The sequence below is a fragment of the Rhopalosiphum maidis genome, chromosome 2 (genome assembly GCF_003676215.2).
Source record: "Rhopalosiphum maidis isolate BTI-1 chromosome 2, ASM367621v3, whole genome shotgun sequence".
NCBI classification, from domain to species: domain Eukaryota; kingdom Metazoa; phylum Arthropoda; class Insecta; order Hemiptera; family Aphididae; genus Rhopalosiphum; species Rhopalosiphum maidis.
In genome coordinates this window covers 72,394,851-72,457,829 of record NC_040878.1, presented here as the reverse complement: position 1 = coordinate 72,457,829, position 62,979 = coordinate 72,394,851, and the positions used below count along the sequence as shown (strand labels likewise).

Below are 62,979 nucleotides of genomic sequence, written 5' to 3'. Positions count from 1 at the left end.
AATTGTCCTGAACTGAATAGTCATTTTGAAGTAATTAGAAAACTGTTGGAGATTTCGAAAGGATTGAATATAATTCCAGCTATTTTTATAACGTTGTTTAATTTAAATGACCTTGCTGTGTATGTCTACTTAAAATAATATATGTATGTATATAAATATTATTTTTATATTTATTTAAACATTTATATTGTAAATAAATTAAATACCTACGATTAATGTCATTTTTTATCATTATGGGTCCATTTCAAGCGAATACCTATATATTTATTTTACCCTTTTTGGAATCAAACATGATTTTTTTTCTAGTTTTGTACCAATTTATAATTTATATTTTTTTTTTTCAGAAAGATTTACCAATAAGTAAATCAAAGAGTACAAATTAATATTTTTAAGAATATCTTGTATTAGATACTCGAATGTATCCTCGTCGACATGGAAATCAAAATGCGATTTAATGGTAGACTTTTTGTTGTTTACAAACCATCAATATTTTATAACTATGTATAATAGTACTTAATAAATACGCGTTAGTATATCAGTATATGATTTGTGTAACGATTTTTGGTCGATAGGAACATCATAAAATTAACCACTGTCGCAACCATATAGACGAAATTTAGATGGTTTTAATATTATGCAACTATTAGAGAGCCGTTTTTTCAGGTAGTAAAAATTTGATATGCAAACTGGTCCGTGAATTTTAAATAATATTGATATGCGTATATGCGTATAGTAAACAGGGTCCAAACAGTTTTTAGTTTTATGAATAATTTAATATATTACAAGAAGACACCACGATGAGGGGACAATTCCCATTATCACACATAAATGATTTGTTTTTTTTTTCATTTCGTAAAAATATAGCTTATAAAAAATCTTGGTGAAGTAGGTACAGGTAAACAGTTAGTTTTTCATTTCAAATTAAAAATTGTGTAGTATGTCATGTTTGTTGTGCATATATGATAATTCTTCTAGGTATTTATTAATTTATACTTCGCTATTTTTGTTATTTTTAATCCCTGTTTTTCCGCGAATTTTAATTTTCTACACGACTAGATAATTTTTTTCAGAAGACAAATCAGATGTTCGTAAATACGTTATTTTATCGGTAAAAATGTATAAGGAATTTATAGTCGACCTTTTTGTCGCCAGCTAAATATATTATTATCGGGACCTAGTTACGATTTTCCAATTCAAACTTTACTAACATAACGTTACTAACCTAACATAATCGTATACGCAGATCATTTCACAACACTTATGATCGATGACATCAAAAAGGGATGCGTTTTCCACTCTCGTGCGTTTTTCCTAAAACAACTGTGTAAACTTTGTACAAAACTGAATTTCTTATGTTAATGGTTCAACTTTTTCACTAAACAACAACCGTAAAAGTAAGTATCGATACGGATATATCATGATCTATTCCTCATAACCAAATTAATCGTCTACTTAGCACCAAGTGGTGCGTCATGACTATTATGGCGGTGTAAAATCTACAGCTACAGCAACTCACACCCGTCGTCGAGGACAGGGCTCGGAAAGACTACGCCTTTGTTGGAATAGCAATTTAATAATATAATGTTGCGATTCACACGTAATTGTCGTATGAGAATGTTTAAAGACACAAAAGCATAAAATGAAATTTACCTATACAGTACACATATTATTATGATTTATTCGGAAAAAAATGTATACTTCCACAAACCCCGCAACATTTAAACATTATTTTGCCTTAATGAATTTAATTTAATTTTTAAATTTAATAAAACAAATTATGCCACTGCCTAAAATTACTCTCAATTCGTCATAATTCATTTTTAACAAATAAACGTTTACGCATGCAGTTAGTTCTTAGATATTTAAGATACGCTATGTGCGCATATGGGACCTTTAATACGATACCTAGTATATCTTATCTCTATCATATTGTATTCTTCAATTCACTGTTGCCATAATAAATGTCGAAAATTTTGTAACAAATGGAATGAAAACGCTGACCAGCTCCTATGTACGCATTACTTTAGCGAAACATATAAGTACATGCTTATAATATTGTTGATAGGTCAAGGAGACACGCTGATATACGATCACCCGATATTTTTTTTAACATTTCTACACGATATTTGAATGTGTATTGTATTACGTTTTCATAATACCGAGATTTTATAACGCGAAGTAAAATAATAAAACTGGTTCACACCTATCGTTTACGTACCTATATAATCGTCGAAACAATTGTCAGGTCATTGTCATAATATGTAACATATTATAGTATCTTATTATATTATTATGTCTAATGATTTATAGTCGCCGTTACTACTGCAGGGACAAACGCCTTATATTTGAGCTGAAAAAAAAAGGAAAATATATTATTGTTTTCATTGAATTATTTTTAAACGTGTTTTTAATCATTCCAGTCGTAATATGGTTTAATAATTTATTTTTATTTTCGACTAATTAGAATCCTATTAAAATATTGTTTTTATTTATTTATTTTTTTTTTTTTTAATCCTGGTATTTTTGTGATCGGTTGACGTTGATGACAATCGAATAGCGGCTGCAGTTTACAACGTAATTACTAATTGAATAATATATGAACATTAACTTGTAATAACATTTAATTAAACAATCCCTAATTAATGTTGTGAGCAATTATGCATTGTATAATATTACATAATTAGTGAAAGCAAGAATCCAATTTTTTTAAATATTTTTCAAAGTAAAGAAGATCTCAAAAATACTTAATTTCACAGATCAAAATTTTAAATAAAAATGGTATATTTAATTTATACGATAGAGTTTTTACAAAAACACGAATCATTGGCACTAAAATCGCAAATATTTATATTTCGTATTTGATATTGTAATTTGTTATTAGTTCCTCACTACTAACAGATACATTTTAATTTTAACAATTACAACAAAACAAACTTAAATTTTATTTTAGTAACCTTTCATATTTTTAAAAATGAATTGAAACAGTTTTGTAAATTATTTAATATCCCTTTGTTATTATTTTATCCAAATGTAAAATGCTGTTTACTTGAAATGATTAGTTTATTAAATTGCAACTATTTATACCACAGTCAGTCTCAAATTAATTAAAATGAACTAAACACTTAATAGTTTCTAGGAATAAGTTCACAATGTTCACCTAAAATTAGTGATGATTTTGTTCAAGGGCTTATCACATATAAAACTTCGATTTTAATCAAAGTACACCTGTAGGGGGAGAGGCTAATTTGTTTGATAAATTCTTACACTAAAATGTATATATATATGTATATATAGTGATGATAAATGCATTTTAGCTTAAACACTATTAATTAACCTTGTGTTTTAATAGATGATTTATTTACAGTGTAATGATGACTAAATGTGACCAACATTATTCTGATAATATATCTTATGATTTGTTTAAATTATGATTTAAAGTGCTCTAGTAATTCCTTCAAGGTAAACATTTGAAAATAAAAAGGCATTGAACTTCATTCTTAACACTTATAACATTTCGTAGTACTAAAATTATTAATAATTTCCTTTTTTAGCACAATAACTAAGCAAAAAATTATAGCTTTAAGATACTCTTTTGTCACTAATAAAATATGTAAATATTGTTTAAACACAAAATACGTATCTACCTACTGTAAAAAATAATATCTAGTAATTATTTTAATTCAAACTAATTTCTTGTGAACTTTATAAAGAAATAAATAAAAATAATGTAAAAAAATATATAAGTTATATTTAACTACAATTGATTAACATTTTACGTATCGATGAGATTTAAACCGATTGCTTTTTTATAAATAGTAACTTATCGTTTATCTTGTAATTGAAAGTCTGCAATTTCATTAGTAAAAACGTATTGCACATTAATTACTGCCAGTGTTATAAATAGGTACTTAATATTGTTAATTTTTAACGTATTTTACCTTTGGTAAAAGCTTTTTTTATATATTAATGAATTAAACTGTATATTTTAGTATAGAGTATAGACTATGCTCCAAAAATCTCATTATACCCTATGTTGTAATTTCCGAAATAAATGAATAATATGTAATGATATTTTTGTTGTTATACATGGTTACATTTCCAAGTATTATATATAATCTAAAAAAAAAAAAATAGTTTTTAAAAGCTAATTTTTATATTTCCAATTTATATTGGTTTACTTGTATGAGTATAATTTTAATAACACATTACATAAAAATAAATTTATTGGTAACATTTTTAATTGTGTAGCTTTAATGTTAACAACACAGTTGGAAAAAAAATAACTGTATAATAAACTATATGTACCTATCTATGTATGATAAATATGTAAGTATTAAGTAACTATTATTTTGTAATTTTTCTACCAACAATTTCCAAAAATTATTTATTTAAGTATTTTTTGCCAAATTTGTATGATTTAAAATTAACGTATATATACCATATTTTATGAAGTATAAAAAGGCATATAATAAAAAATTGAAATTTTTAAATTAATCTATATTCATGTTTTATTTCGATTCAATCCAAAAAAAAAAAAAAAAATAATCAAAAACTTCTAATGAAAAATAGTGTACGATATTAGACATTGATACAATTGTATATGTATATTGCTATAGTGCTTATAAGTTTTTAATGCATTTATAATAATAATAATAATAATAATAATATAATATTTATTTAATTGTTACGTTTCTTAAAAGATACCTAGACGCTTTATTAAAAACAAGGTAAGTGAAACAAAATAGTATAGTTTTATATTTAACTGATATTATATAAAATACAATAGTTGACCGTTAATCGTGTATTTATATTATTGTTTAATTATTTTTTAGCAACAAAATATTGTATATGTTTAATAACTATTGGATAGCTTATAACTGGTTGTATACTAATTTGCTCGTATTAACATTTAACAAAAAAAAAACCTGTTAGTTCATTGAAAAAATTATAAACGACTAATTTAATGATAACCGATGTCAAATAACAAGGAACAACCTAGGAATAAGTCAGACTACGGGGATAGGTTTTTTATCACAATTTTAGTCTAAAATGTATTTTACTTGTACCTACGATGTACCCATATACTGATGCATAAATAAAGATTCCTTTTCCTTTCCATTGTAGATAAATAATATTAAAAATAATATATTTTCAATATGCACGTGTGATAAAAATAGTAATATGATTTGTACCTCTATGCACTTCAACGATATTTATGATTTTTGTACTATAGCACAAGACCATTTACTTATAATATAATCACTACAAGGATAGTAGTGTGACGAAACATTTTGATAAAAATTTGAAAGCTCCGAAGGGGTTTCGACATTATGGACAGCTGCAGTGCACAGAAACAGCCTCGAGCAAAATTATCATGATTGTGTTAGTGTGTGTTTGTAGATTATGTATAATGCGCGTGTGTATATACATATATATATAGATTATACGCATATTTGTATAAACGCATTTATTTATTACTGTTATTTTTATTTTTCATAATAACGTACCGCCAAAACGATCGGATTGTCACAATAAAAAAGCCGTCGGCTATTGGAAATATGGAGCGATACGACGCAGGACCGGTTCTGGTTTGCGTGTCCTATCCAACCCAGCCGACAACAAAGACCGACGTAATACTCAAAGAAAATTTCGTTAATCAAAAATGCACACACTAAAGTATCTTTCACTAGACAACAAAAAAAAAAATAATAATTATGTCGTGTTTCGTTTTGTCCGTTACCAATCCCCGTGCATTACCCAACAGTGCAGCAAGAAATTTTATTGTAATTTCTGAATTTATACTATGATAAGTAACAGTAATTATAGCCTCTGTTGATCGATGATAGATCTGATATTATGAGTAGTAATAATAAAACACGTATATCGGTATTTTTACATTCATGTATTATACAAACGAACAGCGTGAGAAATTTACAATATTTACATGCGTTTTTGCAAAATATTTACTGAATTTTTAGTTTTGTTTAAGAGATAACTTTAAGTGTTACGATATAGGTCAATATACAAAATATTTTTTTATTTACTTTTTTTTTTCAAAATATTTGTGATATTTACGTATTTACGTTGTAATATTTAATAATAATTTCTACACATTTTAATATATTATTATATTATTAAGGTAATTAATCTATCTAATAAAATATAAAATAATTATTAATATAAAATACTGTTTGTTAATTAATTTATTGCTGTCTGATTTAAACTTTTTCTCTTTGCCTTTCTATATCTTTACTAAGAATAAACCGATATTTAGGTATATGATTATGACATTATTACTTAATAATATCAGACTAATATATTGATATTATTTAGTTTATGGTTATGACAATTAATTTTTATAGTAGTTATTATTGAAGTAATTTGATTGTTACATACTGAGGTATTGATATTTTAAAAGCGTTTTCTGGTATGTAAGCCAACAGTCATATTATAAGTTATTTTATTATTTTTACATAACGATTAAATGTCAAACGTTAAACTGTTTTAATAATGACAGAGAGCTTAAACCAATGTTTTTTTGTTTTTTTTAATGTGTACACAATAACGGTCATAAGACTTGTTCTTGTCATTATAGTGCCATAGCAGTAAATAATTTACTGGGGGGGGGAACAAATATTACTTATAAATCACAGGTATCTATTTTTTTAAATTTGTGTGCATGTGGTATTTTTTTTTCTCGACGAGTTAATTGTATACGCAAACATAAAATGTTTAAATCGTATTACTCTGTGTATACATTAATATACATACTATGCAGGTACACATTTCACGATAAGATTTATTTCCATACATGAACACCGACGTAATAATAATAATATAATACCCTCACACCATTATGACGTGGTGTGGCGGCGGTGTTCTTTAATTTGTGAAACAAAAGTTTTCGTTTCTGTTTTTGCAGGCCAACAGGGAAGGGAATTGGCCGGAACTGTGGCCATAAGTTTCGTTGCGCTTTATCGCTCACGGAACGCCACCGCATCGCTGCAGCCCATAAACTGTGTACCTACCTATACGTTTCTTATAAAACAGTCCGCACGCCGTACGCGTCACGTTTTGAGTTCGTATTATTATTGGCAACTCGGCTAATAACCGACACGGCCCCATAATAAAACACTATACCTATGGTAGCCGAGGCGCTCGTGTGTGTGTGTTTCGACGACCTGACGGAGGAAAGTAAAATTAATTATAAATAAAATAACCGCGAGTTGAAAACCAAAATTTTGGAATCGTTCCAAAACCAATAATTACCTATATACCAATACGATAATACGTACAACTGTAACGAAACCGGATTTTTTGGTTTATTGTGAAAAAACTACAGAAACCACGTGTTCTGCGCCGATCGCTGAGATTATCGATGTGACGGTGTAAACGATTAAAATTGTGTTTTTATGTACAAGTACCGTGCACGATATTATAAACATATACATGGACAATAAATATACGAGATTTTAATATAATATTGCTATAGATCGGCCGATGGTGTGCCGGCAATGCTGCGGTAACGATGGAGTGTGTTTAGTATGCCGTACAAGCATTCTATACAACACGCGTAAGCCATAATTTTATATCTAACGACATCGTCACAATAATATGTAAACCTCTTTTTCTCACAGACATACACACACACACACACACAGAAATGGTTGGTTTCACATTATTATATATAGGTACCTTCTACGATTATTATTATTTTTATATTTTGCATTTTGTACCACGCGCATTACCTGCGCGTGGTGACAGAACTGGAACGCAACGGGTGCGCGAATGCATTTCATACGCGTGCACTAGAGAAGTAGTAAGTTCAAAGTCGGATGTTGATAAACGACGACGACAACGAAATGTGTTGCGCAATACCACTGACAAACGTGTTGCAATTTATGGTCACCACTGCGTGCATATTATACATTCGGTGCACCGTTTACTCGTTTATAATTTTAAATGAAATAATTTATTAATAATAATATTGAGTCCAGTCCAATACCTATCGTTAGCACATAAACACATATTCACGTAAGATTAGATTTACGGACATGTCTATAATAAAAACACTACATATCAGTTTAAATTCATAAAAAAAGTCGATGATTTACGTCAATCAACTATAGATTACTATGCATTATGTACAAATTTAAATGTATAATTCGTTAAATAGCGTTATTGTCGGAGCGAGGGAGATGTTTTAAGTGTTGAATCCGCCTCCCTCGGTTGTATTTATGCAAAAAAATATACGTACCATATGATTCATATTTTTGAAAAATATATTGTAATATGGTTCTATTTCAAATTATGTAGATTTATGTCTGTCACAGAGATTGTGTAATACACCCCACATGTTATATTTAAATATAAAATAAATACATATCCAAAAAAAACCCTACGTGTCTAGTCTCTAATATTATGATACAACAAAATAAAAAAAACATCAATTGCAATTATTATCGGGTTGAAGAAAACATTTTTATCAAAACATCCTCTGAGTCTGCGATCAAATATTTTAGCAAAATAAAAATATATAAAATGAATATATATATATATAAATATATTTATGTTATATTAAATATAAATATAATAAAAATACATTTAAAATATTAAGGTTATATCAGAAATGTGAATGCTTGTGAATTAGGTATATGTAACTACGTGCAACAATGTTGTTTGTATTGCCATCTAAATACGCCTTGGATTGGAAAATTAATAACTACTAAATACCTTATAAGACTTCATATAGATACTTATAGGGTACAGTACTTCCATTAAAAAAAAATAAAATACATAGATGTATGAATAAAAATTGATTAATTATAATATATAATTTATAATATAATTAATAATATATGATACTAAATATCATTGAAAAATCGAAGGATTATAGTTAAAACATAATATTCATAATACAAGTTTTACTAAACTCTATAAACATTTATAGTTATTATTTTATTATTTTTAGGTTATAAAATTTTAAATTTAAATTTGTTAAAAATATATAATAATAACAACAGCAATAAATGAATATTATACTAACATAATAATATAACAATATTACAATATTTATAATATAACATAATATTACTATATACTATTCAATATTATGTGTTGTAGTGGTACCTATAATCTCTAAAAAATATCCTTTTTTGATTGTAATACGTTAAAATTTTAAACGACTAGCTCGTTGTTGATTTTTACAGCAACAAATTACTGAATAAGCTGAATGAAAAATACTGTTTTATCAGCGACATTGATACGACCATGCAGATGACAGTTTAAACTACATATGCATGTATAAATTAAACGCGCAGTTTAGTATTCATGTACACAAGTATTTTATGCAATCATTATTATTATTATGATGATATTTTTTATTTACACGCAATGTTCATTTTTTGCATATCCTGTGTACACAAATAAAAAATATTATAAACAACTATGGTATAAAGAACCAAAGTTCATGCACCGTTGGGGGCCAGAAATTAATAAATAATTTTTAAACAATACAAGGGGTAAAATAGGAATTTCATTAATAAATCAGTCCGATTATCTGTTTTAGAAATATATGTATAAACATATAATATGGTAACAAAATCATTTACATACACGACAGTCAAAGGCAATCAGTGTTGTCTGTGAACATTAAAAATTCATAGTATAAACTATGCGTCTACTCGACTTGCAGTCGGTATAACGTATCTGGTATTGGTTGTACGGCTAAATGATGATCCAACTTATTCTTGACCGGTGAAGCTATTACCCATACGCCTAGAATTTATATGTCATATTTATTTTTCAAATATATTTAAAGTATATTAAAGTATTAAAAATAAATAAATGAAAACCATCACACCAAATTTATTATTCTTTCGACTAAACGTTACGTTATGAATTCAACGGATTCCCACAACTGTGATCTTTGAAAAGTATGTCAATTATCGTCAATTCAGCAAGTAAGCGAATGATTTAAAAATCAAGTATTTCGACTACTTGCATATTTTATTAATTCATCAATTATAGATATTGTCGCGTTGTGCTTATAAATGCGTTCTTATTTCTCGGTTTAATGCATTAAGTCATTGTATAGTTATATACACACATTCGTACCTACTATAATCTAATTTCAACTTACTTGTTGTATCGTACTTTGACATGTTTCAAAAATCCATACGATTACATTAATAAAATTCCAAATAAAATAAATCTATTTTATCAAAGATAAACATGAATAGTCTCTCTCTTTCTGACAACAAATATATTTAAATTAAACCAATGTAATAATAGGATGTGCCAAAATATGGACACAAGTGTAGCTGTGTAGCTAAATAGCCTATCCATAACGCCGCGTGATCAAAATAATATTAATATTGAAATTAAATAGGTACCTATGTAAGGATGTATAAATATAAATATCACCAATTTAGCAAATATATGTATATATATATATATATTTTTTTTGTTCATTTTCAGTGATTAATAAATTAATTAATTTGTATTAATTCCGATAAATCTACGATAGTATTTATATTATAATTATTTATCTATATTTTATGCGGTTATGTGAATTGTGTGGTCTTAAAAAAAATACTATAATAAAAATTATAGTGGCGTTTACAATTGTTTAGGCAATATATAGGTTATAGTTTAAAGTAAAAAAACCTAACGTTTTTGAACGATTTCAGTGTCCGTAGTATTCAGAGAGCTATTTTCCGATGTTATATACTAAACAGGAATGTTCGTGAATTAGCGTCTTTCGTGAAACTGGACCTATCGGGATTTGTCGAGCTTATGACGGATCGCAATTTCGGAAACAGTAAACGGTTCCCACGCTAAAACATGGCTTATCGTCCATTTATATTATCTAGTGATTCTCAGAAATTGCCTATTTCTACAAGTGTTTATCTCCTTATTTTCACGATGATTATAGTATAATAGTGTATTAATATTATTGTCGTTTAACATTTCGTAGTTGTCGAATCTCTTAAAATTTGATAATTTTCTTTGAAATTAAAAAAAAAAAGTGGGTATCGTTCTGCTGTATAGTAGAGACGGAGAGTAGGTTACTATAATGGATGTGTTAAATTTGAATGCATTGACGGGTATCATTGTATCCGAAAAACGATTCTGAACGGAAATGATTTGTCAGTCAATGATAATTAGTTGGATATATTATATTATTACCTATATTTAAATTGTAATATATCGTTATTTTATGCGATTTCGTAAAAAATTAAATTTCATACGCTCATCAAATGTTTTCTATATTGACACTGGAATTTTTTTTTACAGTTACTCGAAGGAAAACTTATGGATAACCTTGTATTGGATTTTTAAACCTGAAGTATAAATCACAAAAATTTCACGAATTTTCAACTTCGAAATTCCTTGCAAATTTTCGCGATTTTAATATATTTTGTAAACATTTGAACTTTAAATGCTTATAAATAAAAATTGTGACTAACGATTTTTAATTTTTTTTTTTTACTCCGATAATTACAACTTATAATAAACATTGTATTAAATTTTAAAAATTTTTTAAGCAGACAAATTTTTTTTATCGGCATATTAAGAAAAAAAACTTAGGAAAGTCGAAAATTTCTATTGTCTAAGAGTAGCTTAAAAAAGGTCAAAATATTTTGATCGTAAATAGATAACCATAATAAAAACATTTGGTGAAAATTTCAAGTACTTACAATAATTCGTTTTTGAGTTACAGCAAAATCAAAAAATCGATTTCGTCGATATGTGGTTATGCGTAAAAATTCCCGTTTTTCCGTTATTTTTTGGGGTTTTTCCCGACGCTTTTGAAAACTATTGGACATTTTTTACTTTTGACCACCCCCAAAGTACCAACTAGATGAATTTCCCTATTTAAAGAGGGGCTGATGTCAAAAATCGAAGCATCATTACCACTCCAAAACGTGATGACGGACACAAAAATAAAAATAATAAAAACACACATCACTGTAAAATCAATACATTCATCACTCCGTCCAGAATCTAAAAGATAGATAACAACTATTATAGTTATATGTCGTCAAAGTTGTACGCATAAATTCGATCCGCACTCATAACCTGTTCTCCATCGGCAAACTCTCGCAGTTCAACACGACACCGACTCTGATTGATAGACGTTAATGATAACACACTTTTTTTTGACGAGCGGGCAGAACCCATCACTCCCCCTCCCCCTCACCCAGACTACCTCACAAACGTAAAGATATCGATATCGTGTACGTACCGGTCATCGTGTCCACGCCGTGGGAGGCGCGACAGTGTCCGACGAACGTGACCGCGTTACCGGTGTCCCGTTGGCTGACGATCGCGGTGACCGGGCCCCGGTCGCCGAACACCGTCTCGGCGCCGCCTGTCCAATCCGAGCCGACGGCCCGCACGTCCAACCGGCCGGCCAGCCCGGTGGCCCGCATGTCGAACGCCGTCTCCAGGTTCGTGGACAGCCACAGGCCTTCGACCGTCGGGCACGGCGTGCCGTCCAGCCGTCCGTTCCGGGCCACGGTCACTATGGAACGCGGCTTTTCGGCCGCGGTGCCCGTGGTGGCGGCGGTGGCGGTGCCGCGCGCGTAGGTGTCGAACAACGGCGACCCGGGCTCGTCCTGCGAATCCTGCTGTCGACCGGCCGCGGCCGCGGACCATCGCGCGAGCAGCTCGTCCAGCGGGTCTCGTCGATCGGCCTCGGTGGCCTCGACCACCGAAGAAGACGACGACGACGACGACGACAACAAAAACAGAGCGGCCAACGCGATTCTGCCCGAGACGTTTTCACACGCACACATAATCCAAAGTTTTACTAAACGTCGTGATGATAATAATGTGATATCGCAGTTGTATTTTGTTTGCGGTCAATAGTTACGCCCGTGTTTGGGATAACGTCATTATTAATACGTATTTTCGAATAACCGAAAAATCGAAAATACGCATACGAGACTACGTGACACGTACTCAATTGTTGTACACCGCAAGTAGACACATATTAGGCACACGCTCCCATCTGTAGGGTATATATATCATATTATTAACTGTAATCGAACGCAAGAACACGCCTCCGGATATTATACTGAGGGAAGGAGGTATTGATAAAATTATTGACGATAACGATAATCTATCGGACGGTAAAATTAAAAAAAAAAAAAACTAATAATTTTCAAAAATAAATATAAAGTGTATTATGGATAAAGTACCTATTGCATAATTGATACGAAAAAAATATTGTTTTATTTTACGTGCAATATTAAGGTCGCATTAAATCGTAATGATATCGATATCTTTGACCCTAAGACTCTTCTAGGAGTTTCGTATTATAAATTAGTATATTTCTTCTCGCTCGATATTGTTTATCAAATGTAATTAATCGGACGGCGCAGTTGGAGAAATATTTGTTTATAATAAGCGACCCCCTTGGTGCATAGTCAGTATTTAATTAGATTTATAATCAATCAGAACTAATTCCACTTCTCCCGATTGAAGACATTGGTGGATTAACGCACAGTGTCGAGTAGATTCAGCACGTCAGTTGTACGGAATAATATGATTTGAGTGCATAAAAGAATAATTTACTTTTAATACATTTACCTTTATCCGGCAATAAACAAATAGTAAGAATAGTTTATTAAGTTATTTATTCAAACTTTGTATAATAATTAAATAAAACAATTCATAAGACGTAAATATCGTTAACCGCTATTGTAATATTATAATATTTAATCTTAATTATTAAAAAAACTTTAAAAATATTGTTTACAGAAATCACTTTGCATTTTTAATTTTAAAATTATTACCATTCTTACCAAATGCGTTTGACAAACATGTACAGAACTATAGAATATAGGAAAAACAAATTCAATAAAGAAAAATAATCGTAATTCAGCCTCGGTAGTCAGGCAGGATATAGTGATTTTTAATTAGCCATTACACGATCGGTGCATAGTAGATTAATTAAACAAAAAGTTTTTTAACGAGTTGAAAACAAATATTTATTACAAAAAAATATAAACGCAAATATGCCCACATAAAATAGCGGTGGCTCCACATATAGCACCCTAAAAATATCATTACTACATACGGATAACACGTAGAATATTGTAAATTATTTAAATGCCGATTAAAATGGTACGTTTTTTAAATTTCAAGTGAATTTTAAAGTGATAATTTTATTCTTTAAAAAGTATTTTAGTTTGTATTTAATTATTCTTTTATAAATTGTGTAAATGCTATTATGTAGTGTAAAGTTTTGCCAACTTTTCTTTTCTTTATAATATTGTTTAATAATGTATTCGTATTTGCTTTTGGTAAGAACCGTTATTGCCTTCTGTGTTTTATTATTTGTTATTTTCACCGCCAATATATTTTATTTCAACCATACCTACTTATCAAGACCTTTTTTTATGGTAATTACGTAATTTTGCTATTGATAATTAATTTAATTAATTTATATTTTACGTCATATAGACTTAGTTTCTGGATAAAGAATTTAGTATTTACCACTTTTTTCGGAAGTATTATATCTGTATATTTATACTCTTTATTTATCCATAGAATAAAATGTTAATATAAACGATTCCTCAGATTGCTTAGCAATTAGATAAATGTAAAACATTATATTTATTGAGCATAGTTGGCCTCATATTGTATTGTACTTATTCTAGAATGATTAAATTGGCTAAGTCACGTAACTAGATATACTTAAAATAATTAGTACATGTCTTAATTATTTAATAGAAAAATAAAATACGAGTATAATATGTATAATAAGATTAACAATGTGTTTTTCTTATTCGAATTAGGCATATATATAACATTTAATAACGTTACGCCATAACTTAGGAATGATAATATTGAAGATAAAATTAATTTCCCATTGATACTATAGAACGGGGTGGCGACTTAGTTCCTTGACGTTCCAAGGGTGGCACAGTAGTCGAATTTCAACGGAACGTGAAAATATTGGAATTATTAAAAACTATGCTGTGTATAAAGTTTTGGTTTAACTGTTATACGAAATTTAATGAAACAAATTATATTATACATTTAAACAAATTATAATTACAAAAAAAGGTGCGTTTAGTTATATTTTTATCCTTAGAAAAATACGTGAACAATTTTTAAAACCTCAATTTGAAAAATTTAGCATTTAACCCAAAAAAGGTTCACCACCCCTACTATAGATCAATAAAATACTAAAATACTCTAATCGTATAAATAGGATTGAATAATATTAGCGTAAAATAATAGATGATTTGATCTAAACTTAAATGCTTAATTATAATTTTAAGTTACACATTTTTTTTCAGTAAAAGTTTTCCTATCTGATATTTGTTATGTTTTTTACATTTATAAAACATAAATATAAATATAACTAACCATAAATTATCTTGACAAATTAATAAATAAGAATATAAGAATAAATTCTGCTATTCGTCTATACAAAAATATTACGAACCAAACATATCAACCATTATGTTGAAAAAAAATAAGGGTAAAAATAAATAAATAATTGCAAATTTTAACAGTGATACTCGGCTACTTCCAAACATAGCAACTCATAAAAACTGACTTCCGATACAACTATTCTCGTTTCCGTAGTTTGGTGGTGTTAGAGGCTTTTGGTGATCACATATTTTGACCTCGGACTACACTTCTCTGGACCGGAAGTACTATTTCCATTGTTGATGTTCAACCGGTATTTCCGTTTTGGCAACCATACCTATTATATCCAACGAAACCTGTACCACATACTAAATTAATCTTAAACATCAATCTTCTTCAATCATCTTATAATATTATTTGTACCCTCTAAAAGTAAAAGTAATGTAGGCTGTAGTCTATATCTAGTCCATTGTGTTTTTATATTCTGGGTAAACATGGTAGGGTTTCATAAATATGTATATGAAAAAAAATAACAATGATAATACCGAAAATTGCTTGTATGTTAGTATGGACCACTGTTATAGACACGAAAAACAGTAGGTAGTAAATATGTTAAGTACGTGGTACACAACTTAGTGGCGAGCGCTTCGTCGACCTCGAAGGAAAGCAGTTTTAAACAATTATTTTGAATTCAAAACCGCAATGATACATTTTCTCACTTGAAAAACAATTCTAAAAGCAGCTCGACTTACCATAGTGTTTATGTTATCTTTCAAAAACTTTAAAAACAATAGTTTAAATTATTTATTTTAACACGTATAAATGGAAGATGGTAATTTATCTTTGTACCGCAAAAGATTCACACTATAGTGTAAAATAACAATATATGCACAATAAATGTTATAATATATTTTATTTGATAAAATACATGAGCTATGACATGGAATGTTAGTCAAACATTATGATTATGAATAGATTTTAAGGGTGAACTTGACCTTTATCATTAGTACTGAGATCTTAGGGACATTTAAATAACTCTCAGGACAGTTAATCAGCTTATTGTTAATCAATTTACGTACAAAATAAATGACATTAATATAATGCGAGTACTTATTATCTTACAGTAGGACACCAAATAACATGCCCAACTGACCACTACCACCACGCACTGATGACATTCAAATAATTTGTAGTATGACATTCTTAGAATCTCTTAAATGAACTTTATACAATTTAAATGATTGTAAAAAGTGGACTTTACTATTGAAGTAAACTCAAGGATAAAATAAATAAAAAAAAAAACTGATAATAATAGTAATTGGACTAACTACTAGCATATTTCGAAGTATTAATAAATTCTTCAATCATTTGTCACCTACAATTTGTAAAATATTGTATTTTAAATATATAAAAGAACATGATTAAGCTCATATTTAATTTGTAAGTCTTTACAATATTTCAAACTTAAAAATTATTTTTAAAAATGGAGGTAGTCGTTGTATTAAATTTATTTTATTAAAAATACACTAATAAAACACCTGTAAAAAACTTTTTATTTTACAAACAACTATTGAAAATAGCGCTTTTGTAGTGCCAAATAAAAATAAAGAACTATAAAATAGTCGATATACATACACATATGTGATTTTTCAGCAATAAAAGAGATGTGTACCTCATAAATAAATCGACCACGAAGTTCTGATTGCTCCATCGACTACTGTGAATAATTTTACATATTTTATTCATTATAAAAATTGATTAATGCGGAAGTAAACGGCATTTTATTTGCAATTTTTTATGTTAAAAAAATATATTACATTATGATTTTCTTGGTAATATTATTATAATACATAAAAGAATGCAGATGTTTATACGCAACTGCACCACTGCAGTCTACGTCTCTCCGGTGTAATAATATTACTATGGAAAAATCGTTTTCTCCACATTTTTTTTTTTTTATCGAGTTCTAACACAAAATTCTAAAATATAATAAACGCATAACTCCTATGTTACACCAGTATTCTATAGTAATATTATAAATAATATATTATTTAGCTCTACGCCTAATTATGAGTTTTATAGTTTACAATGTTTACATATTATACCAATAATTTTTAGAACATTGAATTTCAATTTAAAAATGAACAAAATTATAAATGTAAATTTTTCAAGAAATTTAATTTTGTATTGAATCATTTTCAAAAATATAAAGCAGTTTTTTGTCTAACGTAACTAATGTCAACAATTTACTTTATTTACGTAGTGTCGTAAACCGATGACAGTACGACTCGTTACTAACACAATACAGAAGTCAAATTAACTTTTTATAAGACCACCATTGTAACCTAATCGTTTTATTTATTTATAAGCCTGATCCAATATTTTATTTATACCACATAAATAAAAAAAAAAATCATTTCTACATTTTTACACCTACTTACTAATTTTGTAAATTATTTGACTGCTGTTGATATTTATTTACTTTTTCACCATTCAATGTGTTAAAAGTTAATTTCACCCTTCTTTTTTATTAGTAACCTATTGTTGATTATACCATAATCAAAAATGAATTAATCAGGTTGATAACATTTTCCTGTGTAAAACTCGTCATCATTTAATTAACGACTTTATTCCAATTTCTGAAATTTAAACTTAATAATTTATGAGAGATAAAATAATTTAACATCTTATAGTTTATACGTATATAATATGTGTGTATAAATGTCTTATATTTGCATTGGTTGATATTAATATATTGTAAGTTAATAACAACAAAAATATTACTATCTATATATAAGTACAACAATTTCATTACTTATAATAATGTTACATTACTTATAATCCAATTGTTCATAATTTAAATACAATTTAAAGCTTTTATAACTAAATTAAATTGTAATTAAATATTACAGCGAAAATGACTGTACTATGTTACCTAAATACACAACATTATATATATATTTATATCTATAATAAATTTTAGTTATATATTTTTAGTACTCATTAAGTAAGTACTGAACATTTTTTTAATTTATATTGCAATATTATGATACCTTTATTGAATTTGTGTGATTCTAAACAGTATTAACTAATAACCATCATTTATTTAATTATACATGTTAATAAAATGATTAATGGAAACGTTTATTTTATCAAACCTAGGATTATAAATTTAAAACAACGTTGGTGTAACAATAACGAGTCATAAAAAATGAACAGACTGCTCATATGAAATATTGTAAGCCATTTTATACAAATTGTTACATAGAAACCTAAATTTTTTAAGAAATAATTATTTATTCATACACACCATAGAATTTTCAAAAATATGTTCGTAGATTTTATAACAAATAATAATTAAAAATATTAATTTTTTTTTTACTGAAGTCCTGACTATGTGTTTAGTGCCTATTATGAGAAAGGTCTGAGAAATCAATCTCTTTTTAAAATTATATAATAAATAATAATTGTATATTTCAAAAAAAAAAAAAATTAATACATGCACGAACCTGTGTAATTCGAAAAATAGCAACATATCATAATATGACAACTATTGCAATTATTCGTTTAAAATATGTACTAGAAAAATCTAACTAACACAACTGGAGTAACAATAATTTTCTTTTGAATTTAATATAATACAAATTGTAAAATAATAATAATATTATTACCTTCAGAGTCCGAGCAACAATACCCTCGCACTGCTACGAACCCTCGCTACAGCAACTGTCGAAACGTCACGATCGGGTGTCCGCTCCTTTCCGATTCAGTAATGTTATGATTATGATAATATTATTACGTCAAATATTATTCGACCACAACGAATCGCATTACCGTTAGCGTGTGATACGTGGTCGGCGCTACGTGCGAGAATATAATCTCTTCTAACCTGAGAGCGCGCCGAGCTGCTCTAACATCCGACCCGGTGGTGCGTTATGACGCTACTGCCGGGGACGAGCACGCGTCTTCCCTTCGTCATGACACAGCGCACGTTGGGACGTAGTTTCGCTACAATGATAATAATAAACTCTCACTGTACGTGTTTTTCTGTAATAATTAATAATAAGTTATAATAGAATAATATTATTTATTATTATTATGGTATAGACGATGGACCGCAATTAATAATATTACATCGGTAACACAGTTATCTATTTATATTTTTTAAACAGTGTTTCTCGTCCGCTTGTTTCGAGACAAAGTCATTTTTGTAAATTTAGTAGAAAAACGAAATTCAAAATTGTTTTGAATATAAAATATCATCTATTGAGGCGCGTGTACATAATTGTATTTATATTGTATTATCTGCGCCTCATTGAAACATTCACATTTCACATCTTGAAGGAACTTACACAACTACCTTTTAACATAGTGTTCGGTGTTAGACAGTATTCAATTCATCTCCAAATTGATATCATTCAGTTTTGAAAGTATAATAGGAAACAATTTAAAAAAAAAAAAACAAATACAAATAATAAAAACATATAGGTTAAATAGTGTATACATACATGACTATTATAAATTAAATAAATACAAAATATTTTTTCATTCAGAGACCAAACTACCAGAGTGACAAATAACTTATTAATAATGGCTGTATAGTATTTTTACTGAAATAATAACTATCTATAAAGTAGGTAAATAAAAAATTATCTATGATTATTGTCTTATATTTTTTATAAAAACAATAGAAATAAATTTAAATTTGCTAATTTGCTTATTTGAAGTTATTATAAGTTTTGTTTAATAAATAATAATATGATAAAAAATAATATTGCCACACAATATTATGTATAAGCTATTATTTAGTAATACAAAAAATTCTATTATAATACGCAGCAAAATTAGTATAGCATTTATGTAAAATAGAAAATTTATAAAATTTGGGTTATAAAAAACATAAATATAAAAAAACGAAAGACACCATCGCCAGATGAACGGGGTTTTTAAGACCAACGTGTATTTGAAATGTATTATATTTTTTAATTTAGAATATTTTAATAATGATTTCACATATTATCGTAAATCAAATTATAAAAAATGCAGTTAATCTTTGCCTCAAATATATCTTAGTATTCGATCCTCTATTACATGACGTTACGTTTGATGGTCGCTACAACGTCGTCAACCGTTAGAGGACGCTAGCCATTTTGACAGTAAATATTTCTAATAACTCCAGACCATATTAAATATTATTTAATATTTTGTTCTATATTGAAAAGTACGGCAGTCTCTTCAAACTCTTCTGTTTAATAACTACCGTTTTATTCCTATGCTTCTATATTCTACACAACATTTTTAATTATGAGCCATAATATAAGACTTAACTATTACTATAAAATAATAAACATACTTAAATATTATACGTCCGATTTTATATATTTATAAATTATCTTATCAAAGTTATGAAATATTGATGAGGAACAATATGAGCATCGTATACTTAAATCCATAGTTTTATACCTTACAATACTTATTGCTTTTAATTACAACTAAAAATATTAAAACAAATATTTATTTTAGAAATCAAAATAGTTAATTTTTTATTGTTGCCAAACAATTATAAAGTAAATTATCTGTAACAATTTAAGTATTAAACAAATTATTATTTTGGACAATTTTTAAAACTTTTTATTACTTACACAAATTCATATGCAAGTAAGTAATATGATTAATGAATGATTTCTTTATTAAATAAAAAAAAATCTTCATATAATAAAATATAAGTAAGTATAAAATATCCCTATAGTTCGTAGGTCAGGTAAATAAATAAATACATAGTTTATTCAATAAAATATTTTATTAAAAAAAAATATAATAAATTAATAAAATCTAAATAAATATAACTCTAAATAACATAAATAAATTATTAAAAAATAATGTCTAAATATATCTTAGTTTACTATGAGAAAATATTCCCTAAATAATACAATAATCGACACCTTACGCTTAACAGGATATTATGTATTTCTTTAGAAATGATTTGTAAATAATTCATATTGTATAGAAATATTTTTGAAGATACGATCAACACAAATAGTATGAAAGTGGATTTTAGGATTAAAATAAAATATCAACATTCAACATAATATTGGAGTTTAATTTAATTATTTTATACTGACATTGAAGCGACACCAACTTGCCCATATTACCTACCTATCAATAACAGATAGCCGACCCAGGTAGATTAGTTTTAATTTTTTTAAGTTATTAAAACTATATATTTGACCGCTAAATGGTGAAGAATATTTTTGAATCAAACTATATACATTGGATAATAATAAAATCATTCCAAACTACTGTTAACACATAACTACAGTTCGTTACGATTGATATAAGTTATCGACGGGTGTTCCTTATATTGTATACTTTTAAGGTGTAGGAAATTTATAGAATATGAAAAAATGGAAAGTATAACAACAAATAATATAAATAATAATATCCCCTGTTGTTTGTTCTACCCAAAATAACGGTTGACAATTCACAGTTCGTGATGATATCGATTTAGAAAATTACTGATCACATTGGAACAAATTTATTGGCTAGTTTAGTTTAGGTGGGAACAAAAACTATTTTGCCGTTATAAACTACCTACACATTTTTTTTTTTTTCATAATTTTTGTATTATATTTTTTTATAGATATACCTAACACATTATTTTTCAGAGGAACTAGTTTTCAATAACGACAGACACTTAAACTATATTTCATTATTTTTTAGTTTGTGCCGTCATGTATTACTATCGTATCATGGACCGCAAATCGAATATGATTGATAAACAGAGGTTTCTGGAAGATTGGTTCGGGTGCGCTTTTATCGTGCCCACCGTTTGGAAGTGTCTCTGTACATTGAGCGCATCAATAAAACACGAAAAAAGTGACCTTTATCCTATCTTCAAGCGAACTCACTGGCAGTAGTATAATACGATGGAATAAAGAAAAAATAATTTAGAGACGATTATGATGATTCGGAATCACCGGACAAGTTTTGCCCAAGTGCCGTCTCGATGACCACCTCTTTGGCTTCTTCCCCGTTACACCTAAAAAAATAAAATACACATTTTAGTAATCATATAGAATTATTTTACTGTTAATTAAACAAAAAAAATAATATTTTTAATTATTAAAATGTTTAATAATAATTATGATAATGTCATTTAATTTATTTATAAACTTATTCACATGTAAACAAAACATATTCAACATATTATAATAATGTTTTAAACATTCTTGTTTGATTTTTTTTTCGATACACAGTAATCAATTAAATTCCTATTTCATCAACGAGTTTATGTTCCGATGATGACATCTACAGTTCTCGACACACTATGATCAGTGAACACTATTCATGTATTCACATTAGGTATGCGTTGATTTTTGTTTATCATACTCGTATTCAATATTCTCATATAATATGCGTATATCACATAATAAGTATCTTTGATGTACTAGTTATGATTATTACTTATTAGGTATGATAAAAATTTGTAGTAAATCAATGATTTTCAAATATATTGTTTATGATTAGCTTACTAAAGTTTAAAAGATGAAAAAAATTACAAAATTCTCAAATAACGACAAAATATATTGATTTCACTTAAACATTATTTGTATAAATTTATTTTTCAATAAAATGTATTATCTATTTGAGATAATATTTAAAGTTTTGATAAAAAAAAAGAAATAATTTAAGCCATTCTATTCTAATAACACTAATTGAAGAACTAAATCTTTAGACAAAGGTTTTGAATATGTAAAATAATTTTGATGATGTGAATCTAATATTACACTCAAAATGCCTTTATTGTGTTAATAATACAAACGTTTTCAACCTTAATAATACAAGTCATTACACTTCCTCGGATCCCTGCATTCGTCAGATGAACAATTTTCGCTTTTCCTCTTATTCCTGTCATATAATTTGCATTTAAAAATCATCAAGCTTAATTAAATATTATAGATTTTATTGCAGCTTGTATGGTAGACTACGACTGGAAACTAATAGCCTATAGTGAATAACTCAAGTCTTAATTTTCTGTATCCTACATGTTCCATTACTTAACTTCTAATCATTAAAGGGTAGTTTACTTAAGAGAAATATAGCACAAGAAACGTTACAACCCCTTTCCGGTGAATCTCAAACTTAATTATATATACCTAATTTTTGATTCGGAAAAGTTAAATTGGGTAATTAATCTTGACCCACGAACAATCCCCATCTGGGAGGCAACGACGTAGATGGTTTATGACAAAAAAATTCAGTTTATAACACTACCATTAATATAATATACATACATTAATGAATTGAAAATCTAACTTATACTTTTATACAATAAACATTTTTATTATACTACAACGTTAGTGACTAGAAAGAAAAAGCTACAATCTTTTAATTGAATATAATAAAATTGTTGAAAGAAAATCTTGTGAATTTAAGAGACTTTATCAGATGCCGATTTATAGAAATACTGTCTAGACATAATTAACATAAATTTATGACCAAACAAAAATTCCCAAAAAAATCCTGTTTACATTGGTTTCCAAAAATTATCAATACCACTCATAAAAATTTCAAACTACTGAATCTAGTCATAAATTATGATGATTTTAAAATTTTAAACTCCTAAAAAGGTGTTTTATAGTACTTCTACAACAAATATATTGAAAAAACAAATGGTCTTGAAAACAAAATTATAAAAAGCAACAGATTACTACCATAACAGAATTTTAACTATTTTATAATGTAAATTCGCTTATACATATAATTAATTTACATATATTTTAAATTATCAGAAAAATTAAATTATTAACAACATTTCAGTATGTAACACAATCACACTGTATCCATTAATAAAAAAGTATGATTAACATAAACTTTTTAAACAAGCTTGCTATATAATATTATATATCACGCATTTTAAAAATCTTTTTTCTAAACCTTATACCTATTATTATAATTATTTAACTGCAGATTCAAATTTAATATTAAATTCAAAGAATAAAATAAGTACATGGAATAATAAATGCTTTTTATTAATTTATACTTATTTCAATATGTTTTTATAATAAAAATACTTGTAATATTATATTTATGTATTATAAAATATGTGAAATTATATGATTAATTATTAAAAATAATAATTTAATTTAAAAATTAGTATTATATATACTAAAGTTTAATAACACCACTTAAACTTGTAATGGAAATAAAACCATTCTGTTGAAATATGTAAATTTATAAAAAATGTATACGTGTGTTTTATCTAAAACTTTTTTTACTAACTGAATCATAAAAATATTTTAGGAATTTACATATTATGTACTTAGTTTTATGTAGAAATAAATTCCCATAAAATTATAGTCAAATTTTGTAATATTTTAACAGTGTATTTAGTCTTATTTTTATTTCCCCAATTTATGTTTCTAAATATTTTAAGTATTATATATTTTATGAATACCTATAATTGTATATATTTTAAAACAAATTTTTTATTTGACAATATTATGTAAATAGTATATTGTACATCCTACATGATTATATTTTTATATCCAAAAATAACTATAAATAAATTATCACATGAAATTTTTTATTATACTTTCAGAGTTAATATTATATAATAGGTACGATGAAATAAATTAGTTTCATTAGGATTTTATATTTTATATTATATAACAGAGTTATTTTTATCAACTTGTGGATAAAAATATTTAAAATAATTAAGTATAAATAAAGAATGTGTATTTATATATTGTATTAACTTGTAATAAGTCAAGTCTACATTTAACCACTTTATAATATACAAGAATTTGTTTACTTCCATATATTATCACTACGTAGGGACTTAAACATATGAACAAATACCGGTTTATATAATGTATATCATAAAGGATCTCACCGAACTAAGAAATAAATTACTTACATTTTATTTTCTATATTATGTACAAATATATAAATATGTAAAGAATATTTTATAAATAGCATTTAATTCAAAATTTTAGATATACATTAAACATAACTGTTTGAAGTAACATATTAATATAACTACATTAATTTAAATTGGTAAATTGATACGTACACTTTAAATTTTATTACATAAGTTTATTATACTAAACGTAGGATCATATACATTACATATACATACTGTATGATTAAAAACATAATAATATATTAATAAAACGTAATGCGGTTGACATAAATATTTAAATATGTACTTACATAAGATTTTATTTAAATAATATTTTTAGTAATATTTAGGTAAGTGCGAATTGATACAAAATGGTAAACAATTAAAAAATATTAACATTTTCTTTATAATACAGTTTTTAGATACTTTGTCATTGTTCATACATAATTAATACTAAATATATTAAACTTATAAGTAACGAGAAATTACTTTTATGATATTTAAATCAATTAAATTTGTATGGAAGTCACCATAGTGAATTTTTTTCAGTCAATTTAGTAGCATATATGTCAATACTTTGACAGCAATACGAAATTGATTTTTATGTAGGGAAATTCAATTTTAATTTATCAATAAATAAAGTAGCTAGAGAAAATACTACAGAAATAATAACCAATCAAATGTATACCTTCGTAATTATTTTAGTACCTACCAATAAGGCAACAAATATATAATATGTATATAAACATGTGAAATAAACAAAGTTTATATAAGATTTTATAAGATTTTATAGATAAAATGAGTAGGTACCTACATTATAACCACATTTTATTACTTTGATTGAAACAACTTTTATCAATTTTATCAATAATAATTTATAAATATTTATGTCTTTGTTTATACAATTTTTGTAGACGTTTTTAACAACAATAAGTAGGTTACACTTTTCACTTTTAATTTATTAATATTTTTATTTTAACTATTTACATTAATTGTGAATTAATAACCTGATTATACAGCTCCGACAAGGCGTAAAAATGACGATGATTTTTTGTGGGCATTCTAAATTTATTTTAATTTAGTAAACATGTTTTGTTTTTTTAAATTAATCTTGTTATGTTTGAAACACCTTTCCATTCTTCTGTCAAATCAAATGATTACTTGTGTGTTAAATTTTACCTATATAATCATTCGCTTTCAAAAAATTAACGGTAGCTGGAGATATGGAGACGAAGAAACACATTAATAATAACTTTCAATATAATGAATATATAATATTATACTAAAAACAATAATCATTATAATATAATGTTAGTGGACACTGTCATAGACATGCATGAGAAAATATAGACGTGGTAAGCTATATGTATATATAGACGTGTAGCAGTACCTAGTCAGTGGATCATGGAGAGAGTAAAGTGATTTGCTCTATTTCCTTTCGATTTTACTCACTGAACCCAGTCAAACGCGATAACCTCGATCCAAAAAAATGAACACGACCCCGATGACAGATTTTATAAAACAAAATTATTGTCCATGATAAGTATGGAATTTAGCTAGGAAACGCTCAAACAATAATTAAACAATCATGTAATTAAATACGAATTAATATTTCCTATTCATCAGTCGACTGCAGTAGTACATGCAGTGTCCCCCTCCTAACAGCTAACCATATTAAGATAATGTAGTTAGGTATCAGTATGACGGTGTCCACTTGACGGCCAAAATAAAAATAAATAATAATAATAAATTATGAACGTATCACGTAGGTACAAAAAAAAATGTGATTAACACGTCGTATAGATCAATAACGATAATCCGGAGAAATTTGTGTACAGATTGATTATATACATCTTCGTGATAAATCGTCATAATTCCGACTATTTCGAGAGAGCACTAGTTATTTCTATTGGGTTTCGTGAACAAATCGGGTTAATAGTAAATTGAGACGTCAAATATTTGAGTATTTTAAATACACCGCCATGAATGATTGTATCTCTGGGTGTACTTGTTATTAATTGACACGTTCATCGACTGCGCTAAATACACCATGTAAAATTGTATTACATAAATCTTATAAATAATTATTTGTTATGCTTATCTTACAAAAAATAAAATTAAACGTGGATTGTATATAACAATAAAAGAAATAATAATAAATTAATAGTTTTTATTTTGATTTATAACAATCAACTCTTGTCATTATTAAATCCCCACGACAGACAATTAAACGATATCGTACTGTAATTTAGTGTCTGATCTTCCTCTCACGAATCACAAATATAGCAAAATATACTACAGCCTACAGGTATACATATTAAATACCATTAACACGGTGCCATTTTTAAAAGCTGAATTAAAACTTCTAGCACGATAATGAAACTAAATACTTTTAAAAACAAGCCTTTAATTTTCTTTTAAATATCGATTCATAAAAAAATATTTCGGTGATAAGTAGTGATAAACTAATAATTACATAAACATCAAAAACTGTATAGTTGAATTAACTCCATAATATAATATTATATGTATCATTATTTACTGCATAGGTACTAGGTACACATGTAATGCTAAAGAAAACATTATAAGGTTTAATTCCTCGCGGAAAATGCGAATAATATATTTTTTGATTCTATTAATTTTAATTTAAGTTCCTATAAATCACTTTGATTAAAACATTTAGCTACATACTTTAATAAATTACCGACTCCATTACTTTTGATACTTAACATTAATATTATAATATTGCTAATTATCCATAAAATAAATTCGATTGTATTTTTGACCAAGTGTTAAGAATATCACAGCACCATAATACGGGGATCGAGAATCTCGAGTAATCCACAAAGTTTTCTCTTTATTGTTATCTGGATAAATCTGTGTTCCTGTAATCTGTGATTACTGCAGAATGCCCCACTCCACTGATAACCTACGTAGTCATTAATCGATGTGCCTACGGCCTACCTCTAACTGTCTGTATATGAAACGTTCAAGTATTAGTCCGTATAATTCTTTATATACTGGAAAAAAAATCTTTAAAACATTCGCTCTAGTTGACCATTGACAATACAATACAAATCAACAATACCCACTAGCCTTGAACTCGTGGTTAACATAATTTCGTTGAATGCTTTATACAAGCGGGTAACTTTCTTTCGGATTTCCTTAAAAGATAATTAGATCAACGCTGTCATGTATTAATGTATTATATTATAAGTAGACTGCAAAATTACGTATTGTATAATCATAAAACCGTCGTCATAGATCAATGATTGCCACTGGATCAAAGTTTAATAAACGGTTCATAGCATACAATAATAATGAGTATAGTGTTTTCTCTGTTCAAAAGTTAATTTTTAATGGCGATCAAACGAGTACAAATATTTCCAGCTATAGCAAATTTTCCTAAATTCTAACTATAAACACGAACTATGTTTATTTAAAATATATGATTTTCACGTACATGATTAAGAATTTTCAATTTCGAAAAATCTATACAATTTTATACATCGATTTTAAATACATGAATATATACATGGTTATTGTATTAAATTTCAACTCTTTTGAAAAGAGTATATGAGCTTAAAAATCTGGTTTTTATATATAGCAAATAATGAGCCGTTAACTGATAAATAATATAGTTTATCAAATCATACAATCATAATAATTATAATATCATAAAGAAACTTTAGTTGTCTGGTTAATTTGAGTATTTGATCTATCAATTATGCCGTGTTAATAGTAGTCCGAAGTTGTAATATTTGTAGAATAAACGTCATCTATGAACGTGAAACCATATTATAGCCGACGTAATGACATTCGTTCGGTTGACGTACAACATGAGCGTTTCAATTGAAGAAGCATAGCAAATATTATATTACCTATATTATATTGTTTACTATACATGCGGACGAAACTTCTCGCAATGTAAAACAAAATTACGAAACATAATTTTTACTTATATCTGCAATTATTCAGGTTGAATAATATATTAAATAGACTTAGTATGCAATAACCTAATGTAGTCCATAATAATAATAACAATCTTGTTCGTTGCCATTTATATAATAATGACCAAGTATTCACGTGTAGATAATATTTTTACAGTCGGTGAGTTGTACTTTAATATTGCTATTTTGTATTTTCCTGGTAATATTATATACAGGGAATGTGTAGGATTTCGGAAACTGATGAGGCTGGATAATGAGTCGCTGAATACTATAATACCTTATAGATAGTGCACTCAGTAGCTTTGTAAATGACTAAATCTTCCGCTATATATATAAAGCATTAGTTTGAAAGTTTCCATTAGATTTGAGTGTATTCGAATATCTATTGTGGTGGTCGTCCCTACAATATATATAGCATTTGACAACCGACGGATGTTTTTGAGGGTATAAGTTAGAGAATATAATAATATTATATACATAAACTTTATATTATTTAATTTTATGTCATTTATTTAGATCTTTATATTATAATTAAATGTAATTTTATAATAATTCGTAGTATACGATGCATATTATGTATATACCTATTATATTATATTATTAATTATTATTATATATATAAATTTTATCTCTGTCCTTTTAAAACAATATTATCATTGTAAATAATATTGTATACAATTCTTTATTTTACATCCAATAGTCATAGAAAAGTTTATAATAGTAATAATAATCGAATCATCGGAATATTCTGATCACCACTGATGCGAAGTCTATGAAGGACCGTGTGATCGATTCGTACAGGATAATACCAAGTCCGTATTCGCGTGTATATCACCATGTATGGTATTAACATAAAACCGTCAATAATTTCAATAGTCACACACACTAAACAGATAATATTATGTAGGACCGAACTTAGTACACAATCTGACATTTTTGTGTATCGTTCTCGTAACGAAAAATATCAGCTCTGTCGCGTGCTGTATTTTAGGCACGCACGCACTTTCCCGATAGGCGCACTACCCGCGCGTATTATAATATTACAAGAAATAGTATGTGTTGTGCACAACGTATGTCTCGTGTGGTAGGTAGGTAAGTCGTAAAACAGTACTGTGCACGAATGCATGTTGACGACGTTTATCTCCAATTGTTTTTTTGTCCGGACGCAATTGAAACGAAATCATTGTATTGTTATTGCTAGCACGTGTTATTATTATTGTATAGTGTGTGTGTATACGCAGTGCGGTGTGGACGGGTAAACGACGATGACGACGATGACGACGACTGCGACGACGATATTATTGCGTTTGGTTCTAAAATTTCAAACGCACGTCCCTATCTAAAACACCGATTTTCGTCGTGAGGTATTTTTTTTTCATACAAAACTGATGGGTTAGCCAACGATAACAAAAAAAAAATAATAATAATAATAATAATAATAATAATAAAATATATAGCTCGCGGTTGTTTCGCACGACGACGTTATCGGGTCTTGTGATCCAAGCTGCTGCGGACGACAATTTATTACAATGAGTTGTATTCATCCGAAACTGGAACGCTATGGTAGGTATATACAGGAGTATAGGTAGGTACGTAGTAAAGTTTTCGGTCAGATAAGCATGTCTTTAAAAAAATAATAATAAAATGATACTTAATAGTTGAGAAATAAAACGTACCACAATTGATATTTGGTTCAGAACAAAAAAAAAAAAAAAAAAGCCATAATAATATTTATACGTATAGGTTAGGTACTTCAACTTTTCCGCTGCAAACTGTTGCAGTCGTAACCTGTAAATGCCGCGTTATCGATCGCTTTGTAACTTCCTACTCATAGGTAAGTGTTTACTATTCGCCATTCGGCCATATGTGTAGTCCGTGTCAACTGTGTATTATCAGTATGACATTATTTAAGTCATTGAAAAATATCATTCCCATTCACGTCACTGATGAATTCGGTGAAACCAACAAAGTCTATGATGTACACTCAAAAGGAAATTAAATTAAAAATATTATCCATTAGACAGAGAAGCTGTGAACTATGAATGATGACACGTACACAAAACACACGTACTTATACGTTGACAAGATAAGATAACCTTTTTGAACAATAACGTACAATTCAAAACCCCAAACCGTTGAGAGAGTTTTCCGTAAATGAGAAGTGTACGTAATTACCTAAATTGTTTTCGCTATCTATTTCTTTCAGTAAATTGCTCGAAAACATACACGTTAGGTTAGATATTAACTATAACGATGGCCATTTGTAATGAAGAAAATTTAGGCTGGCGAACTTAATGAAAACGACGCAACAAGTCAGATATTATTTTAGTATTTTAGTTATAAAACGTTGATAATTGTTTCGTGTTGCGTTTAACTTATCGGACCAGCGGTGGACTGGGACATAATCAGTCCCGAAAAACTGATATGATTGACCCAATTATTTAGTTATTACTTAATATCACATAAAATATCGACCCCAATAAGAAAATTAGTCCCAAATTACAACGACCCAGGTGGCGATTTCCATATCGCCAAGAGTGGACGTGGGCCAGTCTGCTTCTATAGACTATAAGATAGGTATTGACCAATAAACCTCTTTATAACCAGCCAATATGTAAATGCCCATAATGCCCAATAGCAACTAAACTTAACACTAGAAAAACAAGTAAAACAAAAAATCACTTTATTTTGAGTAACGTAAAATTAGTCTAAAAAATTGTTGTGTGACATTTAAATTAAAATTGTCTGTCTTGTCATTTTTGCATAAGGTACTTCGTTAAATATATAAACAACTGGTATTAACGTAATACGTGCGATAATATAATGGACAGATATTGCTAGGGCTATTGTATGGTATTGTCAGGTGCGTGTTTAGACTTACTTCTAGTGGGGCGACTTAATTTTTGTCTTTAATTCAGGCTCAACATTTTTGGTTATATTTAAATCATATGAATCCTTAATATTTGGTGTAGTTCTTTTTTAATACCTGTCTGTGTTTTGAAAGTTACACTTGTGTATTATTTAATTTTTCACTAAGTATGGACCCGACAAAAATCCCAATTCATAGCCACGCGTATCGTATACCGAACGCTTGAAGTTATCACAATATCACGCACCCTCGTTGTGGTGGTTTGACACGTATAAAATTAAACGATTTAATTAAAAAACACGGGCACAAATGTAGTATGTACGAATTACGACATGCGTGACCGTGAAATGGATATAATATACAGTTATATGCATTAACGCCAATATCTACGATTTTTTATATTATAACTATCTTAAATCGAGTTATTATGTGATATCTAAGTATTCTTATATTTCTATTTTTATATACATTTTTTAGGTAGCTGTAAACCCGTGAGCCGCTGTGCCACACCAAATATGTATATAATATTGGTACAATTGTTTTTAATTTTTTGTGAACTTTATACTTTTTTTTTATTAACAAAAGTGGTACTAAAACCTTCAGCAGAGTGTCGGGTATAACAGTAAAAAATTTCAACCAAATCGGTTCAGTAGTTTTCTCGGTTAGCGCGGTCGTAGAAAAACCCTTACAATTTTATATAATAGTATAGGTTTTTGTAGAAAATCAAAATTGTTAATTAATTTGATTTCGTTTATTCGTTATAAAATGATCCACATTAAAAAAAATTGAAGTGCATATCCTACTATATCTCACATAATATAATCGATTCCTTAAATACAGATTCAGGGGGGAGGGGCAATCGCCCCCTTCGCCCCCCTAAAATAATCCTAAATTGTATTATACTATTATGTAAAACGGCTAAACCGATGCGAAGCAATTTCGTTGAAGATCGCAGCATGTCTTATTGTTAATAAAGGCATCACAAGATTAATATATAAACGTATTTTAATTGTATTCAGTTTTTATTCAGGAAATTAAAATGAGTGGCTTCAAAATTATTAACCTCAGTACTTAATTAAATATTAAGTAAAAACATTTTTGAAAATTTGAATATTTTTTTTTATTCTACAAATACTATAAAAAAAAACCAGATACTTCTTTCCCAAAGATTTTCGGAGAACGTCAATGCATAATATATTACTCATACATATTTCATGTTATCTAAAATGCCTTGTCCGTATTGTAGATGGTCACCACTTCACATTGCCGAGAAAACGAACAGTGCAAGCGTGTCAGTTGTTTGTCACTCACGCCATAATAGTAATTATTACCTACTATTGCCTACTGACACGATGGCCAATATTTTGTCTTTTGTGTTGTTTCCTGCCACTATACAATAGATCCCGATTCCCCAGACTTGACAAAAAAATTTTATTTATTTTCAGTTTTAGACATATGTCATTTCCTATATATTATTATTATTAAAATTATTATGTTATTAGCTAGTATTCGTGTTTGTCTTTCTTTCTCTTTTTTCATGCCTTTGTAGTTTTTACGTACACATTTACGATTGCCGTGACATACCAAACCGTACAGTTACAATTTATTATATAGTGAAAAATATCCGAAATTCTCACGACGTATTGTAACGTACTTATTATTATAATATTATTCAATTCCGAGGACATCAACCTTGAACAAATATTTATTTATTTTCAGAACACATAACGAAATATAAACGATATCGTGCTACTGATCTTGAAACAGCAAGGTCGCCGCATTCTCAATTTAATAATATTATTGAACTCGACACTGACAAACGAACAACCGTCGTAGTAACCGTTAATCTTGACCGGAGGCAGTGCTGGTACGTATATAAATATATTAACGTTTTAATACTCGGGAGAATGAAAGTCGTGATACTTTGTCCACATAGAATATCCTATATTATAATGTTGTTTTGTGGAATACACTCGTATAATACGACTTTATAAACAGAGGGCCATAAATTAATACATTTCAAAGGAGTGATAATTATTATAATTAAACGCAGAAAGCGAAACATATTTATGTATGATTTTGAAATGAAAATGAATTGATATGTTTTTCAATATTTAGTGAATTTCAAAAAATATATGACATTTATCAGTCTAAATGATTTCACTTTTGATCCGGAAGTAAACAATTTAAAACTGGTAATGAAACAGTGAACCACAGAATTTAAAGGGAAAACACAATACAATTGGCCAGTTTTAAAAACATAACAGATTCAAATGACAACAATAAGATTCAATTAGAAAGTATATTTAAACATTTTTAATTATTACGAAATATCAAAAATAAAAATTATTCTATTATACAGATAATAATATTTGTATGGACTATTTTAATTTCATAATATAAAATTATTCCTCGTATTCAAATGATAATTTTAATAAACACTAATTATAATGTTTATTTATAACAGATATATAATGATACTGTTAACAGTTAACAGGACAAAAATGATGTAAACAAAAACTAGAATAACGTCAATAATAATGTGCGAATATTAGATAATGCAAAAAATGTATTCATTTTTTTAACATACAAGTACCTACATATTATAAAACTGTACTTCATAAAATATTTCTTACAAAAGATTTATAAAAAAACTTCATTTTAAACAAAACATTTTTTATATAATATATAAATATTATGACGTCTAACACATTATAATATATTTAACGATTTCACGATACATAGATATTATTCGCATGTTTTTGATTACATTTTATATTTTTTTTAATTGACGAAGTATTGATAATATATTAAGATTAAAATTTTATTTTAATTATAAATTACTATTATTGTTATGTATTTATACTACAGACAGAGAGCCACACTGTAAAGTATTTGATGAAACAATTACCTACAATCGGTTACATACAATAACATCATTTGTCTGAAATACATTCTTTTATTTCTTCTCACAAAAACAATTTACACCTCATTGTATCGGACTCGTACAGTAATAAGTTTTAAATGTTCACTAATAGTGGGCAAGCACATGCATATTAATCTCTTATTATAATATGATAACACGTCCGTGCTAAGTGGTCTGACATCAGCTTTCTCCATTGAAAAGAAACCACTTAAAATATCATAATAATTATGTAAACAATCACTAATTTTTCTAGTTACTCGGTTTTTTATATTTATCCTACATTATTTTTGTTATCGCCTTATTATTCCGGTTCATTTTACCGACATTAGTTTTGTGAACATTGTATTTTATATAAATCGACCACATTCGTGTACAGAAGGCTCCGCGTGACCATTGGAATAAGGTCGATTAATTGATGCACTAACAAGAGATGGTCATCAATAAGCCCAAGTGAAAGTGTGATGGACCACTAATGATAAATGACATTGGATGGTGTTATACTATTGAAAATGCGAAACCTAAAAATAATACTTACAACAGTGGTCATCGTTTAATTTTCAATTTGGACATATAATATATTTTATACTTAGCTTTTTATTCTATTGCAGTAGTGTGCAATATAATTATTTTTATATTTACTTTTTTTAGTTAATGATTAATAACTAATGCGATTTGTAAGACTCGGGTATACCGACATATAGTATACATATGTATAAAATATACATTATACTTTATACAAATTATATAATTCATGATTTAAAGTAATATCCCACTTGCTAATACTAATAATATAACACATTTATTTTATATAAGTGAGTACTTATTAAAAAGAGTTCACCTAATCATCAAATATTAAAAATAATGTACCTAATATTTAACAAACAAAAAAATATATGTAAATGCATTAATCAATAATGATGTTTAAAAAATTATCCGGATAATCTAGAAAGTTTTCACCAAATTTAGCATCTATTACAATTTTAATATTATGAGTTATGAGTGTATGACAATGTGATGACTTTTATATAAAACATTAAAATTTTAACTATAATTAATAATAAGTATAGATGAAACTGAAGTTATATAATATTTTTTAATGGACTTAAATAATATTTTATAAAAAAAACTTCATACAATACAATACAACTATACAGGGAAGTACCTAGGGTGGTTTGGGGAGTTCAGCCCCCCCCCCCGAATTTTGTTATGTTGTATTATGTGATAGTAAAATAATCTGTACAATATAATAATAAAATTAGAAAACAATTTTTGGCTTAAAACTTCTCCTGAAATTAATTTCCGTTACAGCCTAGTAACTATACGGTGGTATCTAAGATAATAAATTTCTATCGATTGTAGTTATTTAGTAATTTAGTATATCAAATACAAAGCAAGTAATAAGTTTGTTTTAAAATGTAACAACATATATACAGAGTAGAACATATGCCAGTGAATTAAAATCATCTTGACGGATGTAAAGTTTAGTTTCAAATATTTTGAATATAATAAATAAGTTACTAAGTTTACTGTCAAAAGGGGTAAATTATAAATTGAGATTAGCTTATGACACAACACGTCTAATATTTAACGTGTTTTATTATAAGCTAATATTTATTAAAATTGTTATTCTTATATTATAGATACTATATAATATTATATACTAAAAATTTCACTTTTTGTTACTCAGAATATGTGTTCAAAAGAGTTTATTAGATAATATACTTTCGTAATATAATTAAAATATTTTAAGAATATTTACCTATTAAATTATCTATATTTCTATATCTTAGATTACAATGTGTATTTTTTTCATAGCAAGAACCTAATCTAACCATATATATTTATCTCTCTGCTTATATATTATACTTATTGCTATACAAACACAATTAGTATTAATTAATTTTTTTAAATAATATTTAATTTAAAAAGTATAAATAAATATTATTATTCTATATAAATTGATCTATTATAATACATAATCAGTATAATATTATTTCTGTAACATAAAACGTGTAATTCATTTCTGTATAAATACGAAATTGATGTAAATGTCACTTTACATATTTTTAATATTATAAAGAGTACTGATGCTAACTCAAAATAAAAAATTGAATAATTTATTTATAACATTATGTACAAAGAAGTGTACGGAATTATTTTCCTGAATTAAGACCTTAAGGATTTTTTTTTTTTATTATTGGTGTACAAATATATTTTTATGTGCCAACCACGTACTCCAATTAACATTCCAATTTGTGATCGTTTAACCGTGCAAATATATTCGTATCATTAACCAGGACAAAATATTTATCTTCTTGTAATAACGCAAACGTCATAATTAACTATAGAGTTAAATTAGAACCATCGAAGTGTATATAATAACCAATCTGACATCAAACTACGGATTGCCTTAAAGTCAAAATTGAATTCTTACCTCTCTTACTCCTCCCCACCCTCTTCATAATAATCCATGTTGACTTGATTTTCGGGAATCTCCGATTATCAAATTTAACCTACTTACAGACGTAACTACCTAAGTCAAAGACCATAGACTATTACAAAGATCATTTTGACAATGGTATGACTATGTTCTTGGATGATATTTTCTTCAAATAAAAATAATTACATTGAATAAATTATGATGTCCCTAATATTTTCCTATTTATCCTAAACAAATAAGGTCACCCTAAAAAAAATATAAACTATATTAAATTTAGTTAAAATTAATAGTTATATACCTGGGGAAAAGCCGATCACAATTCAATCTCCGCCATCCGTGAGCCGATTCCTTGATTAGATGCTCCAGCGCTCTCTCGACAGGAAATTCACCCATCATTAAACGTAAACCCAAGCTAAAAAATAAACATCACAAATTGAGTAAAAAAATAGATTTCATATTATAAGAAATTTAATTTAGAAAAAAAAAATGTCTGGAGGATACATAATAATGTTATTATTATTATTGACATCAGACCATATAACGTAAAAATATATGGTTATTTTATTTCATTAAATAAATAATATTTTAACTAAAAATAAAAATCTAATATTCTCGAAAATAAACAAATATAATTGATAAAAGGTAATAATTTGATAATTCCAATCATTCATAAGTATTTAAAAACGTGTATACGTGTAAATCCCTGCTACAATTTAGTTTATTGATTGAGGTTTGTGCATTTATTATTTTTTCCTCGTAAAAATTTTAAAATTTATAATTGACATGTTTAATAATTTATCATTACAAAAATGTTTACAATGCATAAATGAATAATATTTAGGTAGTTCACGTTGAATAATTACCTATAGTTGAAGAACCTACATATACAGTCTCAACATTATACGATACGATTTTTGTTAACGCCTTCTCCGACTGTTTCGTTAGTATTATTATTTGCTATAATAATATGTTAATATCGTATTATACAATATTTATATCTAAAACCAATAATAAATATCCCGTAGACTATTTCCGGTCATTACATTATACTTCATCAATGCTAAATATATTTACAAAAAACAATATTTTGTCACCATGACCCTCATTTCCCTTGAGGATAATAATATTATTTACGCAACAATATGATGATATGCGTTCCAGACTTACTGTTTATCTACCACCATACGCAAAAATAATATCATGTACTGTACACTGTCGGTATGGCCCATCCGTGATCGGCGATCACGATTACCCCGGGTTTTACTTTTATATGTAGTGTGGGCCTCTAACGACAAAATTCAAACTTTTAAATATCGAAATGTCTAACTGTGATACTATTATTTCGTATATTAATGCTTATTATTAAATACACGTTAATTTGGTATATCGTAATAATTCATACCAACTTCAAACAACAATAAAATATTTTAATCAACCCGATAATTATTTATTTATTTATTAAACGCTTATGTAGGCTCAATTGTAGTACATAACTGTTACTTTTAATAAAGAATATTATCTATACATAATATATATATATATAAATATTGTATAATTTAAGATTAGACTATATAAAAAATAGAGACTTATATTAATTCACTGTAGCTCATATTTATATTTTTATACAATTCTCAAACTTATATAAATTGTATTTACCTATATTACACTCGAAATTCAGTGATACAAATTTTAATTTATATTTTTATCGTTTTGAATGATACTTTTTTTCGTATTAAGTATTATTTTGTTAAACAGTGAACCTGATATTGAATATTTGTCCAAACACAAATTGCACTGCACACGTTTATATTGTTAGTAACCAAATACAACTATAATAATGATAATGTGACATTTACTATATTATTATACGATAATATAGCACGAAATTGTGTGCATCGACGCCGATGGTCGCGTGCATAATTGACCGCCGTAGTCGCGGCCCAGTCTCATCTTCGTTATATGTGCGACGAATAATTTCCAATCGAAAAAAATCGACCGGTCATTGTTTGAGCTCCATTTGGCTACGGTCCATTAGAACAGTCTTATATTATAATATTATGTCAAAGCGACGGTTTGGAACGCAAAGCTGCGTTCATTCTATATACCGTCATATTAAACAGAATGTGCTATATACAGGGTGATCCGTTTAGACTGCAACGCTAATTTTGTGTGTTGCAATTTAAAAAAAAAACCACCATAATATTATATCAAAAGTGTAAAGTACTTATAACAATTTATGAGTTATCACCATAAATTATATGAAAAAAAATCATATTATATATATATAACCGATTAAAACGTATACGAAGGAATACAAACTGCAGGTCACGACTCACGTGTAAGATGGTCCTCGCTAGTAATTTCATTCTGAACTTCAGAAGTGTACCAATTATAAATTATTCGTTGGCAAATTTCATATAATAAGTTATACATTTAATTTGATAGAATCTATAACAGTTTAAAACCAAACACTACTGCAAAAACATTTTTTTACGAAAATTCGATGTTACAAAAATGCTTTGGACTGTATAAAAATATTTTAATTTTTTTTCTCTATCGACTGAGAAAATTATTGTAACGGGTAAGCTACGAATCATCACACGTTGTATTTGCTCGACTTACACACGAAGCACAATGGGCTCGATTTCGATAAAAAAAAAAAAAAAACAAGTAACGATAATAAAATAATATCATAACAACTTGGTATGAGTTTTTTTTATTACCAATCATAAATTATTGTTTTTTCCTCTTTTTCTTCATTTTTTTACATAATCTTGGCACCCACTATAATTCACATATCTACTGTAGATGTACTCATCATTGGCACCACAGAACATTGTTGTTACGATAACGGTAAGTGTATATTATTATTATTAGAATCGCTGCAAGGAGTTCTCAGTTATTTTCACGTGAATCATTATCATTTAATACTGTTAAAGTACAGGTGCTGTATGAATATTGTTGACATAAAACCACTATATATAGTAGTTCATGATGACATTGAACATTTTCGTTCTTATAATAATATACGTCTCAATAAACAACAAAACAGGATCAATCGTGCAAATGACAAATTTGTAGTGTTTCTAGGAAATTGTTCACGGTTTAAATGTTAATTGGATACGTTTTATCGTAAACACAAAAATTCGTAAGAAACACAAACTGTTGTTTTTTAAATAAATCGACCTGCTTAATAAATAGTATAATAAACGTAGTATAATTTCGTCAATTCGGATGAACAAATAGGACGATCAAAATCAAGTTCTCGAATTTAGAAAATACTTAGTGAATTATATTATATATATACGAAATTTTGTATACATCAAACTAATTTGTCTTGATAATTCAGTGAATATGTTTACATGCAATTTTTAATTGATATACATTTTGAATTTAAAATTTAAAATGTTATGTACTAATACAGTGTAATATATCATATTACATTACATATATTAATATATATTTTTTTTACTTAAATCAAATCTTCAAAAATTAAATAATTTTTTAATGCAAATCTACACTATAATATTACTCAAATAATTTATTTTTTTGACCAGAATTCAAACAAATATTAAAACTTCGATGATTTTATTAAAGTAGTAAAAGGTTGGTTAATCTTTATATTTAAAAAAAAATTGCAATTATATTAATTTGATTTTAGAATAGTACCGATATAAGAATAAATATATTTCACATAACAATGTGCGGTATTATTGAATATAAAATTAATAATTACAGCGAGTGTTGGGAATAGTCTAATTCTAAAAGAAACGGTTATTTAGGCCTAGTTAATATTTTTTTAAATAAATCTTATAAGTTTTAAGTTAAAGCTATAAAGAATGAGAAACTAATAATTAAATTTTAACTTTTAGTTTGATTAATCAAAGGTTGCTATATAATTATTAAAATTAATTAAAACTAAACTAAAGAAGACATAGAGGTAAATCACTGATCAAAAATTATAACTTTGTATATAAAATCTTCCAAAAAAAAAAAACGTAAAAATAATAACAATATTATTGTTTTTCTTCTGAAATTCAAAGTCTGGAAACTTCTAAAAATTAATTAAATATAAATAGATAAATATATTAAATATACATTCAGTTTTGGTAGTTTTTTTTATATGCATAAAATAATACATGTATAATACTTTAATGCACGATTAATTATCTTTACTTTTATCCAGATGATTATTATTTATTATTCTTCCCGTATTTATAAGTACCAACAAGTTATAATACCCAATCTATACTCAGGTATCTCTATTTTAAATTATAAAAGTATAACATAATGCTTTTATCATTTATAAAATTTAATATACGATGAAATACGTCCAGAAAGTAAGTTCCATTTGCCATTAGACAATAAAATCAAATATAATAAATATTCAAAAAACTAAATGTAATTTGAACATTAAGTAGAAATATAACATTATTATTCACATAGATTCCGCCACTTTTTAGATAATTTTCACAACGGGGTACTAATTTTTGTATTCCATAAACATAAAAAGATATTACCTGTAATTACAATCAATTACAGCGGAATTTTCAATTTGTTTATTCATTTTAAACACTCACTCGTATCGAAAAAAATATATATCGCTGACACGATAAAATTAGAAATCTGAACTTTCTAGACTTTCAATAAATATCGAATTATTTAATTTGGACATTAAAATAATATGTTTATTGTATATTGTATATCTCCTATAAGTGTTAAATATGCATTACAACGCTAAGTGGTTGATTCATTTATCAATATATAACTATGTGTTAAGTATACCCATTTGTATAAATTATTTTTTATTGTAATTATTATTTAGTTATAAATTATTTACTAATATACAGGCTTGCGTTTAAATAAGATAGGTATTAAAGTAAGAAATCAAAAAATTATGAACCATTACCTACTACGGTTAAGTAAATAGATTTTTAAATTGTTCGCGCTCGTGAAAATAGAATTAATGTTGTTCTAATCAGAAATCGGAATAAGACCAGAAAATATAATTTTAAATACAACAATATTAAACGGTGGGCTAAATGAATAACTAAAGACGTGGTAAAATCATAATAATTAATACGTGTATAAATATATATCGTTAACAACGTTGTGCAGTTTAGGTAACGTGCGGTTACACGCGGTGAAACGGTATTATAAAGTTTAACGATGTGCTTATTTCAATACATGTACCCGTACATTATTGTTTAAACTATAATTAGAACCGTAGACCGTTGTTAACAACACGGGCTACATAATTCGATGGGTGGGTATAATACAAATAAGGATTATTTTATAATTTTCCTAGCTTTTCTCGCAGCGGAAACTCTTCAGCCATTTTGCACCACAGACAATCATAACACCGTCTTATTGCGCGGTAATATTAATATTCAAAATGTATTCATGATCGTTAAAATCAAAAATGCAGCGGACCCGGCGGACGCGCGACTTTGGCAGGGATGACGTGAAGTCGGGAAAACGCGTATTTCGACCGGTCAAAGAGCGAGCACAATCTATGTGGGTACCTTTTATCTGTATATGTACGTACAGCGAACTTTTCCTCGCGTCGCGGCCGGAAGCGAATTGATCGCCTTTCGAGGACCCGTTATTCGCACACATCGGGCGATTTGCCAACGACTTGTTTGTCCATGTGTACGCGCGGCTTTCGGTCGCTCGATTTCCACGCCTTCCCCCCCCCCACAACCACCCCCTTGCTATTTTAACTTCGAGTCGACAAAGTGAAGTTTTTATTACTTTAAGTACGTACGTACTCGTGTGTGCGTGTGTGTGTGTGCAAATTTGTTTTTTTTATATATCTATCTTGTGTACCGCGCGTAAATCTCGACACAACACTTTGGCTGCGGTTGGTCGCGTGGTTCCGCGCCATCCCACCGCCATACCCCGTCGAGGGAACCACCACCGTCGTCACTTAAATAAAATATTATATTATGTTAATGTTATGATAATAGTATAAAAGCCAGTAATTATATTTCTCTGCGGAAGACGTGAGCCGCAAAACCTTGCCATGGGATAAGAAATATAACACTGGTGCAGCCGCTGTCATAATTAGTAGGTAGGTACCTATACCTATAAATCGTTAATTAAAATACAATTATTCGTATAGCCATGCGGTGTTACAATATATTTTGCGCGTTAAGTATAATTTACACACACGTAAACCGCGATTTTTGGCGGTGCTCTCCTAGCCGGTGCATATTATAATAATATCACAAATATTGTACCAGCTATTTTAAACGGTTAACGCCACGGTGCGCGCCCCGGTCGTGACCAAAAAGACGAACAGCGAAAAAACAACAACAAAAAACCGACTGTATCCGACCAGAAACGAACGTCTTATTTCCCAACTCATAACGACCCGCAGGAATAAAACACCGTAATAATTTTTGATATCTTTCCACGTCAAATTTTCCGTTGTATAATATTATTATTATGGTTTGTGCGTGTGTGTACGTAGGCACGATGATGATAATAATAATATGTTCTCTAATAATAAAAAAAAAAAAATGATAATAATAATAAACACGACCGTTTTAAAGCACGATTTTCTAGAGGAATCCGTTATTCCCAGCTCGTTAAACGTCTTTATAGTCGGATCATATAATGACGTCCAATTTAGCACTGTGAAACCCTGCGCGGACGTAAATTGTCTTTGGAGTCAAAAAACCGTGAAGTGTGTTATACATACACACACCACACACACACATTCCACGTGCATATGCACAACAATGTATTATATTATAATATGGTTAGAATATTGTACTATAGGTACATGTTATGTATAATATTATATATTTTGTTTATTATTATTATTTTTTTATTATTAACTGCTCTTGCCTATTTACCGTCATCACGCGTCACATGACCACGTAAATAACCAGTTAATCACTGTAACGGTCAAAAATCACATGTGCAACGAATTTTGAAAAAACAACATATTGTAATTAGTGTTTACTGTTTACCAACTCCGTTTTATCACGGTGCGTTTTTCCTCTTCGCTGAATAGTTACGCGTAACTGTTTTTCATCAATTAAAATAAAGTATCTCTAATAATTATGGAGGTAGGAAAAATCTAAAAAATATTATTATGCTAATTTAGTTATAATAGTTTAATTGTAACCCTCAACAATAATGATATGTATCGTTTACATTAAATGCAATTAATTTGGCGTCAAGTAAATGGAATAAAAAAACTATTATTTCGTTTTTACATGAATAAAATTGTCGTAACAATAGCAGATCGAGAAAAATGATTTCGTAAAATCAGTAATATACACAATGACAAGAACACTGCTCTCGTAATCGTATAATCTCGTGATTCATAAGCGATTTAAAAACAGCAGTATCATTTTTAATTAATTTGTCATTTATTAACTGCTGAAAATTTATTGTATTGTATCATCATTATTATTATCATTGGACATGATTATGTTGATTTTCAGTAAAATAAGCTGTAAATCGTGTAGAAATCATATAGCAATATATAAAATAATAAAAAACTACAATGAAAATGACAGTTTTCATTAATAATGTATGAAGATTATATTCAGTTAAAATATGTGGACATCATTGTATGGTATCTACATACCAACGTCATGTATTTTAAAGGGAATCACAGCATGTTATTATACCTATATCATGACTAGTTTCTCGAAATGTAATATCTCTATATTATACATTTATATGTCACATACTGACCATTACTATCGTCATGTACATGTGTGAATTTCATTTCGATTACCTATCTACAATAAAACTGAATAAATAAGTAACCTAACCTTCAAGATGAATCATATTTGTAAAATTAAAAAAACCGATTTCCAGTCAAAGTAAAATTTATATTAACTATTATTTAGGTAAGTATATAAACTGTGTCCTGTAGCTATGGGAGATAAAATTACGACTTTTTTCATCTCACCATGGTTATTCTGTTATTCAATTATGTTGATGTTCATAGTTTTATGAATAAACATCATATTAACATTTTATATATACCTTAAATTGTTTTTAAAATTATAAGTTAAACAAATTAACCTATGATTATACTTGACATTTTGGACTATAGTTTTCATATAATAAAGTACTTAATATAATATGTTATTATAGTTATTTACGTTTTTATAATATTTATGCACGAATGTCTAAATGCCTTTTAAGTCTTAATTAATATTCATTAATCGTTATAAAAAGCAACGTATTATTATTTAAGTATTTTCAGCATTATTTACTATTATTTATAATAAAATAATAATATACATAAAAAAATATAATATATTAATATTAGTATTTCAAATGAGTATATAATATAAATAAATAAAATCAATTTTTTTTTTTATTTTCAAAACATTTTAATTAACTTAGTTTTTAATGTTTAAAAAAAATACACAACTTATTATTTTTTTTCTTAAAAAACGGGAATCATTTATTAATATTATGTTAAAAGAAACTTATTACATTACATTACATTGAAAAAGGCGGGAAACCTAACGTGGTCCAAAAAAAAAAAGTACTTAATGACCCAAAAATGACCGAAATCCAATTTTATAGAATAACCGTCATTATTCACAAATAATACAAGTATTTCCAACCCTTTTATTGAGACTTTTATTGCCAGAAAAACAATTTAGTGACTTCAATAAGGGATTTTTTTTTTTTTTTGTTCTTATTGAAAAAATCAAATCCTTTCATTCAAGTTTTTGAGAAATTTGGTAAGTACCTACATAACTATATGGATATACCAACAAAATATCATGTAACCAAAACATTTTTCTACTAATATAAGTAAATCAATACACTAAAAAGAAATAATATCGACAGTAAAATATTGCACAGACAAAATGTCGTCAGTATAAAATATAGGAGAAATGTAATAAATTATAATGTAATTCCCTCATCTCTGGTATATATAACTCAAATTCAATGTTAATAAATATTAAATAGTTTGCATACTTTTTAATTAATATTATAAAAATATTATAAGATTAGTAGTAGTAGATATAATTATAGAATTTAAAATCAAAAATAATTCATAATATCAGTAGTTATTAAGCATTAGTTATACTTGAATAGTTCAAATTATGTATATTGTATTATAATAATTATAATTATTTTATATTTTATACCAACATTTTGTCTGTGCAATATTTCAGTACCTAGTGATATTTTGATTATACGATATTTTTTCGTTGGTACATAAAATGTAACTGGTGTTAAACTCGATAAAAAAATATATGATAAATATAACGAGTTAAAAATTGTTTATCAATTATCACAAACTGCATATTATTTGCCACTGACAGTAAATGCAAAAAAAACCAATTCTAAGTTAAAAGTACTAGTAATTTTATATTACATACAAACAACTACGAGTTTCTATCTTACCTCTACCGTGGGATAATCATATCTTATTTATAGTATTACTTTATAGTAGAACTATTTAACTACAATCATAACGATATTATTTTCGTATAAAGAATATGTAAAATATATCATAATTAGTATTTAATATCAGTTAATCGTGATTTTATAATATCCACTATATCCATTCTATACTTTAAATATTGAAAGATCATTACCATTGAGTGAACACGTAGGTACAATTATTTTTGGCTTTGCAAATAATTTAAATATGAATCTTTATAAATTTTTTTTATTAATGTATGTTTGAATATATAAAATAAATGAATTACTTAAACCTTATCAAAATTACCTAATCTGATGACTATTATAACATAAACGTGATAGTATATTTGGTGAATAACTGTATATAAAATATTGATTATAATATTATTATATCTCTTATCAAAATAATTGCATTAATAATATTAGGCATTAGATGTTAGTAAAACTAAACCAAAAAGTTAAAAACAAAATGCAGAATATATATTTGATATCTATTATAAATAAAATAAACATTCTTCTCCCTCCATCATTTATCTTGGTATATAAAAATGTATATATATTTATTAACTTGATTTTCAAATGTATAAGCTATGTTAATACTTTTTCAAGATCCATTTTATTACAATAATAATTTGATAAAATGAATCAAAGTTCTAATCTTAAGAAGACGTTGTACCCGTATGTGTTGCCTCCGTTTTACTATCGTATTAAATTTGTGTTCAGAAGAATACATTTTATGTTATTTACTTTGATATTTTCAAACTTAAAGGTAAGAATATTATCCAGGACATCACATAGGGTTTTACTGATATTTTTATTTTAAACTGAATTATGATCGCTTCAAAAATTTAATATTTTACTTAGCTACGTATTGCCCTAGATAATATTTTATCTTTAAGTTTGATAATAGGTAAATCTTTAGTATATTAAAGCAAACAGCATAAAGTGGATTTTGCTGAACGTAAATTTGCCACGATGTGCAATAATTAGACAGACTCAGCACATGTGGATATAACATCCTCTTAAAATGTCATATCAAATATAGGTAATGTCAAAAATAAATTCTATCCAAAGAAATCTAAATTTAAATAACCTTTTAGTTAATGTTATAAGGTTTAAGGTATATTTTAAATTGTATTAATGTTTTCTGCTTAAATAAACATTTTTTATTTTGTAAAAAACAGTAATATTGACTTATCTAATGACAAATTAAATTCTAAAGCACTTTCATACATTAACATAAAGAATAAAAAATAAAATTACTTTTTTAAAGAATGGAAAGAAGTAATTGACATTTAAGAGATTTTGTAACAAATACTTTGTTGACATTAATTCATCAAAGACAACTGTGATAAAAAAGGAATGTCTAAAAATTATATTTCTCAAGTACAATTTGTGATCACTTTTGTTTGTATACATGAACTATTCATGGTAAAGCATTTTTAATTTTTAAAATTACAGCCTCCAAATAATTAAAATATATATAGTGTATAATATAAATCATTATAAGATAACTGAATACCTTTAGCTCATCTAGTCCTCTGCTATGCTTAGAATTTAAAATACTCTAAATAGATAAATGTGATAATTTATAACCGTATATGCCAATAACACCGTGTAAATATTTTCGATCAGATTTATAATTCGATCGCTCTATATATGATACGTAATAATATCTAACATGTACATTGTACATACTACATACCTATAGGGTTACGGTTAATGACTTACTGGTCTACATAATAAATTATTATTATTATAACTAACTTCGGTAAAGGCTGTCCATACACAAAATATATTTTGTAAAAGTATTGTACGGGCACTAGTGGTATTTAACTTAGAACAAAATTGAATAAAAAAAAATATAAAATAATCGGTCGTGTGGAAAAAAAACGATAGATATTTTTATCTTAAGGATTTTAAAGACATTGGCATTTTTACGTCAACATTGTAAACAATAAAATATTGTGTTTTGAAACTCCGTCGCCATTGAGTTTCCACCTGATTAACCGCTATATAATATAAATTATAACGTTGCAGTTTCTTCACAATGCTAATGAACGTGCATAATAATTCCCCATTAAACACTCCGACATAGAACGACGATCCTATTTTGCTTTATTTGTCCCAACAAAAAGTATTTTATACAATTCATACGTGCTCGATTTTTTTGCACCAAAGGAGAAAACGATTGTAAATATACATAAAACCGGTGCCGTGGGTGTTGAGAATTGCGGAAACATATTTCAAAAACTCATTTAGCACAAACGCACCTATCTCCTATACAGACGAGTTTTAAAATGCATTGTTTCGTAGATGTTTAGAATGTAATGTGTTTTTAAACGTGTTTGAAATTTCCGTGTACGGCGATTATGAAAATACAATATGGATCTGTGTCAGATTCACATTGTACGGAGATCAATGAACATAGGTGATGTATTTGCATGTTTGGCCACCATGTCAAATATCAAAACTGCGGATTTAAAGTACTGACACAAAACAGTTTTTAAAAACTAATTAAAAAGAAAATTTGTATACAGTGAAAAACTGATCTCATATACGTGAAATACCTACCCAATATACTTCCAAAAAAAAAGTACTGACTCAAGAGTCAGAGTATTTGTAATATTCCCCTAAACACAGCAATGTCGGACATAACTTTAAGTACTCATAAGATTACTGTGATGCTATCAGCTTAACGCGCAATTGGATTTAATTTTCTCGCAAAAGTGATACAAGACGATAGTTCCATTGTCCGTATTTCATATTATCGTCGTAAATCCAACACAAAAATCTTTATATTATAAATTATAATCACAATTATCGTATAAACTACCGGTATACATATTATACTTTCTTTTTGTAACGCCAAATTAATGATCACATTAACATCAGATAAATTTCAAAAGTCACAATATTCGAAAGTTTTGTACAGTCATGCATAGAACATATAGTGTCCAACGTTCCTATATCTAATAACTTTATCCCATAAAGTATTTATAATTGAAATTACGTATTAACTGTTATAGTGACTAATATCAAAAGCTTAACACGACAAAGACTACCAATTTAATACATATTGGACTCATAGAAATTTTAGGAATAGACTATTCGATAATAAAGTCTTATTACGGACACGTGTTAAGAGGCGCGATTTTGCAGAAATTAAAATACAGCGGAGCACTGGAACCACGTAAGCCATTAAGTCCCGACCTTGAACACAAATAATTTAAACATAAGCCCTAAATCAGGATATTATAATATCAAAACTCCTAGTATCATTATGGTAAATTTTCTATTTTGTAAATTGATGAGAACCGAGAAATTTGTCATAGTTGACAGGATTTTGAAATAAATGAGAATACTTAAAGCGTAGAAAAAAATGTTATTATTATTCATTTTGTAAGTAATACTAATGACTTGCAATAACAGGACGAATTGAAGTCTAAAAATAGAACATGTGAAATCTATCGACTCATTCAAATAGGTATTTATAGACATATAGTAGTATATATGATATACAGTAGTCACTCGATAATTCGAAATTCAGGGGACCAAGTTATCACTATAAATAAGTATAAGTTAAAATAATGTTTTAATTTTTATTATTATTATTATTCATTCTTTATTAATAATATACATTTATTTCTAATATAGGTATTTATTATAATAAATGTAATAACATTTTAGTATATAATAACTAATAGTTTACATAATAGTATAATATTATCATTATTAGTTTTAACTTTTATGTAGAATTAATCGTTTTTAATATTCAAGTTTACTACTTAGTTAACTATACAAGGCTTAGACCACACATAATTATCTTTAAAAAAATATCTGATCAAGATACTATTTATATTAAAATGATTTGTTTGCCTCAAAAATATGCGGCCCAGTTTAAATAAATCAACTCTATTTTTTCAAGTTTTTAAACTGGTTTAATTATTTATTTATTCATCTGATCATTCTTAAAAGTTTACTTATTAGTCAATAAAACTGAAACAAATAATCTTAACTAATTTAAGTTATTTTTACTTAACAAAAAATTGACATCCTACTCGAAATCCGTATTCTTCTAATTTATTAATACACTCTTAAGAAACCAATTTTTAATCTAAGTAGTATCTTGATTTAGTTTAAGAAGCCTTTTATAAAATATATTAAATACGTTAAGTAAAAATGTATCTGCTTTTTTTTTATAAATTATTTATTCCCATATAAATGAGAAAAAATTAACGTAAAAATGCCAATTGATCCTTAGACCGAAATTTTAAAAATAAAATTAAAATACACGATGACAGTACAAAAAATAAACTGACTTCACAAAAGTAGAAAATACGTTTGCAAGTCTTATTCAACATTTTGTACTAAGATAGATATGTAAAACTATTATAATATTATATTTAATTCAAAAAATCAAAAATATGATATCTCATAAGAAATATTAATTATTAAATTATGCATTTGGACCAAAAAAAGTGTAAACAAATCAGCATACATTTACTATGAAACAAAAATACTCAATTTTAATATAACAATATATTATATGTACAATATACATATCACAATAAAGAGTGGCTAAACGTCCACATTTTGGAAATTTTATCGACTTTTAAATTTGAATTCTCCTTTTCGAAATTTCCCGATTTTGTCTGACATTCACGGAAATTGTATTACAAAATTAATTTGTATTATAAAAATTAATAATTTGTTATCTAAAGTCCGTGGTTTTCGTAAAAATATTTGACTACATTGAGACAATTTATTACTTATTATTAAATTACAAATACATATTATTATCTATAAATACTAATATTCAAATTTTGTATTAATTAAAATTAAAATTAATTAGCAAAATGATTTAAAAAGTAAGTGTTTTATAATTTAAGACGTTAGTAATTATTAAAAAATTAAAAAACGTCCTCCTTTAAACAGGGAAACTATAGTCACAATAATATTTACGTATTAAATAGTAATTGAAATTATTGCTACCATATAAACAAGTATAATAAATTCGTTCTATTTTTATTTAAATCTATTGTTTATTATTTTATACTAATAATTTTGAGTTTATGTTTATATCATTGAAAGAATATCCAAATTATAGTATTTAATTATTTTAAAATGTGGAACAAAGTCAATGTAGAAAAATTAATTTTTCTTTTATAAAGGATTTTATTAAAAAATATTGTTATTAATTTAATAAAAGTGTTAAAATTTACCTGTTCATCTTTGCTAAAAATCCATAAGGCCCGTCTAGTTTAGCAGTCTTGTCTAGATTTCGACAGTATAACGTCCAAATACAATCCAACGATGATCCACTAGCTGTGGGGTTATCACCCACGCTTTTTCCCTCGGCCTTGGCTGCTCGAGAGCTACTCCTGTACGCCCTACTCAGATTAAGTATTGCTCTTAAACCACCATTGACAAATTCCATCAACTCGGATACGAATCCTTTGGGGTTTCTGTCTCGACGGTCGTCCGATAACACTCTCGAATTGGCCGACCGCAGTTGTTTCACACGGTCGGGAGGCAAAAACAGCGCATTCAATGCCACCACGTCCGGGTCGTTGAGCATTTGCTGCCCGGCTTCTGCGTCTTCGTTAAGGGCAATTTGCTGTACGTTGTGCAACAGAAAAAGATCGATGGCCAACAGTCCAAACGAAACTAGGCTGGCGGCGGAATCGTTAGCGGCAGCTGGATAAATTAGGCTAGCTACGGGAGTGTCGGCAGCTACATCACTGGTGTTGGCGTACATTTCACGAAGCTTAGACAATACGATTGTGGCATTTTTTGTGTACAGTGATTGATTAACAGCGTCGACCATTTGAATCCATTGAGTCTGGTTCTTCCGGATGCCTGACTGTGCCAACCAATCGCGGACATCCTGTAACCTTTTCCGTAAAAACGTAAACACTGGATTTACGGCTTTCTCATCTGCGGGCGTTACGTCCTCGAACTGGGGATAGAAATAAGGATATTCCTCGCTTTCACTAGTGCCCGGCGGTCGAATGTCTTTTCCTGGCAATCGGATTGGGTGTTCTTTAAGGTAGGAGAACGCGGGTATGGGGTTAAACTTTTGTGTGTCTGGCTGCTCACTCACGTAGTAAGGTTGAAATCCTTGCGACGGCTCAACCTCGTCTTCGGCCTTTCCTTCCATTTCAGACCAATTCGGATACACTACCTCACTCTTTTTTCTCACTCCGTTCACCCTGGACGGCTCTATGGTCTCCTCCATCGGGCTCACACCGTCGTCGAGCTTAGCCTCGACTCGCGTAATCGGAGTGGTCGGTTCGATTTTGGCCATTTTCTCGTGTTCGACTATTTCGATCCTACCTTTTTTGTTCTTTATGCTCGTAGTGGGCATCGCGTCATAGTCGGCCGTTGGGAATACGGACTTGGCCGTAGTTACCTCGTAGTGGTGTCTGTGCACGTTAGGGACCGCGTGTATAGGTGGCTGGTACACAGCCGCCGGCACATCCGGCCTGCTATTCATGCCGAGCCACAGCGTCATCCCGATGAACGACACAGTGATGAGTAACCCACACATGGCCACCAACACCCAGCATCGGCCCAGGCACGACGACCCGGAATCATATTGCTTGTCACGCATCTCGTAAAACATCACGAACTAAACAGTACACCGGTCCGGTCGATAGCGGAAGACGGAATGTTCATCGGATGGTGCACCGGAACGAGACTTGGTGCCAGCCGAGCGTTTTTGGTGGCGGGGATAAACGTCCGTCGACACTGCGACCGCCACCACCGCTTCGCTATCGCCACTGCCACAGACAGTGCCGCTGTCGTTAACGTCATCGATGATGAAACGGTTTTCCGTCACACAAGTAGATCATCGCACGCGGTTGTCATTCGACCATTGTTTTTAATACGAAAGAAAAGAAAGAACGATAGAAAAAACCTCACGACGATGATAAACCGATGGTTAAAAATTTCCTCGACCTAATTTGTGCAGGACGGACGGGGAAAGTTGAACGAATAATGCACAGACGCAGGATATTGGACATTACAGACAACCGGATGACCATGTGAAATGGCTACAATTTTCGAATAAAATATTGCGGTAGACACGATGAAAATTGTACTTGAAACATATTTTTCACTTATTTGTATTTATTTTTAATTCGTAAATGTCACTATAAACTATTAAACTACGGTCTGTATTTTAGTAGAAAAATTTCGACTAGTTAAAAAAACTTATAAAATACCGTAGCAGTGTATCGTACATTAATATAATAATATGTAGTACTAATAGTTACATATAAATAATAATTAACAAGAATAACTATTAATATTGGGCAGTATAAATAATATTTTAAAGTAACCACACTAAACCAGCGTTTAGATTCATTAGCGATGAATTATAATATAATGATTTATTGTGTGAGTAATAATAATACAAGTATTAGTATTCTGACATGTTCCATTTGATCATTATAATATTTATCCGATTAATAAAAAATAAATAATGATTATTTTATAATTTAATATTTACTATTTTTTTTATATAACAAAATATTAAAACATTCATAGTGAAAAAAAAATTATTAGACTCACTACTCTCATCCATTGGTATTGTAATTTATTTTTTACGCATTTCAAATTGGGAATTCAAATTATATAGATTTTATGTGCTTGTCACTCTTCAATTATATAGTTTCGTTTTATTATTGATGATTCAAATTATTCAATTTATTTATGTTTACCAAAATGGCTAAATATTTAGAGATAATAGTTATAATTTCGTGTTTTATATTTGTTATTATAAAAATTATAAGTATTATACAAAATATTTTTTTCTTAAATAATCCATATACAATTATATCCTATTCAAATAATATTTAAAACAATCACTAACTATTTACTAAAGTAGTAAGTATCTATTATCAATTTAGAAAGGTTTCTATAATTTTAAAAGGTATTAAAATATTAATATTGATTTGAATTAAGTTGTTAAGTAAAATACGAATTTAAAATAGAAACATGAATTTACACATACAAATTAAAATGAATAAGATAATAAATTTTACAAACTGATAAAACTAACTTTACAATAAAATTATTATACGATTTGAATTTTTAACATATCAACTTTCTGCCAATATTAGCTATCAAGATACATTTTTTTCATCTTTATAAATAATTTTATGAATCAATCGGATACATAAATTGTCTGCTGTATATTCAATATTATACTATTTTAACCTTTTATTTAAGATTTAAAACGGAAATTTTAGATACAAGCTAAAATAAATATGTATTATGTATTAAAAAATAGTTACTTAAATTTCACGATAAAAAAACTGAACCGCATAGGTAGATTATTGAGTGATTCATAAATATATGATAGCAAATTATTGATTCTCCGTCAGATTTAAATTCGTATCTATAATTTAAATAAATAAACAAAATTATATAAATAATCCAACCTCCATACGATAATATTATAATGTTATGTTTATTAATAGGTATATAATTAATAAAAAGAGCTTTATTTATTAATAATATTAATTAGGTAATAATAATACGGGAGATATGTTGCATACGTCGGATAAGCCACTTGAATAGGTGTTTTAATTGTACCGTACTACCATTGTGTATACAATTTAAATATATAACTATAAAACAATATTATAAATATATAGAAATTAATGGCTTTGGATAGGCTTAGTCATAGTGTGTTAATCACTCATCTCAAAACGTACGTAGTTTTTTCAAAGTTTATTATAACAAATTTTCAAAATATTTGAAAAATGAAATTCTTTAAACATAATATGCTATTTTTAATAAATTAATAGTACTGTATAAGCAATAATATTAAAAATACTTTTTACTATATAAAAACTGTTAACCAAATAAAAAAACTATATTATTGTAAATTTAAACAAATAAAATATAACTAATAAATCTATCGCTTGGAATAATTATTATTACACATAATTATTTGTAATGTTTTTACAATTTCACACATTTAAGTATTAAAAATGTTATTTATTTTATTACATGTCATAACATTCATAACTTCATGTAATGTAAAGTGATACCTAAATTGAATTATATATAAATTAAAAACATTACTACACGCAAAACTCAAGATTACGATGTACAATAATAATAACGGTATAGGTATTGAGAAAAACTTTGAAGTTGTGAACATTTAAAATTTCGTTTCAAAATATTTTAAATATTTTCTATAATAAAAAAAAATATTTGTTTTTTTATGTTATATTTGATAAACTGTGGAAAAAGTCATTTCCAGAACAGCTCCTCTTTAAAGGCTACATTAATAAACATATAGCAAGATTGATGTGATTAATTCAATGCATTTTGGAAAGGAAAAATATTTTGTGTGTTAAAATTTTTGTTTTTTTTTTTTCATTTTGAAGCATCTAAACTAGGTACAAACAATGTCAACTTATATTAACCTAGGAGCTTGTATCATTTTTTTAGTGAAATTTCATATGTGGTTAGGTCATATTATACTCGTATTTATATGACCAGTTAGATAAAATATATATATATTGTACAAAACCTAGTTTTAAAATATGACATATTTTTAGGAGCATAATAATATATTTAACCACAGCATTTTATACAAAAAAATAATAATAAATTACCACTTGGGAATCTCTTAGGGGTGCTGCCAAGGGGCAACATCCGCTCTCCTATCACATTTCCACATTATTTCATATTTGTTTATTATAAAATGTATATATCATGTACAGTTATAAATTTACTATTTTTATTACAAAATAAATTGGAACATCTAAATTGCATACACTACTTACAAGGGCTATCTGAATTTTATGCTGTGTTTAATTTTACTATTACTATTACTATTACTGTTTATTATTTTAACCTCTAATTAATTCAAAACAATTTTAAAATAGTTCTTTTTATTTATTCATAAAAAAAAATTACACAGTTTATTTTGTCATAAATTCACTTTTTAACTGAATTAAAATTAAATTAAAGTCACATTTTTCTTTCAATTTTTGCTGACTTAAGATGTAACAAAAACTTAATTGTTGTATTGCCGTGAAATGTTTAAAATTTTAATTTCATATTAAATTTATAAATGTTTTAATTTTACAATTATTATAATACCCTATTACAATATTATTTTACTATTTTAGTTTTACGTTTAATATCATTTATTTTATCATGTCTAACGTCATAATATGTACTAATTTATGACATATTATTAATGTATCTAATATATTAAAGCATTTATTTTGTACGCTTTGACAAAAATTTTACTCAAATATCAAATTATTTCAATCTAGAATCTAATCAGTTGTAACAATCATACCTTAGAGAGTTTCTATACATAATACATTTGTTGAGTTATTGTTATTTTTTTTTTAATTTATGAAAATACTACTTTAATTTAATTTTAATTCGGTAACTAATAATTTAAAGTAGTTATTAAAAATCAAGTGAATTTAGAACAAAATTATGTGTATTTTTTTATAAATAAATAAAATTAAATATATTAAGCAATTTTGATTACATTTTTTTATTCATTAATAAAAAAAATTAGAAGTTTAAAATAAAATAAATTAAGCTGTGATAAGTATAATATGAAAGGTACATTATACAATAACGTAACACTATATGTAACAAACATTTACAATACGCAGCACCTGGGAGTTTTTCAAAATGTTTTCGCACCGACTTCCGAATGAAAATTAATTGAATTATTTTCAAAAATTAATATATCTAACATAAGAAAAATGTGCATTCATAAACCAGTTACTCGATGAAATGCTTTAATATCAGTAAAGTTTCATAATTATTTATCGGATCTTAAAACGATAATTATATATTACATATTATAATAAAAAATATCAGTTTCAGATTATTTATTTCTGAATAATACAGTAGACGCCGCTTATAAGACTAACGGATATAAGGTTCAAGCGCTTATTAGACTCAAAATCGTCTGGAACGGTCCGGACGTATCAAAATACATTAAAAAAAAATCGGTTATAAGACTCAAATTTCGTAAAATAAATAGTAAAAAATAAACTTTTTTGGTTATAATTTAGAAGTAAATTGGTATTGAAAAATTAAATAATATTCGTGTTGATTATTTCTAGTTTCTGTTGGTACCTTATAACGTATAATAATTTTTATCGCAGATAAAAATTCACATTTATCGCAGCTATTATCGTTATTATAGTGAGGTATCTGATTATCTGGCGGCTACACAGTTATCGTAATGTAATATGTGTTTACGTATTAAAATTAAAGCAAAATATGTTGTAAAATAAAATTTATAAATATGTAATTAATTTTTTTTTCCACTTCGCCTATAAGATTCATTCGGTTATAAGACTCACTTTGTACTGGTCCCAAAGTGAGTCTTATAAGCGGCGTCTACTGTATAAGATTATAATTCATTTAATTATCAGTTACACGGTATAAACGATGCAAAACATAAATTATTTTGCATATAGACACACTACACGGTTAGTAGGTATATATATCCTATAAAGTAAACGAAACGATACCACATAAGGATATCCTAAAAAATTAATAATAATATGTTTCATACATTACATCCATAATATTAATTGTATAACTAATTTATAACTATTAACTTTATAAGAATATTAAATTTTATGAACACTAAAGATAAATTTAGACATTTATGAAGGAAGGTATATTATTTACATAAAATATTTAACATTGTTTATAATTTTAGTATCTATAGGTATTTAATTTACAGAAATATCCCACAAAGTATCACTTATTTGTAAAGAGGAGGCTTCAAATATTACTAACATTATAATATGTTCATCGACTGCAATACAAAACAATCAGATCTCCAGAAGTCATTGGCCGAATCGCTCAATCTGCGGGTCTCTGAATCCTCCACTTTATACCCAACATCATGAAAATTCGTCATTTTTGCTACCAATTTAGGTACATAGCAAGCTATGATATTTCTTGACTGATCAACAATTCGTTCATAACACGTGTTAGAAATGCTGTGAGGTCATGTATAAAAACTAGTTTTGAAACTAATAAATATTGCAAAAAACTAGATATGTACCTGTAAATAAATCTGCTTGTATTTTGATTGTAGCCACTAATAAATTAGGTATGCCATGTATAGCTGGTAAAATCACGTTCTTACAAACACTAAGATTTAACTAGTGTTCACAAGTAAATTCTGGTTGTAACCGATTTTGAGTGTTTGTTGCAACATTATTATATAATATATGAATAACTATAATCAATAATTTCAAACTGTTTCGAAAATCATAAAAATATAATATAAAATATACATGGATAAAATATTGCGATAAAATAATATTATTTCTACTATGATAGTGGAAATCACACAAAAAAAAATGATATCGCTAAAAAGTTCGCTTCAATTATATGTATATAGACACTTATTCGGCAACAGTAGTTCGCATCATAAAATAAAATGGGCCAAAACGTTTTCTCGACGGTTTCAATACTAATAATTATTAGGTAAAGCAGCGCTCAGTCGTCACCGCGGTGCTAATTGTAACACTTTAAACGTTCAATCAATTAGCAACACTGCCGTGCCCGATATAATATATATATATATCATTTTAATCATGTGGATATGATTTCAAATATTTGTATCAACCCCAAAAAAATATTAAACCGTATCGAAGTATGATTACTTATGATTGAGTACACGTAAGACGAACCGAAAACAATAATCATGAGTCGAGATTATTTGGTTCGTATAAAATTCGTTAAAAAAAAAAACACAAAATGAAAAATTATTTTATAGTAACAAATGTGTTTTGGATAATCTCATGGCATTTTACGTAATGTTAATATCATTTTTTTAAATTACAATTTATACTATCGTCCAACGCAGAAATTTATATGCATTCATCTTTATATCATTTTCTAAAAAGTATGTGAACAAAATAGTAAAAAGCTAATAATAAAAAAATAAATATATGTACCTTATAACAGAAAGAAGAATTTAGTAAATTATAGTTACAATTTAACAATATTTTAACGATATAATATTATTATCATTGCTATAATAAAAAAATGTCACGCATGATAGAAATGATCTAGATTTCCCATCATGTTAAATACAATTAAAACTTTATACTTGGAACATTTAGTATCCTTAAACAATATTTGTTATTCATTATCAGTAATTTGAAAATGTTTTTTAAAAAAAAAACCTGTTATTTTTAGGTGATTTGGGAATTAATTAGGTGTTGGCGAATTTAAAAAATATTCAGACTATTTATTATTTTCTGTTACCTCAATGTCATATGTATAAATTAGTTTATAATATTAATACCTTGCTGTGTACCAAATTTCTTCCGAGAAAAGAAAGAACAATTAAAAAATAAAGTACTCCGTGTGTTTTAGTTTTAGGTACCTAGCTTTGTGGACAAAGCCAACCAAGGCGAGCTGATCATTGGACCCTATAACGTTTTTGTATTTCAGTTAAAATACAATAACTTAATAATTGGTATAGATGTGCTTCCACCCGCAAAAATGGAAAAATTTAAAATACAGCATTTTCTACTATTGTTATAGCATAGTAGTTTAAAATAATGCATGTAAATATGTAATCAACCAAAAAAAAATGTTGGTCTGTTGTTACCTATTTGAGATAAACTACTCTGTAAGCTTTTAAAGTATCTCTAAAACCAGTCACAGAATTTTTCGTCAAGTGTATCGAGTATTTTTTGATTTAACAAACCACAACAACTTATACATTACTTATACATTACATATGTATAGAAAGATAAATAAATATATATCGATAGCAGAAAAAAAGAATAGTTGTTAACCTACTTGTTGCGTTAAAACCATGGTTTGTTCCATTGCATTTGTAGGTATGTGTATAAAAATACATACACTTGGCGCGATCGTAGTTCTTGTATAAAACGCAAAGGAACCATACGTTTACACGAACACATCTTATTCTAAAAAGAAAACAATTAGCACTACTTATGATTATACAACACTTATTGAAAACGAATTACATCTGTATCGTATTGTAATACAATATTAAAAACAATCTTAAATAATATTAATACAATCTTAAAACATGGTGAAAATGCAATAAAAGTTAATGCTCAAATTAACAATTGACTGATGAGTGTTTACTTAAGCTTGAATGCCTATAAAAAAAATTCTAAAACTAAATAAAATTTTTAATTCGTTTTAAAAGAATTTTTTTTCTAATCCTTACGTATTAAGAAAAACATTAAAAATAAAGTATAATAATATGAAGTCTATTGAAAAACACGATACGGGATGTGTACCTATTAAAAATAAGCATAGTATTTGATACAGCTGATAAATACTGTTAATTAAGAAAGATGAAAATAAAATTATATTTTATTAAAAATTAATATAAAAACAATTAGAACTACAATATATACAATTAATAAATTCAAAAAGTAGGAAAATAGAATAAAAATTTAAAAAATAACATTTCAAATTTAGCCTTTTTAGTATTAAAAAATAAATGTATATAAGTTTCTATTTAATCGTAAAGGTGACAAAAACATAAACAATATTAATTATTAAAATTGTACATCTTAAATTTTCGAAAAAAGTTAGTACTTTTGAAATTATAAATATTCGATGTTAAAAGAACCATATTGTATACCTCGGTAGATTTATAATAACATTATATTAATAACGTACTATTCATGCACGCGTGTCATCTAATTATCAATATGGCTTTTCATCATCAATTCACAAGACATCTTTACAGACCATAGAAACCTAGATCTTTTTTTTTCTTTATCTTTTTTTTGTTAAAAACTACCAATCCAAGCATGTAATTTCGGTATGCATATTGTATATTATTATTATGTTTAATATGTGACCGTCGTAGGTGGTTCTGATGAATCGACAAAATAATCGCACGCAATTATCTGCGATGCCTACGCCTGTAAGAAAAAAAAAGTCGAGAGAGAGACGAAAAGATGAATCACTTTCTCCGCCTATTGTGAAGATCAGTTTTTGTGTATGTAATACATGTACCTATACCTATACATATAGACGTATATTCGTACAATGAAATTGAGTTGCATGCAGCCAAGTACACAATTATTGTACAAAACAAATACACATGCGAAACGTAAACAATGCATGGAAATAATGGCCGTGACTTTCTTATTATATATTTCATATTTTGACCGTTTAATCGAAATGGTGTCTAGCCCATAACACTTGTCTTGCATCTTCTTGATCTACATTACTCTTTCACTGCCGTAGTCCTTGTGGCTAATATTTTTAATTCATCAAAAGATTCACTTTTAATGGATAAAGAAATCGTGAATTGTTTTTAGTGTCATTTATACAATAAACTGCAATCAATAAATATTGTAAAAAGTCGACCTAAATATTTAAACTACCCAAACGATTCTTCGCTTGACCGGCTTCCAGATCAATCGCTTTCTTTCGATATCAATTAATCATTTTTTTCTATTACCTATAATAATATGAACGATAGACATTTTGTATCAATTTTATTAATTTTTAATTTTTGTTTTTTTATGACCAAAATAAAAATACTACAATCATTAACTTTTCGATTTATAAATTTTTTTATTTCCAATGAAGAATTGGGAAATCATTTTTAATTATCTATAAATTAATAATTGTGATTCAATATATTATACAAGGGCATATGTATACAAATCCGCAACCTACATATTATGTAGCAGTCCACTGTATACAATCTTAAAATTATTGGAAAATGCAGGTTCATCAAAGTTTCAAAATTGTATTCCTTACTTAACTCTAAAACTGTGAAAAAACAACGACAACCCTGGTAAAAGACCAGATAAATTCGTAATTATTGCCGTCTAGAATCTAGATTCAGATAATTTGAATGTTAAACAACTTAAATAAGGTACATCACCTTATAAACAATGTAAGCTACTAAAATGTGTATTTTAGGATTTAAAAAATAAATGTATGACGAGACTATAAAATATTGTTCCTATTAGCTTTCTTATCAGTTATTTTCTATCTAAATAATCTAAATTTGGATAAATTATTTTTCGAAGTGAT

At 27.4% G+C, this 62,979-nt stretch overlaps 1 protein-coding gene across 1 annotated transcript; it reads right to left on the bottom strand.

The window, feature by feature from the left end:
* Window positions 1-21,174: 21,174 nt before the first annotated feature.
* On the bottom strand, window positions 21,175-53,530 carry LOC113552008. The gene is made up of 3 exons (XM_026954649.1): window positions 52,128-53,530; window positions 37,781-37,894; window positions 21,175-22,432 (listed from the first exon to the last, which is right to left on the bottom strand). Exons 1-3 carry the CDS (start codon window positions 53,528-53,530, stop codon window positions 22,351-22,353), a joined length of 1,599 nt encoding a protein of 532 aa, XP_026810450.1. The 3' UTR covers window positions 21,175-22,350.
* Between the last annotated feature and the right edge of the window lie 9,449 nt (window positions 53,531-62,979).

Coding starts and splice junctions, on each gene's coding strand:
- LOC113552008 (XM_026954649.1), bottom strand. CDS start 53,530: ATGTTTTACGAGATGCGTGACAAGCAATATGATTCCGGGTCGTCGTGC. Junction 37,895..52,127: donor TTTTTAGCAAAGATGAACAG/GTAAATTTTAAC, acceptor TTTATTTTTTAG/CTTGGGTTTACGTTTAATGA. Junction 22,433..37,780: donor TGTGATCGGCTTTTCCCCAG/GTATATAACTAT, acceptor TTATTTTTTTAG/GTGTAACGGGGAAGAAGCCA.